Genomic DNA, 70108 nt, shown 5'->3' with positions numbered 1-70108 from the left:
GGTACGCCTGTTGTATGGTACCTGGGGATTGTCGGGCGTGCATCCTAGGTGGTGGCAGGTACACCTCTCCTGTGGTGCTTACAGGCTGTTGGGTGTGGATCAGGGATGGTGGAGGGGACACTGTTGTGTAGTACTTGGTGGCTGCTGTTGTAAGGAAACTCAGTCATGGAGAAACAGAGAAGCCACTACTTACAAGGTGTCTTTCTTGGAGAGCTGGAGGACTCCTGATGGACAAAGATCAGCAGCCCTGAAGGCAGCTAGCACAAAGCTTACTACATATAGGCCAAAAACACATAAGATGTGTGGAATAAACCTAAGGAAAGTGTTGAACATAAGGAAGACAAACCAGATAAGGCCACTTAACCCTAATAGGAAAGCAAACCATCTAGGAAAACAATGGGGAGATCAAGGGCCAATTATCTAGGGGAAAGCTGAGACCCAGTCGCCTTATGACATTCTCAGGTATGCCTCATGGGTGGTAGAGAATGCGTGGGTTGTTCTTCCCTAGGAAGGCTTGCAGTCTTGGAGAAAGCATACAATTTCCCGAAGCGAGCAGGAGGTTCTCAGTCTGGTGTTTAGACTGCATGGCACCTTCTGTGGTCCTTGGGAACTTAAGAGAGGTTTATAAACCAAAAGCTGTAACTAGAAATATGATGCCATCCACGAGTAATTACAGCAGTCACATCTTTAAAAAGAAGCAATCAAGTGAAATTAATTGTGAAATATTTTCTGTACATCAACACATACAAAATACCTTTCAGCCAGGTGTCAGTAGCTCATGTTTGTAATCCCAGCTGCCCAGGAGGCTGAGGTCTGAGGGTTGTGGTTAGACACTCTCCCAGGCAACAAAGTCGGTAAGACTCTTAGCTCCAGTTGAACACCCAAAACAGACAGAAGTAGACAGTGGCTCAAGTGGTAGAGTGCTAGCTTTGAGCAACAAACTCAGACAGATACAGTGCCCAGGCCCTGAGTTTAAGCCCAGAACTGACACCAACAAGAAAAAGAAAACAGTGGGCTGGGAATATGGCCTAGTGGCAAGAGAGCTTGCCTCGTATACATGAAGCCCTGGGTTCAATTCCCCAGTACCACATATATGGAAAATGGCCAGAAGTGGCGCTGTGGCTCAAGTGGCAGAGTGCTAGCCTTGAGCAAAAGGAAGCCAGGGACAGTGCTCAGGCCCTGAGTCCAAGGCCCAGGACTGGCAAAAAAAAAAAAAAAGAAAACAGAAATACCAGCATATATAAAACATGAATTAGATGTGGAGGTTTTTGATCTGTTAATGGTCTGATGTCTTTACAGTTACAACACACCTCAGTTTGGAACAGCTGTATTGAAAGAACTCTGGAGTCCCTGTAGGCCAGTGGCTCTGTAGGGACAGCACAACCCCGGCAGATGGTGTGGTCTCAGTTATGAACACTGTGAACCTGAATGCTGTGAGCCTAGGAACATACTCACTATTCATCAGTTACTCTGTTGCAAGAATTGGCTAGGAAAGAAAGAAAATGCCAAACAGTTAAGTGGGGTGTCACACAGCTACAATTCCAGCACTTGGGAGGCTCTAAAGGATGGAGAGATTGGTGTCTCCAAACAAAATAAATTAAATCTTTACAAGGCAAATGTTCAAATTTGAGTTCACCCAAATTAGAAACATTAAAAGTTAGTATCGGGGCTGGGAATATGGCCTAGTGGTAGAGTGCTTGCCTTGTATACATGAAGCCCTGGGTTCAATTCCCCAGCACCACATATACACAAAAAAGTCAGAAGTGGCGCTGTGGCTCAAGTGGCAGAGCGCTAGCCTTGAGCAAAAAGAAGCCAAGGACAGTGCTCAGGCCCTGAGTTCAAGGCCCAGGACTGGCCAAAAAAACAAAAGTATCCTAAACAACAAACAAAAGCTAAGCTCACCTCTGGCTGTTTTCCAGAGTGAATAAATAGTATGGTCAGAATAGCCAGGGAGAAGTTTCACTTTGGGGAGACAAGTTCAAGTGTGGCTCACACTCTGTTTCTGTGCAGATAGAGAGCACTGTTGCATGAAATTTGTGAAGCTGCTCACCTGTGCTGTTGAGATGAATTATCATACACTTTGTTGTGCCATAATTAGCATACCGATGAAAAAACTGAGCCTCTGTTCATTGTCAGCAGTTTGAGACTTACCATTTGTTGAAGTCTCTTCCCTAGGTGGATCTTCCAGAAGTTTCTGTTTTGCTATCTAGTTGAGAAAAATGAGCTTGTCAATTTACTTTTCTTTTGTGCTTGTACCAGGGCTTGAACTCAGCATCTCCTGCTTTCTCTTGACTCTTTCACTCAAGACTAGAGCTCTACCACTTGAGCCACATCTCCACTTCCAGCTTCTTGCTGGTTAATTGGAGAAGAGTCTCACAGATGTCCTACTGGGGCTGGTTTTGAACCGTGATCCTCAGATCTCAGCCTCCTGAGTAGCTAGGGTTACAGGTGTGAGCTGCTGGCGCCCGGCAACCAGCACATTTTTGCTTTGCTCTTCTACCCTAAGCTAATTGTTTCGTGTTTATTTCAGTCATGCTTCTTGATAGGAAACACGTGGGCAGTGTGGAGTTTACATATGTGTCTTACACAGAAATTGTCTGGAATGTTGATTATGCAGAATCCAATGGTTTCTCCTTTTACTTTCCATGCTGATCCCCTCGGCGCTCCCAGGCATTGGAATGGATACCTGCGTCATTCCTTTGAGGCACGGTGGTCTCTCCTTGGTTCAAACCACAGATTACATTTATCCAATTGTAGATGACCCTTACATGATGGTAAGTTTGACCTGCTGTGTTTTTATAACTAACGTTCACGTGGTGTGTGCTAGGGCTGGGTTTTCCTGGGGGCTTCTGGTTTCTGTTTTTGCTGTCTCCCAGACAGTACCCCAGCCCTACATCTCGGCAGGAGAGCAGAAAAGTCTCCTGCCTGATCTGATTGCTCCTCTGTGCAGAGCACTTACTGTCTCAGAAGAGTGCTGTGGACTGATGGTACTTTTGGCTTTCTTGTAACTTTCTTTTATGGGCTGTTTTTGGTTTTTAGAGACTTTGGTGGGGTGTGTGTGTGTGTGTGTGTGTGTGTCAATCCTGAGGCTTGAAATCAGGGGCTGTGTGCTAATCCCTGAACTTCTTTGCTCTAGGCTAGTACTCTTCCACTTGAGCCACAGCTCCACTTCCAGTTTACGGGCTTTCCTGCCCGGGCTGCCTTCAAACTGTGCTCCTCAGATCTCACCACCTGTGTTTTAGGCTAGAGATGTTGCTGTATTCTGTGATAGGACTAATTCTAAATGCTTCCTTTCAGAAGTAAGGGGACTTAGCATCTCCTCACAGTTTTTGCACATCTCTTCTCATAAACGTTACAATGAGTTGACTGCGACCTACCGAGCCTTCTGGGTGCCCACCCCTGCTGTGTTACCCGCCACTGTGTGTGATGGGTATCTGACCTCTGAGCTACATAAAGTTCCTAGCCATTGGCCATGTACCTTGGAGCACTATTTCCCAATTCTTCGCGTGTGCTTGCAGCCACCAAACCCCTTAATCTATTCAGCCTAAATCCATTTCTTCACCAACCAAGAGAGGCAGCAAAGAGGCAGTGCGCGTGCCCTACTTGCTGCAAAATGCCCAGTGTCCTTCCTGCCTGGCTCATGGCCTTGAGGAAGAAAGATGCAAGCTGTTCACCTCTCGGTGCCCACCAATAGTAAACATGTGACTAGGAACCAGTACTCTCTCCTCCCCCCACCTGCTCCCTCCTGCCCAGTTCTTCATAGGCGGACAGGTGAGCCACAACTCGAATGCTTTACCTGACCAGGTAGTAGTTAAAGCCAGAACTCATCCTCTCTCCAGCATGTATTACAAAAGCACTGGAGAGTGACCAGTTCATCCCTGCACCCTGGCCAGTCATCGGCATCTCATGGCTCAGGCTGCTTGCCGGACGGACGTTGATGGGGCATGGCGATGCCCAAGCTGGATCTGCAGAGGGCTGTGTGTTTGTTAGGAACCCACAGGAGCATCAGTGAGACACCCAGAGGGCCTGATAAGACTGCTTTGGAGTTTCAGTATTTATCCTGAAGTCACAAGAAAAACTTGTCATTTTCTCTGTAAAAAAATTCAGTAATTTAGACAGTTGCAACTTCCATTTTAAAAAAATAGACTACAGTAATAAAAAGTACTACCATGTTGCTATTGAATGCTATGTAAGTTTCTCATGATATAGTTTGCTGGGAAAATTTTTTTTCAGAATCTGACTTTAGGCCTGCATATTTAGTTATTCTGTTTTTTGTTTCTCAATATGATTTCCTGCTTATTTCTTATGAGCTTTAAAAATGTTATTTTTAAAAGAAGCTGTAAGAATGTCTGGGTCCAAGTACATAAAAGTCATCTCCTTTTTGTTGGTTGTGGGGCTTGAACTCAGGGCCTGGGTGCTGTCCCTGAGCTCTTTTGATCTACGCTGGTGCTCTACCACTTTGAGCCATAGCTCCACTTGCAGCTTTTGAGTGGTTAATTGGAGATAAGAGTCTCGTGGGGACTTTCCTGCCCCAGCTGGCTTTAACCACAACCCTCAGATCTCAGCCTCCTGAGTAGTTAGGATGACAGGCGTCAGCGAGTCAGCATTTTTGTAGACTCCATTTGGATAGACCATCAGTTCCAGTCCAGCTTCTCTTCTGACTTTCCCCTTCACACTCCCCGAGCTGAGTAACTAGACTTCTGCTACTCCTTGTGTGGGGAGGGGGGAAGTGGAGCACTTTCTTTGTTCTCAGGAGGGGTACCAAGTGGGAATGGTGACGGGTATGTGCTATGGGTGTGTGACCCCCCGCCGATCCCCACACCAGGAGCTGCCTTTCCTGGAAAGTACTGGTGTTTTCTGTAGCGGTTCGGTGCTTATTTCTGCAGTTGGAAAGTCCCTGCTTGTCCTTTCTCACGTCTCCCCTCTCTTCCTAGGGCAGGATAGCATGCGCCAACGTCCTCAGCGACCTCTATGCCATGGGGGTCACCGAGTGTGACAATATGCTGATGCTCCTTGGAGTCAGTAACAAAATGACGGACAGGGTGAGTAGGAGGCCCGTGCGTGCTGTCCTGGTAGTGTTGTTTGACCTGGTGAGACCTCTTTTCCTGTACTGAGCGTGAGGAGCCCCCGCCTCGCTGTGTGGCTTCCAGTATTCCTTCCGGCTGTCCACTTCGGGTATTTATCAGGGCATTAAAATGAGTGGCCACCTCAGCTTTCTATTGCTACCACTTGCGTTCCTCCTTGTCTTCTAGGTAGATCGAAAGCTAGACATTTTTGTGTGTTTGGTTTAATAAAGTTTAGGCCATGATAATTGTAACCTAGTGCCAGACGGGTCAGTCCAGGACGTGCAGGGCTGAGAGCGAGGCGCCTTCCTTGTTGATGGCTGGGAGTCACTAACGCAGCCTGCGGCCCTCCGTGCTCGCGCTCACTTCTGCCAGCATCTGCTCTGTCTGTCCTGACCAGCTCTTCTTTGAACCAGAGACGAAATCCTGTTTAGTTTTGACAGATACTTGTTTTTATCCCCTTTCTATTCTCAATAAAACCATGTGCCTTGCTTTATAATAGACCCTTTCTCTATCCGGGCAGTGCCAGCATGTGCTCTGGTCATCTGTACCCCATGGTCTCAGCAAGGGCTTTGTGGTGTGCATTATCATCATAGTAGGCCTCAGCAGACCTCAGCCCTGCTTGGTAACGCAGTACATGTACTGTACTCGGTACTCCTGCCTGGGCTTCCTTCCTTCACGAAGGTGCCCAGCACTGGAAGCCGGCTGCTCGATGATGTATTCCCTCGCTTTCGTTACACCCTGCCCTGGCTGTCAGCTTTCAGAATGTCCTTAGGAGTTTGTGATCCTTTTATAAGTATGGGACCCAGCTTCTTGGGTTTTCAACAGAATTATTTAACTTTTCATTTGTGTCCTTTTAAACCCTAGGAAAGAGATAAAGTCATACCCCTAATTATACAGGGTTTTAAAGACGCGGCAGAGGAAGCAGGAACGTCAGTAACAGGTGGCCAAACAGTGTTAAACCCCTGGATTGTTCTAGGAGGAGTGGCCACCACCGTCTGCCAGCCCAATGAATTTATCATGTAAGTTGGTTCCTCTCGTTCTTTCTGTCTTTAGAAACATGTACATACAAGTGTTACTGGCTCACACACACCCACTGAAAGTATAAAGGCAGTGTTTGATTCCTGGTACTGAGTGCAGTAGACCCCAGAGTCAGTTTTAGAACATTTTGCTTTATCTCACAAGAAACCCATTCCTCACTCCTGCCCTATGTTACTGGATTGTAGCATATGTCAGTACTTCAGCCCTGTGGATTTTAGATGTATCTTTTTGTTGTTGTTGTTGTTGTTGTTGTTGTTTTCCAGGCTGGATCTGACTGTGTAGCCCAGACTGACCCTGAAATCCTGATCCTCCTGTCTCAGCCTCCTAGGTACACGTCAACTTGCCTGTCTCAATCTTAGACATTTACACAAGATACAGTTCACCTAATGATATCTCACAGCACATACTTGAGCATTTGTCCAGTATAAGGTTGCACAGCCTTGGCCCCCCATTCAGTTCCCAGAATGTCTCCTCCTCCTCCTCCATGCTTATCCATCACTTCCAGCTCCCTTCACCCCGCAGGTCACTCGCCTGCTAATCTGTAGGCCTTTCTTTGCCTTTGGAGACATTTTACATAAGGGCGTCCTGCAACACACTTGGCATTTTGTCTCTGGCTTCTTCCTTTAACATGTTTTCATGTTGTAGCATAAATCTGAAACGCTTTCTTTTAGCAGTGATTCTGCATTGAACACTCCCTGTGTGTGTTTGTGCAGAGTCATTGTTCCAGATCCCCGCTAGAAGTGATTTTTTATTGTGGCTTCGTGTGTGCGTGCGTGCCCATGCGTGTGTACATATGCCAGTACAGGGGCACCCTCTCGTTCTGCTCGTAACTGGTGCTCTGCTACTTGAGCCATGCATGCCTCGCTTCCGGCGTTTTGTTGGTTAATTAGAGATTCGAGTCTCAGATTTGTGTGTCCAGGCTGGCTTACCATGCCTGGCTGTTGTGGTGTTTGGTTATAGCCATCCTAGTGGATGCGAGGTGGTCTGCTTTTGTGGGTTTTATTTGCATTTTCTTTTCTTTTTTTTGGCCAGTCCTGGGCCTTGGACTCAGGGCCTGAGCACTGTCCCTGGCTTCTTCCCGCTCAAGGCTAGCACTCTGCCACTTGAGCCACAGTGCCGCTGCTGGCCGTTTTCTGTATATGTGGTGCTGGGGAATCGAACCTAGGGCCTCGTGTATCCGAGGCAGGCACTCTTGCCACTAGGCTATATCCCCAGCCCCTGCATTTTCTTGATGACGATCAGTTGAACATTTTTTTTCATGTGGTTTTTGGCCATTTCTATTTCTTTAGACAACTATCTCAAGACAAGTTAGCGCTTTCTGTGTGTGATGTCTTGCTAGAAAAGCCGCACTGTCAGATTTCCTGAAGGCAGCTTAGTTTTTAAATGGACACTGTGGGTGCTGTGTTTGCTGGTCCAGAATTCCAGAGGTGTGGGAATGAATCTGTAGTTCAGAAGCGCTGGCCTGGCCCTGGGGCCCAGGGCCTGCCTCAGCGCCCTCTTTACCAGTCTTGTATTAACCAGGATGCCATCGACACTTACACCAGGCACTTTAGTGAGTGATTGCAGTAGCACAGATCATTAGGCATGGTGAATCTTAGGAAATTTCTGGATCAGGTCAGGTGATATGTCTGGATAATTCTGAGAGCTGTCATGGAAGCTCCACCACAGTGAGTGAGTGAGTTGGCTTCCCTCGCCCTCTCCAGTATCAGACAGACTTCCAGGTCTTTGCTGTTCTGCTTGGTGGTCTCCACCGTAGAGAGAGAGAGAGAGAGAGTGTGTGTGTGTGTGTACTGGTATGGAGGCTTGAGTCAGGGCCTCAGCCTCTTGCTTGACTAGCACTCTTCCACTTGAGCCACACCCCCATTCTGGCATTTTGCTGGTTAACTGGAGGTAGAGTCTCTTGGGCTTTTCTGTCTGGACTGGCTTTGAACCGTGATCGTCAGATATCAGCTTCCTGAGTAGCTTGTCTTTTAACCTTACTCTTAGGATTAAGGTTGAGAATATTTTTGCTTGTCAATTTGTTTTTTGTGCCAGTAGTAGGTATTGAACTCAGGGCCTCACATTCTTGCTCAGCTTTTTTTTTAAGTTGAACATACTTTTCAGATACTTCATACCTCTTTCCTATTTTCTAAGTGATGGAGGCTGTTTTAGGGACACTATAAGATGAACGAGCCTGAAGAAATTATTACATTTAATCAAATTGTTCATAAAAGTATGCCCGTGGTGGGTGCGCATGTCTGCACGTGTGTCCATATGCATGCAAATGTGTGTGCATATGTTCGTGTTGGCTCTGGAGCTTGGACTCGGCCTTGTGTTCTCATTCAGCTTTTTCTGCTCACAGCTCGCACTGTGCAATGTGAGCCATACCTCTCTAGTCTGGTGTTCTGCTGGTTAATTGGAGCTAGTGTGTTTTGGGCTTTTCTGTGTGGGCTGGCTTTGAACAGTGATTCTCAGGTCTCAACCTCCAGAATAGCTAGGATTGGAGACCGAGTCACCGTCATCTTATCCCCATAGTTTCATCATACTTACATTGAAATAAACTCATAAGCACATAACCAATGAAGTGGAAGAACTTGCCAGCCTTCAAATAAGGCTGAGCCTGCTATGAGGAGGTCTTGTTTTTTGTTTTTGTTTGCAAATTCTACAGTGTTGCAGAATTATATGGTGCAAAGCTGACATTGGACACACATATATTATGGGTTGGCTTAGGGGCTAGGGCTTGGTTTCTGAAGTCTGTGCCCTGTCTTGCGTTTGCACTGAGTACAAGGAGATAGGCTGAATGTGTAGATGCTCTCTTGACTTGAGGTGAGAAGGCCTGAGTGCTAGACTTGTGTCCTGGTACAGAAGATACAAGTATAGAAGCCATTCTCAGTCTGTTTCGTCACAGGGTACCTTTTATTTTTTGTCTTCTGTCATTAAGACAAGGACCACTTAGTCCTTCCCCCACCAGATAGGGAACTTTTCTTAGCCTGAAACCTGAGTGAAGAAACAAAACATGGACCAACCAAATCCTGTAACCCAAAATAATTGCTCCCGAGTCTCTACGATGTACATAGTCATAAAGCAGTAGCCTTGGAGAAGTCTTGTTGCCTTGGGTCGTTTTGAGCACTCACATGGGGCCTGCTGGAACCTCTGGGTGTTCCATGATTTGCTTCTTTGCACATTTTGGTGGTGGTGAAGGTAGAGACAGGGCCTTGCTCTGTAGCCCAGGCTAGCCTCAAACTCAGGATCCTCCCGCCTCAGCTTCCCCGGATGCTGGGATTACAAACGTGCACACCATGTCCAGCTGCATTCTTAAAGAACTCTGCAGATAATTCATTCCTACGTTGAAGCCCGTGGACACTTGCATTTTGCCAAGTAGGAGGGTACCCAGCAGCATCCGGTGTGAGCACACGGTGATCGTTGGCTTAAATTTAAGTAACGGCATTTCCTGACTCGAACATCCTCTTTTTCTTTGCTTCAGGCCAGATAACGCAGTGCCGGGGGACGTGCTGGTGCTGACCAAGCCCCTGGGGACGCAGGTCGCCGTGGCTGTGCACCAGTGGCTGGATATCGTGAGTAAAGCGCTGCTTGTGTGGACGGCTGGCGTTCAGAGTTGGGGTGGAGTGTGTGAGAGGGTTTGGAAGATGAATTTCTTTGGTTTTTGATGTACTGAGTACGTGAGGTGGGTAAGCCCCAAGCTTGACTCGAGAAATTTTCTGTAAGGAACTAGGAGACAGGGGTCTACTTATTGCATCTACTTATTGGGTGCTGACATAGCTTTGTCTTTTGCGTCTTAAACGCCTCTGAAAACCATGAGGAGGGCTGGAGGTGAGACTCGGGGGCCTGCTTAGCAAGTGCAAGGCAAAATGTGATGTTTGTCATATAAATGACATGTTTTCACTTGAGTTTGGGGTTGTTGCTTGGTTTTGCCTTCAGACTGATGAGTAACTAATATCAGGTAAGTGTGAAATCTCTCACACAATGTATCTTCATTAGGAAACTTTCACACATTTTGCCACTGCGTTTTGATCATACTTCAGACTTTTAAATTTTTCTTTTTTGGCCAGTCCTGGGGCTTGGACTCGGCCTGAGCACTGTCCCTGGCTTCTTTTTGCTCAAGGCTAGCACTCTGCCACTTGAGCCACAGCGCCACTTCTAGCCATTTTCTGTATATGTGGTGCTGGGGAATTGAACCCAGGGCCTCATGTATACAAGGCAAGCACTCTTGCCACTAGGCCATATCCCCAGCCCCCAGACTTTAAAATTTTTTAAATTTATTTTTGTGCCAGTTCTGGGCTTGAACTCGGGGCTGGGCACTGTTTCCTGAGCCATTTTTGCTCAAGGCTGGCACTCTACCACTTGAGCCACAGCTTCATTTCTGGCTTTTTTTTTTTTTTTTTTTTTGGAGTAGCTTATTGAAGATAAGAGTCTCACAAACTTCCTGCCTGGAAAATCTCAGATCTCAGCCTCCTGAGTTGCTAGGGTTACAGCTATGAGCTACTGGCACCTGGCTTCAGATTTTTTTCTTAACATAGCAACTCAAAGGTTGATTAGGTTGTGTCATGTCTTTACATGGTGTTGTTTTAGTTTCTGTAACTCTGATACTAGCAGTTAACTCTTTATTAAGAAGAATAATCCATAATTTTTTGTTACTCACCAGATGAATCTTTCCTTGATGGGACAGAGGAAGGAATTCTCTGCCACAGACATGTTATTTGCCCAGCTTGGAATCCCTTCCAGGGTGGCTCACAGACGTCTGTCCAGCATAACAACCAGGCCTGCCCAGTCTGGCAAGGGAGCTAGGAGCAGGCGAGGGGGTAGGGAGAGTTTTTCTGCTCTCTCCACCTCTGCTTAACACATCTTAACTTAAAAAAGTGTTTTCAAAATGCTCAGAACTTACAAAAGCAAGTTCCAAATGCTGTGTAACAGTACAGTCTTGGGTTTTGTGAATGGTCTGTCAGTACTGGCACTTGAACTCAGTACTATGTTCTCATTTGACTTTTTTGCTTAAGGCTAGTGCTCTATCACTTAAGCCATACCTCCGCTTCCAGCTCTTTGCTGGTTAACTAGAAATGAGAGTTTCAAGAGCTTTTCTGCCTGGGCTGGCTTTAAACCTCTCAGATCTCAGCCTCCTATGTAGATAGGATTACAGATATGAGCCACCAGTGCCCTGCCAGAGTGCTTTTTATAAAATCTAGAAATCACCAAGAATGTGTTGTTTTGAAGTCTGTATTATGAGAAAGGCAGGGAATAGTAAGTCCAGACTTGAGAATAGTTGTTTATTCTGGGAGACGGGTACCATGGTAAATAGATGGCCGATGTTCCTAATGTTGAGTTACTGCACTGGGTGCTGGATATTGAATTTTGTTACTTTTATGGTGCTGGGAATCAAACAGCCTGGCATATGGTAGGCAAGCTCTAACAGTGAGCCATGCCCCCAGTTCCTTGGATATTCCTGCTAACGGGCAGCAAGCTAAAGCCTTGGGTTCACAGTCTTTTTTTTTTTTTTTTTAACTGCCTACAAGGTGTCCCTGTGCCCTGCTAGGTTTGCATGTCCCGTGAACTACAGTGTTTGATGAGAGAACTGTGTGGTGAACAAAGAAGATAGCATGAAGTTAAGTCTGATAGACACTTAAGACACACAGACAAGCCAAGAATTAGCACTGTTCATTTTCTGTACAAATGAATAAACAACTGACACCATTAGCCCTGGAGGCAGGAGTGTAGCCAAACGGTGCAGCGCATGCTTAGCATACAGGCAGCCTCAGATTTATTCTCACCACAGAAAGAAAACAAACACAACTCTACACGAGATGGCTAGGTGACAAACTGCTCTTTTTGCCAGTGGCTAGAAGGAAAGATTAATTACATTTCTCCCTCTTTTTCACCTATGTTTCTGCTATTAGCCTGAAAAATGGAATAAAATTAAGCTGGTGGTCACCCAAGAAGATGTGGAGTTGGCATATCAGGAGGCAATGATGAACATGGCCCGGCTCAACAGGACAGGTATGGGGCGGGGGCGGGCTGGGCACAGGCATTTTAGGCTTAGGAGGCCACATAGTCTCGGCTGGATGTTACTGCTTTCTCTCTACACGTGTTTGATTGCTAGGTTTGGCTGGTGACTACAGGCCATCTTTCTCTTGGCACTGGTTTGCCTCCCATCAGTCACCCATGGGAATCTAGAGTCTTGAGGTCCTTCGTTTATGGTGACGGCCCTTCCAGTTGTCCAACTTCACGGTGTTGTGTGAGTGACACCCAACTGTAGACACTGGTCCATTTTGAATAGTGACCATTTGCCAGTGTGATCAGGGCCTGCCTGCGTCGTGCTGGGTACCTCAGGGGTGCAGTGCTCAGCCTGCTGCGGTGCCTGCACTGTGCTTGCAAGATTGTGTGTGTTCTGCACATCTTTCACCTTAAGGTAGTTTGAATTTAGCATTATCACCGCCGTATTGTGCACTGAGGAGCATTTATGCTTGCTGTGTTCACAGGAGGAAAAGTGTTGAGATTTATATGGGGGTGGGGGGAGGGTGCGCTGCCTCAACTTCAGAGCTCGGAAGGCTGAGGTAGAAGGATCGAGGCTTCAGGTCTAGTATGGGCTACATAGCAAGGCCCTACCTCAAAAGTAAATAAGTAAATAAAAACTCAAAAGCAAGTGAAGAAGTGAAGTTTTCAGACAGGAGCCTCTTGAGTTCAAGTCGGCACAACTTCGTGCTGGCTTCCGATGGCTTTGGTGACACTGTCGTTTTCGTGATTCCTGACAAATGGGGGAATTTGAAAGCCATGAGATAACGGTCATCCATCTGCCCTCTCAGCCGCAGGCCTCATGCACACGTTCAATGCCCACGCAGCCACAGACATCACAGGCTTCGGGATTTTGGGCCACGCACAGAACCTGGCGAAGCAGCAGCGGAACGAGGTGTCCTTTGTGATCCACAACCTTCCTGTGCTGGCCAAGATGGCCGCCGTGAGCAAGGCCTGTGGGAACATGTTTGGCCTCATGCACGGGACCTGCCCAGAGACATCAGGTAGGAGGCCCCCAGGTGCGCGGGGCTGTGTCCATGAGTGTGCTCCACTTTCTGGGAGGGCCGTCCATGAGTGTGACCCGTAGCCACCATTTTGAGTTAAACGCGCGCATGTTCTCCATGTGGCCATATGGTAGTGCTGTGGGTTACACAAATCATTACCCAGCTTTCACTGGGAACATAAAAGTGTCTAAAACCCTTTTAAGACTAAAATGGTATCTTGGGCTTTAAAATGCTGTTTCTCTTTACCACAACTCCTTTCATTCACCTTTTATTTGTTTGGTTTTGATTTTGTTGTCAGTCCTGGGTCTTAGACTCAGGTCCTGAGCACTGTCCCTGGCTTCTCTTTGCTCAAGGCTAGCACTCTGCCACTTGAGCCACAGAGCCACTTCTGGCTTTTTCTATATATGTGGTGCCGAGGAATGGAACCCAGGGCTTCATGTATAGGAGACGAGCACTTTACCACTAGGCCATATTCCCAGCCCTTTCATTCACCTTTTAGCTCTCCCTATTTATATAATTTTAACTATTTTAGTTTCTCTCATTTCTATTTCCTTTCCTTTATAACTGCTTTTGTACCCTGGTGATTTAGAAGCTATACATGCCTAGAGACCTGACTCCCAGGAAACCTACCATCTGGTCTGGAGTGGGTCTGGCTTCCTGCAAGGTTGTGGTACCAGACTGAAGGTGGGGACCACAAAGCCCTTCCCAGCCTTAGCTGCCAAAACCAAAAGCTCCTAGGAAACAATTTTTTTTCCTGTTGACTGGCTGTGTCTGCCACCTAGTGGGCACCAACTGAATTTTTATGTCCTTTTTTCAGAAGTGAGAAGTTTTTGGTGGGCATGGTAGTACCAGCCCATAACTTCAGCACCTGCAAGCCAGAGAAGGGAGGATTTTGAGTTTGAGGCCAGTCTGAGCTATCTACGTAGGGAGACTGTCTCGAAATAAACACAAATTTTTAGCTTTTTACACAAAGTAGAAAATACTGTATGAGTCTTGGTTTTGGTTTTTTCTCCCTGAGTGTTTTTTTTTTTTTCCTCTTTCCCAGGTCTTAAATTTAAAAACAAATAACAGTATGCTTGTTGAGATGAGGAACCCCCAAGGGGAGTCAGATTGAAAGGAATATTTCTCTTCTACTCATAAGTATTTCTCTTAGTTTAGCACAGAACAGTAGCTACCATGTATGTTACTAAGGCTCACACACCTGACTCATGCAGTATTAAATGGTTCAGATAGGTTATTTCCAGATGTTTTGTGATAGTAAGATTTGCCAAGCCAACCACTGGTGACTTACGCCTGTAATCCTCACTGTTCAGGAAGCTGAGATCTGAGGATCATGATTCAAAGCTAGCTAGAGCAGGAAAATCCCTGAGATTCTCTCCAATTAACCAGAAGTAAAGCTATGGTTCAAATAGGAGAGCTTGAGCACAAAAACCCAGGGGCATTGTCCAGTCCCTGAGTTCAAGCTTCAGGACCAGCACACACACACACAAGAAGACTTTGCCAAGAAATTACTTGGTCTAGAGAACTTGAGTTCATGGGAGAGGGATCCTTTTTTTCTGCCAAGGGCTGTTTGGATATCAGTAGTTTGGATATCAATATCATTGGTAGACCATGCATAATTGTCACCTCTAGAATTAGCCAGCTATCTTGGTCAGATATGCATTAACTCACCCCTAATGTGATAGCTGGAACTGCTCTGGACTGAGGCGTGTGGTGTTAGGTGGGGGTGGATGATGTTGCTCCTCACACCTGCTTTTCCAGGTTTGGGCTGGAGGGGGGTTTGGAATTTCAAGTCCTGCCTGCACTGGTCCAGGCAGAAGCAGACCCATCAATTTCCAGGGCCTTTTCAGTCCCTCTCTTGCCTTAGTTGAATGGAAAGAGCAACTTGAACGAGGCCTGGTTGACCTTCCTCTGTTGGGAAGCAGTTTGGGAGAAGCCCGGGGCTGTTCTCTGCATGTGGCCGCTCATGCTGAGTCTTTTCCTTTGTCAGGAGGCCTTCTGATCTGCTTACCACGTGAGCAAGCAGCTCGGTTCTGTGCGGAGATAAATCCCCCAAATACGGCGAAGGCCACCAAGCATGGATTATTGGGATTGTAGAGAAGGGTAACCGCACGGCCAGAATCATAGACAAGCCCCGGATCATCGAAGTCGCAGTGGCCACTCAGAACGTGAACCCCACGCCTGGTGCCACCTCCTAATCTAGACAGTAAGAGCTACTTGGTTGTGTTTTTTAATAGATCTATTTCCTTTATCATCACTTCAATTAAAGACTTACGAACAGCAAAAATGTCATTGTGTCTACACATCTGGTGACCTTAGATGGGTTTGTGAGTGGATGCAATTAATAAGATGAAATCCATGGCCTTCTCTCCTGTTACATTAACTGCAGACGCACCCAATCTTGAGGCAGCTTCTGAGTTGAGAATTATATTGTTATCCAATACTGTTGATTCATTTTGAATCTTTAGACACGTATCTCTGCCGCATAGGCTCTTTCTCAAGGTGCTTCCCCACAGCACAGACACTACGAGAGTAGTGCCACATAGCAGTCTGTGTCTCTTCCCTTCATGTGTATTTATCATATCAGTCTGTTTTTCAGTGTCTCGGATGGTATTCTGGAAGGAACTGGGAAGCTCCATGGTGGCCTCCTGTAGTCCGAGGTTGCATGGTTCCTTTGATCTTTGATTCTGACCTAGGACATTCTCCAACAGTGCATTCATTCAGTTCACCAAGCCGGGTGCTTCGCTCTGCATGGAAAGCACTTTGAAGACAAAGAAGAAATCTGGCTTTTCTTAGCCTTCCTGATATTTACAGTAATAACATTGTTTTCTTTACTGATGGCAGAAAAGGATACTTTTGCAGTGTAATTAGATGTTGTACAGTGCAACAAGGAATTGCCTTCTGCTGGGGGTTCATGTACAGTTCTCAGTGACAACTCAGTATATAATTAACTACGCAAATCATTTTTAAATGTAATCAGTAATAAAGACTGTTCTGTGGATGGTAGTGTTGCACACATTTTATATTTTGTATAGTGATCCCGGGCCTTTCTGTCCTACGGTCAGCAGCGCCGTAGCCCATTCTTAGCATTATTTGCCCTTCGCGCCAGTACTTTTTTTTGTGCACGCTTGTAATCTGTGTTAAGTCTGCATTGCCAGCCTTGCAGCTTGAACTTAAACTTGTTATTCAAATAAATATTTAATTTTTTTAATTGCTCTTGTATAATCAGATGCCCCTTTTAGTATTATTTTAGAAGCATTGGGAGGGTTTTGCCTAAAGTACAATTTATCGGGGAAAACTAGATTTTAGTTTTATAAAACTTTTAAGTCTTTCATGGGACCTATATTTTCTTGAATTAAATTTTGTAGTTCTAGAACAAATAGGCAATCTAAAAGGGTGATATCTGTGTTGCTTAAAGCAGAGGCTTCCTTCTTGTTACCTACTGAGCAGTTCAGAGGGGTTCCCGCCGCTAAGCGCACCGGGGCACGCGTCTGTCTGTCTGGGTGAGAGAAAGCCCTGGCTGCACCGGTTGCGGAACACTCCTTTCCTCAGGCACCAGAGCTGCTTGAGATCCACCCAGCCCCGGCCCAGGAAGCCGCCGCCGCCCAGCGCGGGAAGCTCTGGACCACGGAGAGGCTGCAGCGCCCCCTGGGGGCCGCGGACACCGGAGCAGGAGCCGCACTCTGACGGGACATTTTATAGGGATGTATACAGATGTTGGTCCTTAAGCTGCCCACCAGTGTGGTCTGCAAAATAAAATTTGTTAGAAACCTCTGAGTGCACAAAATGACCTGTTGAGCTTTTTTTTTCTTTGCTGTAACAACTGAATCTGAACTAAGTCTGTATCGTCGCCCCAACTGCTGGGGTTCATTCTCCTTAGGGGCATCCCGAAAGCAGTAAGGTTTGAGGTCATAGAGGAAAGGGTCTGCACACTCCAGCTCCATGGGGTTTATGGCCAATCCCAGGGGAAAGGACTCGACTGTAAAGTGGTAATTTTTTAAAAGTGATTTAGGTCCTGCATTGCCATCTTCTATCTGACAGTGTTTGTCCCAAGAGGCCTCCCTGCTCTTTTTCCCAGACTCAGAGAATCAGAATGGAACTATGCTGACAAAGATTGAAAGCCTTTGCTCATTGCCGAAAGCATGTTGTAGAGATGAGGAAGGAAAAGAAAGTGGACTGAGTTTTGCAGTGTGCTTTTTTTGGAGTGTTTTCCACGTCTGAGCTATGGTTCTCGACAAGAGAGGAATGAGGGCGGGGGAGCGCGCCTTCAATCAGATGACTGTCATTATTTGGGTTCTTAGCCCAAGTCTTAAATAGAACATTTTTAAAAATTAGCAAACAGTAGTTATTTTGACTTTGAACTGTGTTGCTCTTGGTATACTGGTTTATGTTTTACAAATCCTGTGGTACAGTTATGACCTTTTAAAATGCACAGGATTGGTGGATACTGCCCGGAGAATGGCACCCTGCTGGGCCACTTCCTCAACATCCAGTTGTTTGCAAAACATGATTAGAACTAGTCAGTTGTTTACAGACTGTTGAAATATCTAAATTGTGTTTGAGCATAAGCACTGTGTAAGCAATAATGTACTTTTTCACTCAGCCTATTATAGTCTCCCAAGTCCTTCATGCCTTAAAATGAATAAACTAGTTTATTTTCTAAATTGTTCTGATTATAGATATATGAGTTGGTCACAGTCTGAATGTTTAACTTGTGTTGTTGTTGGGCCTGGGGCTTGAACTCGGCCTGGGGGCTATCCCTGAACTTTTGCACTCTACCTCTTGGAACTATAGCTCCACTCCCGGCCTTTTGTGGTTAATTGGAAATAAGAGTCTCACAGACTTTTCTGCCTAGGCTGGCTCTGAACTGCCATACTCAGATCTCAGCCTCCCCAGTAGCTAGGATTCAGGGTGTGAGCCACCTTGTGAACCCTGGTCATTCTTCAAGGTCATCCTTGACACTTCCCTACTGGAAGCCTTCCATGACCATCCTATAAATAGATTACACACCACCAGACCTGTAGTAGTCCAGTTATCTGTAGGACACCAATTTGGATGGTCGGCTAGGATTGGGAACAGCCAATAAAACATTTAGGGGCCCAACTTTTTTTTTTTTTTTTTGGCCAGTCCTGGGGCTTGAACTCAGGGCCTGGACACTGCCCCTGAGCTTTCTGCTCAAGGCTAGCACTGCCACTTGAGCAACAGTGCCACTTCCAGCTTTTTCTGTGTATGTGGTACTGAGGAGTCCCAACCCAGGGCTTCATGCATGCTAGGCAAGAACTCTACCACTAAGCCACATTCCCAGCCTGCCACAGGTTTGAAGGCAGCTTCTCGGGCAGTGGCTGCAACTACATGATTTCCTTTTACTACAGAATTGCCTTTTTGATGCCCTGGACAACATACCAGAGTGGCAACTTTTGGAAAAAGGGTTTCCTCCAGTGAGGCTAGGATTTCCTGGGCAGACAGGCTTAGGTTTGCAACTATCTTTCATAAATGAGTTCTCCACAATCAAGGGGGTCTATTCGGTCCTTCAGTCTTAAGGGAAATTAGTGGACAAAGATCCATCTTCTGTAACTTTACCCTCTTTCCTTGACCAGATGAATTCATGTGGCTGGTGCCAGACCAAATATTTTCTGCCAGTTAGGGCCACGAGCAGATACTGGGGGATTTTTGTTAATTTTGAACTATCCTCCAGTTGATAAACCCTAGCATTTTACCACCCCCTGTAACAAATGATTGATAGGCAAGGGTATAAGTTCCTGCCCAGTTACAAGTAGACAGGTATGGGCATGCCTATCTCGTTGCTGGGACTGTGTCCCAGCTGGCTGAATCCCACATTGGAGGGGTATGACTGACAGGTCAAATGAGAATCTGCCACTAGCTCCTTTTATTTCCAGTTGGAGAAACAGAGTTTTAAGGATATAGTTTTAAGCAGAGCTTATTTAGAGCTTATTATCAAAGTTAAATCTGTAAGTCATCTGTCCCTCTGTAAGCCTGACTGTAATTGCTACAGAAGACCAAATCTGGGAAAGTAAAACTCAACAGGAGTCACTATGAGAGTTTTGAAATAGCAACTGATTAAATAATCGAGTTAACTTTTGACTGAATATAGCACATTAGGATACTAATTAAGATTGACACCATTATCAGCTGCTACTTAGTTGAGCCTTATTAGAGACTAAGTCAGGAGACTTATTGTATTGTGCTAAGATTTGGTTAAATTCAACAAGATGGGGTCTGGATGTGGCTTTAGATTAACAAGATACCACTAAGCATGTGTCTGTGTACACACATGTGCCAGTTCCTTGTCTTGAACTCAGGGTCTGAGCGCTGTCCCTTAGTTCTTTTACTCAAAGCTGGCAGTCCACTTCTGGCTTTGGGGTGATTAATTGGAAATAAGAGCCTTATAGACTTTTCTGCTTGGGCTGGCTTCAAACCAGGAGCCTCTGATCGCAGTCTCCAAGTATCTAGGATTCAGGCATGAGCCTCTGATGCCTGGTTCCCTTTCTGTACTTTCGAAAACTAGAACTACAACAGGGCCTGGAGGTATATCTCAATGGTGGAAAGATCCCCGTCACTAATACATAAATAACAAGACAATCAAATACCTTGCTAGAACGACACTATTTCGCCATCGTCCTGCACCTGCTTCCCTGCCCAGAGATCCCTCTGGCAACTGGTTTGTAACTATGTTGCTGACATGGAAAACTAACAGGATCATCAACCACATTGTCACTGGATACAGGTGAATGTTAGTGACGTTTCCCTTTAAAAGTAGGGACTCTTCACTTAGGGTCCTTGACTTGGATCATAGAATAAGAATTTCTGGACAAGTCATAATGGTAAGAAAATGTGGTGGAGCTTTATGGAGTACACAAGCAGGTGGGCAGACAAAACAAACAGGGAAGTAGAAAGTGTGGGCTCTCTAAAGGAGAGAAAGACACACAGCTCTTTGGCTGTCAGGGGTATTTATCTGCTTGTTCTAATCACTCCTGGTGTTACACTTTCTGAGTTTCTGGATGTTTGGGGCATTTCTTCCAGGTAAAAATTCCATAAAACAGAAGCTTATTCTTGAGATATAGAATATAACCTGTTGTCTCTCTTAGAAGCAAAGACAATGCTTCTGTTTTTAACTACATTGTTTCTGAGTTGCTTTCACCAGTTACCTTCATTTTCCTCTATATTCTGCCTCATTTTCCCCTAAAACAACTTTGGTCCCTTAGTCTTAAGGGAAGTAGAGAAACGTATTTGTTGTAAGCTTACCATGCTTTATTTTCCCTAGTCTAACCTGCCTCTACTTAATCCCTTTTTATTTTCTCCTTTACTTTGAAGACAGCTCTGCAGAATCAGGCACTCAATAATTGTCTAGGTCCTTGCTGGTTGATTTAGCCTCATTTCATTCCTGATGATTTACCCTAGTGGTCTTGGTATTTCTCAATACAAATAATTCCGTAAGTGATAATTTTATTCTTTCATCTTCTCCCACATTTATACATACATATTTTTAGTCTCTACTTTAGGTTGGAAGATTAAAAACTTCTCTGGACTGCAAAATTGTCTCATTCTTCAGTCTTGTTTTCATTAGGACTGACATCAGGAACAGGCTTAGAGGGGATTTAAAAAAAAAAAAAAAAACCTATCTCTTCCTCCTGAAATTATTTATAAGAAGTTTGTCTCCTAGCCACAATATACAACTTAATTATGTTTGTGCCCTTAGAAATATTGTTTATCTTGTTTTTTCTTAAATTATTACTATTACAGAAGCCCATGATTTTGTTATATGGGAATTCAATCAACGAGATACAGTGAAGCTACACTTTAAGAGGTAGAATGGGGAGTCTGTGTTAGAAACTCAGCGACTGCAAGCAGACTCATGTCCCAAAGAACCTGCAGCTCCGAATGCAGCTAGCACAAAGCTTATAAAGGCAAACACTACATAGCTGGGTGGGGAATGGCTAGTCTAATAGACTCCTTTCCCTTAGTTTAGCCTGCTTAGCCCGCCATGATGAGGTCCTTGGCCTACACATCCATACCAAGGTCCCGCCTCCTAGCCCGTGCTGCTTCTCCCTGTGAGAATTGGCTTTGTCAGTTACTTTGCTGGCATTAAACCTTTTCTTTCTTTGTTCTATGTGACTGTGTGGGTTGTTGTTATTTGGGGGGGGGGGGGGCGGGGCTGGTGCTTACCAGGAACTAAACCTAAAAAAAATGTTATGCAGAAGCAAAGCAAACTAGGGGAGCAATCAGGGACCAGTTATCTAGGGGGAATCAAGGGAACCAATCTACAGGCAACCAAGGGAAAGTATTATCTGGAGCAAACCTTCCCCAGGGCAAAACACCATGACAGATCTGCAGTTCCAACAATGTCCTATTTCACCTCTAGAGTTTTCAGAACTGGGTGAAAAGTCCCCATCCTCTACTAAGATGCCAGGATGGTGGTGAGGACAAAATGACATTACCCAATATCCATAGTTCATTCCCCAACTGGTTTTGTGTACATAGAATCAAATAATTGGTTCTTCAGTGAGAGGGTCATAGTGGGACTTTAGGACTGTGAGCTTGACTCGGTTACCCCAACAAAGTTTACAAACAAAGTTTACAAAACAATTGAGAAGACATAGACCTTTGGTTACACCTAAGAGAAGTAGAATTAACGGTCCCATGATGGTAGATATTGGAGTTGCTAGCCATGGGGACCAATTAAAGAATTTTTGGAAGCATTTCTGAGAATTTGCAAACATTTGCCTTTTCTTTCCCCTATGTTTTGTCTCACCAGAGAATCTCCTGTATTAGACCTGTTTCATTAGCACCAGAACATGTTTCTCTTAAGGCTGTGCAGAGTCCTCCTTCAGTTTTTGCCTGGACGGACCCCACTTGCATCCCAGAGCGTCTCCAGCAGTCATTTGGCTCAGTATGACCAATACCCATATGGTCAAGAGGCTTTCGACTTAAACATAAACCAGCAATCCTTTCCCAGGTCAGGCTGGGGGAGGCTTACAAAGCTATGTAACACAGAAAGAGTGTCCCACAACGGAGGCTCGGGGAGGAGTTGACAGAAAGGGTTGAAGGGTCAGTGTGACACAAAAGGGGATTAAAGTGATGTGCGTCTTCCATCCTGAGTTGGCAGGTTTTCACCATGTGTGGCAGAGCCAGGCAGAGATCCCATCTACCGTCACCATGGTGGGAATGGTCAGGATGAGGATGTAGAGTCCCTTCCCAGTGGGAAGGAGGTCATGCTTAACAAGCTTTTTTTTTTTTTTTTTTTTTTGGCCAGTCCTGGGCCTTGGACTCAGGGCCTGAGCACTGTCCCTGGCTTCTTCCCGCTCAAGGCTAGCACTCTGCCACTTGAGCCACAGCGCCGCTTCTGGCCGTTTTCTGTATATGTGGTGCTGGGGAATCGAACCTAGGGCCTCGTGTATCCGAGGCAGGCACGCTTGCCACTAGGCTATATCCCCAGCCCCTTAACAAGCTTCTTAACCCAACAGAATCTCCAGGTTGGAAGGCATGGACTGGATTGGGCTGGGCTGTGGCAGTGTCTCCCCTACGGGTTTATGTACCTCCCACTGAGTTGCCTGTAAACTCTACAGAAACTTAAGTAAGGAAGCATTAATAACTTAACCTAAGGTGGGGGCTGCCTTCAGGGAAACCTGTCTCCCAGTGTTCATCTGGAGAGCTTCCTTTGGCCCTTACATCCAGCAGTGGCTTTTTACCCTGTTTTGTGGTGAACTGAGCAAAGGTTGTTTGGTACACCTACCTGGTCACTCAAGATTCTGCCCAGAGCTTTGAGTAAGAATATCCGACTGTCTGGCCAGATCCACCACCCTTCAGAGTTTTGTTCTCCACTCAGTGACTTGGTTAGCTGTTGCTTTTCCCCTGAGTACTCTGGCTTGGATGGCAGGCTGGGATTGGGGACAACCAATAAAATATTTAGGGGCCCTGCATGGGGCTAGCAGAGCACTTAATGGACGCTGTAGCTTCCAGCTACTTGGAAGGTGAGGCAGGAGAATCGCTGGCGTGCAACAGAGCAAGATCTCCACCCAAACAGTAAAGGATCAACAGTACCTTGGCTCTGGGCTAGCCCCAGGAGACAAATCAACAAGCAGGCTACGTGTGGTGGCACACATCCGTTAGCCCAGCTACGTAAGAAGCCTAAGTAGGAGGATGGAGGTCCAGGAAAGACCAGCAAATCCATGACACCCTATCTCAAAAGTAACCAAAGCAAAAAGGACTGGGGGGTGTAACTGAAGTGGTCAAGCACCTACCTAGAAAATGAAAGGCACTGAATTCAAACCCTGGCATAACTAGATAATTAAAAAAAATGAGAATTGATGGATATCGGGAACTTTATCTCCCTGCTCCCATCCTCCAAAGTCCTCATGTTTGGAAACCTTGCTCCCTACCACTGGGCTAAATCCACATTTAATTTACTTTTCTTCTCCTTCCTATAGTCCCCACTTGTTACTGGGCTAGGGCCACTAAGGAGATGTCTGATCTCAATATGTTGGATGCAACTTTTAGAGCCACCAGAGACCAAACAATGCAGTTCAAAGCCCACTAAAGTTTGAGAAGCTACAGCACATTTGGTCAGGCCATGTTACAGCAGGATGGGCAGTGAGCAGATTGGGCAAGTGAGGTTCAGAGCCAGAAGAAATCAGCAAATCTTGGGTGCTTCTGCTCACAGGTCTCTGGACGCCAAGCTGTGGAGCACCACAGGACAAAGTTCTTCCAAAGCGAAAGCCCGCAGACCAGCCTCAGATCCAGTGGCTGAATTCCCTCTGCCTAGGGGAGGGAGTAGTGGCTACCAGTCTGTCTGCCCTGGACATTGTCACCAAATTCTAGAGAGATGTCACTTGAGAAATGATAACCTGTTTAGGAGGAATCCCATTTGTAAAGTGTGTCTTGCTAAAGAATCAGTGAGAAAGAAGAGCAAGAAAGCAATGTAATTCACGTTAATTACCTGTGGTTATAGATGGTGACAGCACAGAAACTTTATTGCCGTAATAAATTTTAAATTATTCTAAACTAGAACAGACTGTTCTAGGAATCACTTACTTATTTACTTTTTAAAACACGACTAGCCTAGCGGGGCGCTAGTAGCTCACACCTATAATCCTAGCTACTCAGGAGGCTGAGATCTGAGGATTATAGTTCAAAACCAGCCCAGGCACTTAAATCCTTGAGATTGTTATCTCCAACTAACCACAGAACCCGGAAATGGAGCTGAGGCTCAAGTAAGTGGTAGAGCACCTGGCACCAGGCCGGGAGTTCCAACCGGACGGTTCCAACTGCCCCAGGACCGGCACTGGAAGTGGGGTCGGAGCCCCTGGGGGAGGCCCTGGGCCACTTTAAAACCAAAGCAGCCACTGTGGTCCTTGGGTCGGACCAGTCTGTCCAGGGCCAGGCGCATTCAGCTTGGGAACCACTGGGCAGTTCTAATTAGGACTGGAATCCATGTTTCCTGGTGCAGTTTCTCACTGCTCGTTGTTGTTGTTCAGGCAATTTCCCTGAGCTGCTTTTGTTCAAGGTTGGCACTCTACCACTAGAACCACAGTGCCACTTCCGACTTTTTTTTTGGAGATAAAGAGTCTCACAGACTTTCCTACCCAGGCTGGCTTTGAACCGTGATGCTCAGATCTCAGCTTCCCGAGTAGCTATGATTATAGACTTGTCACCAGTGCCTGGCTCTCACTACTCTTTCGGTCCACATTTTGGTTGGTTTTGGTGGTCCTGGAGATTGAGCTCAGGATTACAGGTGTGAGTCACTAATACCTGGCATAACAGTGTTTTTGAAATATAAAATAGGTTTTTAAAATGCACTTTAGTAAACCAGAAACAAATAAATAAACATAGCCCCAAAATCATAATTTAGCCAGGCAGTGGCTATAATCCTAGCAACTCACGAGCTAACTCTGATAGGAGTGAGGATTGAGATTGGAAGACAGTCTGTTCAGACAAATTGGAGACACTCTTATCTCCAGTTAACCAGCAAAAAGCTAGAAGTGGAGGTGTGTTTCAAGGGGTAGAGCGCCAGTCATGAGCAAAAGAGCCAACAGCAGAAGGCCCTGAGGCCCTGAGTTCAACTCTGTCGTCTTCTTCCTCCCCCCCCCCTCCCCCTCCCCCTCCCTCCTCCTCCTCCTCCTCCTCCTCCTCCTCCTCCTCCTCCTCCTCCTCCTCCTCCTTCTTCCTCTCTCTCTCTCTCTCTCATCATTTGTAAACTTTCTGGTATAGTTCTTTCCTGTGTATATCTATTGTATAATTACAACTATATACATGTTGTTTTCATCCATTTTTCAACTTGTTTTGTATAATAAATATTTTCACACCATTAGCAACTTCTCTAAGAACAACAATCATGCTGCAGGAATAGTGGAGAGGAGACAAGAACATGGCTTCCCAAAGGCATTAGTCTGGATGTGAGGGCGATCTGGCTGCGACATGTCATCCCAGTGATCGCCAGGGTTGATTCGGCTGATCGGGCTGGCTAGGCCAGTGTCTCCTTCCTCCCTCATGGCTCCTTGTGCGTCCCACCCACAGCTGCATGCTCGCTCGGTGGAAGATGATGACCATCCCCGATAGAGGAGGACCGAGCTTTGGTCAAGGGTAAACAAGTAGCTGTGCTCCCGTGCTAGAACCTCCAAACAAGCCCCCAAAGACTTTAGTCTGCTTGTCCTTGAGCTGACATTACTGAGAGCAATGGAGCACAGGCCTTCACCAGCCTACCTCTGAGAAGACAGTGATTCTATTCTGACTTTTCACTGGCCTTCTTGATGGTCTACAGTACTGCTACCCAACTCTAGGAAGGCTTCATTTAAGAATAATAATCAGCAAGGAGCCCATAATAACCCTAATTATTTAGAGAGCTGAGAATGGAAGGATTGTAGTTCAAGACCAATCTGGACAGAAAAGACTCCATCTTCAAAATAACTGGCAGAAAGCTGGGCTGGAGGTGTAGTTCAAGTAACAGAACTCCAGCTAAGCCAGCAAGAGTCCCTAAATTCAAGCCCTAGTACCATCAAACAAACAAATGACATCTAGTTGTTGATAAGTAACATGTAAAAGTAACCCTTTAAAGTAGAAAAGGTTGGCTCCTTCTTAACCATCCTAGATAGGACATCCCACTTCAGAGACTATTTCTCCCACCAATGCCCATCCTCAACAATTCCAGTAAGTAGATCTCACCTTCATTTGTGGCCACATTGTGGGTGTACAGGTTCCCAGGGGAGACCAGCCTGTCAGACTCAATAGAACATGTCATTCGTCATTCAAATCCTCTGTCCTGGGTATTTCCCTAATTAGGCGAGTCTTGTAAAGTTTGGAAAGCCTTGATTTTAATTTTCTATATATATTCTAAAATTCAGAAACAGGCAAAAAATACATAATCTCACCTTTAAAAATTCACACATGATATACCATATATATATTATATTATATTACCTGTGTCCCACCTGACATTTTCAATGCCTGAGTGGTATATATATTCTGTGTAGTGGATATAATATAATTAATTAAAATTTCTTCCATTACTGCACATTTCTTGGTGATCATAGTGAACTTTTTGAGCTTAAAACTTTATAAACTATTCCAGATTATATTCTCTTTTTCTTTCCTTTCTTTCTTTTTTTTTTTTTTGCCAGTCCTGGGCCTGAACTTAGGGCCTAAGCACTGTCCCTGGCTTCTCTTTGCTCAAGGCTAGCACTCTGCCAGTTGAGCCACAGCACCACTTCTGGCCGTTTTCTATATGTGTGGTGCTGGGGAATCGAACCAAGGGCTTCATGTATACGAGTCAAGCACTCTACCACTAGGCCATATTCCCAGCCCCCGGATTATTTTCTTAAAGCCACAGAAATAGAAATGTTTGATTAAAAAGCAAACATGGGCTGGGTGCTAGTGACTCACACCTCCAATCCTAGTTACTCAGGAGGCTGAAATCTGAGGATGGAGGTTCAAAGCCAGCCAGAGCAGGAAAGTCTATGAGAATATTATCTCCAACTAATGCCCTCCCTTACTCCCCCCAAAGCCAGGAGTGGACCTGTGACAAAAGTAGTAGAGTACTGGCCTTGAGCAAAGCTCAAAGACAGCACCCAAGCCCTGAGTTCAAGCCTTATGACCACAACCCCCCCCCCAAAAAAAAACCTGAACCTGTGTCATGTGTGTGGTACATCTTGTTAACTTGTAATCTGAAATTTAAGCTTACTTGGTGCTGTTTTTTCCCCCTTAGGTTTACGTTGGATAACACCATCCTAAGCCTGGAGCAGAGACAATTTTATGAAGAAAATGGTTTTCTTGTCATTAAAAATCTGGTATCTGATGAGGATATTCAGCGCTTCCGGTATAGTAGCACTAATTGTTCTTTGACAGCAATGCAGATTGCAGTTGTGTATGGAATGCAAATTAGATTAGCCTCTGCAGGTGCACATTTGCTTATTGTGTTTGTTTTTTTCTTAGGGCTTGAACTCAAGGCCTGGGTGCTGTCCATGAGCTTTAAAATTTTTTTTCCCCCACCCAGTCCTGGGGCTTGAACTCAGGGCCTGAGCACGGTCCCTCGGCTTCTTTTTGCTCAAGGCTTGCGCTCTACCACTTGAGCCACAGCGCCACTTCCAGCTTTTGGGGGAGTTGATTGGAGATAAGGGTCTCATAGACCTTTTTTGCCTGGGCTGGCTTTGAACTGCAGTCCTCAGATCTCAGCCTCCTGAGTAGCTAGGATGACAGGTGTGAGCCACCAGTTCCAGGCTCCCAGCTAGGCTTTTGGAGGCTCCATTTTCTCCTCCCTCCGGGAGAATTCCATGTAGGGCTTCAGGACAGAGCAGCCACCCCGACCCCACACAGCTTCCACAGGGGGGGCCGAGGGCAGAGCTCGCCACCCTCACTCATGAGCTCTTTGGTGAATTCCCTTTTCTAGGGATGAGTTTGAGAAAATCTGTAGGAAGGAGGTGAAGCCGGATGGATTGGTGGTGATGAAGGATGTGTCCATTTCCAAGCTGCAACTTGCTCCAAGTGAGAAGGTGGTCTCGAAGATTCAGGACTTCCAGGAAGACCAGGAACTGTTCCGATACTGCGAGCTTCCCCAGGTGAGAGCGGCCTGCTGCTCCTTCCCCTCAGCCCCCTCTAGGTGGGCTGGGGCTCTGTCTCCCAAGATGCTCCTGGGCTCATCCCACCCCTCCCTGCCCAGGTTATTAGAGTGAGGCTCTTCCTGGAGATCATTTTTTCTCAGTACGGTGGCGGCAATGTCTGGCGCCATCACGGAGGGAGATGGGGAGATGTGGTTCTGTCCTGTAATGGATATCTGGGAACAGCGATGCTGCCCATTGGTCACAGTGATTCTAGAATATACAGAGGAGCCCTTGGCCCAAAGAGTTACCCCACCCCAAATGCCAATAGCAACAAGACTAGGAACTCCCGTTGTGAAGTGACTAGTATGTCTGGCTGAGGAAAGACAGACATTCTGCTTTAAAGAGAGAAACTTCTAAGACTCAACTCTCCAGTATCTACAGAGGTGAAATGGTCAGGCTCTTTTTTGTAAATATATTCATTTCCCCCTTTTTGTTTTATGAATATGGTCAGTGGATATAGGAAGGGGTGTGTGTGTGTGTGTGCGTGCGTGCATGCACACGTGTGTGTTTGTTTGCTTTTGTGGTTTGAAAACAGAACCTCACACATGCTAGGCAAGTGCTCTACCACTTAAGCCATGTCCCCAGGCCCCTCTTTTTTTTTGTGATGGGATCTTACTACTTTTTTCCCAGCTGGCCCGTCTCATGATCTGCCTGCCTCTGCCTTCTGACTAGCTGGAATTACAGGCATGTACCATCATGTCCAATGTAAATGTGTTTTTAAATTTAGTTTGTTACAAAATTATTCTTTGGTTTGAACTGCGATTCCGTTGATAGAGGGCTAGGCCAATGAGCAAAAGCATCAGGTACCCTGTTAGAGTCCCAGTCTCATACTAAAAATTAAAAAAGGAAAAGAAATTCTAAAAAATATTATTTTACTTTTTCATATTGGGAGTTGAGCACAGGCATTGTACATGCTAGGCAAGCATTCTACGGATGATTTTTTTTTTTCCCTAGTCAAAATTATTTGTGTGTGTGTACTAGTTCTGGGACTTGAAATCAGGTTTGTTCCTGAGCTTTTTGTCCACGGCCAACACTCTACCACTTTAACCACAGCTCCACTGATGGCTTTTTGGTCACTAGTTGGAGATTAATAGTCTCATGGACATTCCTGCTTGGGCTGGCTTGGAACTGCAGGCCTCAGATCTCAGCCTCCTGAGAGAATCTATAATTTTTCACTGGCATCATCATCATCATCATCATCACCATAAAGCATCATCATCATAAAAATGGTTTTCCTCCTCCTTCTCTTTCTCCTCCTCCTCCTCTTTCTTCTACTGAGGCAGAACATGGTGGCTCACATCCATAATCCCAGCTACTCATGAAGAAGGAGGATCCAGGTACAAGGTCAGTAAGACAAAAAAATTATCTAGATCCTATCTCAATAATTGGGTTGTGGTGTGGTTCACCAATGTTTTTCAGCTAACCTGGAGGCATAGGTAGGAAAATTCATGGTCCAGGACCAAAACGTGAAATCCTATTCCAATAATAACAAAAGCAGCCAGGTGTCAATAGTTCACACTTGTAATCCTAGCTACTTCTTTTTTTTTTTTTAATCAGTTGTGGGGCTTGAACTCAGGGCCTGGGCGCTATCCCTGAGCGCTATCCCTTTTTATGTTTAAGGTTAGTGCTCTACCAGTTGAGGCACAGTTCCACTTCCAGTTTTTTAAGTGGTTAATTGGAGATAAGAGTCTCAAGGGAACTTTTCTGCCTGGGCTGGCTTCAAATTGTGATCCTCAGATCTCAGCCTCCTAAGTAGCTACCATTCCAGGCATGAACCTGGCCACTTTACCGCTTTGAACTAGAGCAAGACTTCCAGTTTTCTGAGTGTTAATTGGAGACAAGAGGCTCACAGACTTGCCTGCCCAGGGTGGCTTTGAACCATGATCCTCAGATCTCAGCCTCCTGAGTAGCTAGGATTATAGGCACAAGCCACTGACATCCAGCACACCCAGCTTTTCATTGGTAGAAATCAGGTCTCCCTACCATTTTGTCCAGGCTGGCCTTGAATTAGGATCCTGTTGATCTCACTCTCTTGAGTAACCAGGACACTAGGCTTGAGACACAGAGCCTGGCCTCCTTGTGACCCCATTGCCCGTCACTCTGTCTGGTTCATTGACCTCATTTAAGGTCTTGCCACACTTATTTTGAGGGGTTCGCTGATTTTGAGGCATTCGCTGAGTCGCTGTTGTTTTCTGTAGGGGTCCTCATGTTGGGCCTTTTTAGAGGCCTAAGGAGGACGCTGGCCTTTCTCCCTGGCCGAGCTCTGTGGCTTTGTTTAGCAGAAGCTCTGTTCTTGTCCTTCCTGGTTGCATCTTATTGGTCTTGTAGGAAAAGGGGGAAAAAAAACTGGCTACATTTCCAGTTGGTATAAAAGACCCATTTAAATCAGTGTTACAGATTAAACGTGATTTTTCAATTGCTGAGCTTTTCACACTGTGTTGGCAGTGTTGGAAAATGGCAGTTGATTATTAGAGAACTGCCATCTTGGTTCTTATATGATCATTGTGCTGTCTGCCACTGCTTTAACCTTCTGGTTTCCCATGAAATTGTTCTTTCTTTTTTCTTAGATCCTGAAATACGTGGAGTGTTTCGCTGGACCCAATATTATGGCTATGCACTCAATGCTAATAAACAAACCTCCTGATTATCGTAGAGTTGTATGTGTGTGTATATGTGTGTTTGCCAGTCCTGAGGCTTGAACTCAGGCCTAGGCACTGTCTCCAAGCTCCTTTTTGCTCAAGGCTAACATTCTACCATTTGAGCCACAGCACCATTTTTCAGCTTTTTCTTCTACATGGTACTGAGGAATCAAACCCAGGGTTTCATGTATGGTAGGCAAGCACTCTACCACTAAGCCACATTCCCAACCCAGGAGTTTTCCTTTGCTAGGGAGAGGCAAGAGAAAAAACATTATGAACGAAAGTATTCAAAGCTGAGGTTCTAACTTTGGATATGTGAATGTATGCAATTTTTATTTAAGTCTTGGTATTGCTTACATTATAACCACATTGAAGTCTAATGGTAGTTTTATGATTTGATTTTATTTTTTAAAAAATTTCTGTGCTTGTACTGGGATTTGAACTCTGGGCCTCACACTTTTTTTTTTTCCAGTCCTGGGGCTTGGACTCAGGGCCTGAGCACTGTCCCTGGCTTCTTTTTTTTCCTCAAGGCTAGCACTCTGCCATTTGAGCCACAGCACCACTTCTGGCCATTTTCTATATATGTGGTGCTGAGGAATCGAACCCAGGGCTTCATGTATGCGAGGCAAGTACTCTACTGCTAGGCCACATTCCCAGCCCTGGACCTCACACTTTTATCTCTTTTTTTTTTTTTTTTTTTTTTTTTTTTTGCTAAAGGCTGGCACTTTACCACTTGAGCTACAGCTCTACTTCTGGCTTTTGGGTAGTTATTTGGAGATAAGAGTCTCACAAACTTGCCTGCCTGGCCCAACTTTGAACCACAATCTTAGGTCTCAGCCTTCTGAGTAGCTAGGATTACAGGTGTGAGCCACCAGCACCTGGATAATAATGATTTAAATGTTGACTAGAGAATTATTGTTACATTTTCAGATGACTGGGTCTTCCAAATGCAGTTTCACAATTATAGCTCTTTCACGTATTTTAAACTATTTAATATACATAGGCTTCATCAGCCAATCTGAGCCATGAGAGTACAGATTCAGCCTTCCTGATTTCAATACTGTATTTATTACATCTAATAATTAAAGCTCCAATTATAAGTCACACACAGTCATTCTTAAGATGTCTTGTTGCTTGCCAGAATTCTGCATCCTGATTTCCAGAGAGATGGATTAAGAAATATAGCACAGCTTTCTCCATTTTTAAAAGTTATATTTTGTGCCAGTCCTTGGGCTTGAACTCAGGGCCTGAGGTGCCATCCCAAAGCTTTTTGCTCAAGGCTTGCAGTCTACAATTTGAATCACAGCTCCACTTCTGGCTTTTTGTTGGTTAATTAGAGATATGAGTCTTATGGACTTTCCTGCCCAGGCTGGCTTTGAACTGAGATCATCAGATCTCAGCCTCCTGAGTAGCCTTGGATTACCGGTGTGAGCCACTGGTGCCCAGCTGTTTCTCAATTTTAATCACTTCTCAGAGATTGTCCAGCAGGTGGCTCTGGATTGCACTGAGAAATCCTTGTATACCAACAGACACCAGCCCCAGTGGGTTTCTCCTTTGCTTCCTTCTGACAGAAGGAGAGGTTTATGTGATTGGCCTGGTGCTTTGTGTCCAAGTCTCTCTATGGTGTCTTGTCTGGAGAGAAGGAACAGAGCTGGGAGGAATGGGCATGTGGATGGGGACTCTACCTGGCACACAATATGCTAATACTCTGGGAGCAATACCACCTGAAAGCCTGTTTTGGACATCAGCTACTTAGAAAGGGATCTCCTCCTTGTCCCTGTGCCACTGTCTACAATTGAATGTATCTAAATGTGTTTTGAATAATACTTGCTGCATGCTACCTCTATGCCAAACCCAGAGTGATAAAAAGAAATAAAGTAGATAGGCTATGGGCCCACATCTATATTCCTAGCTCTTCAGGAAGATGAGATCTGAGGAGCACAGTTCCAAGTCAGCCTAGGCAGGAAAATCTGAGACACTTATCTCTAGTTAACCACCCAACAAAGCCAGGAGTAGAGCTCTGGTTATAGTAGTAGAGGGTTAGCCATAAGCCAAAACAGCTCAGGGACAACACCTAGGTATAGAGTTCTAATCCAGTACTGCCAGAAGTGAATCACTTTCTTTTCCCCCCTCTAGATATTTATTAGATACTTAATTTCACATGATAGTACCTAGTACCTGAGTGTAAGGTTCCTTGTAGATGCATTGCTGACAATAACCAACGGAAACTCAGTTTGGACTTGCTTCCTTAGGGGAGGCCTTGAAGCGGCTTCTCCAGTCCCTGGTTGTCCTCCCACCAATGGGCAATCTTGTCCCACAAGGGACAGGCAAGGAAAGGTAGCCAACAGTTAGAGGAGAGGAAATGAAGGACACGGGGCTTTCTCAAGGCACAGGAGCCGTGTTAAGGTTTGGAATCATTCTCCTCTTTTCCATGCAGAATGCAGTATTTAGATTGTGGGTGATCTAACCAGCGTCTTAGGGTAGTCTATCTTTTACTTTTTTTTCAGCACTGGCATTTGAACTCAGGGCCTTGTGCTTGCCAGGCAGGTGCTTTACCACTTGAGTCAGATCCCCCAGCCCCCCAGGTAGCAATTTCTGAACAAAATTTCTTAATTGCCAAATTTGTAACTAGAGTTTTATGGGAGACATAATTTGCACAGGCAGAGAATAAAGATCATTCAACTGTCTAGTGAGGTCTATGAGACTGTATTTCCCACACTTTCCTAATTAATATGCATCATTTCACAATTGTGAGTTTTTATAGAGTGGATATTCAGGGCAGGGGAGGTAGCTCACTGGTAGAGTACTTGCCTAGCCTGTGTGAGGTCCTGGGTCCAATCATTATCACTATCTATCAAAAAAATTACTAGCCATGGCTGTTGGGGTTCAGCTTTGGCCTTGAGGGGGAAGGGCAATGGAGAGCGCTCCTGAGAAGCCGCCCTCCCCCCAGCCCTGGGGGAATGCGGAGGCAGGCCACAATTCTCTGGGTCCGGAACCAGAAGAACTGGCTTTGCAAACAGCCCCCCAACTTTCTCGCCAGCCCATGTACCCCCCATTCTCGTGGGCTTTCCCCCTGGGGTGGTGCTAAGCAAGTGAGGGGGTCCTATGACAAGCTCGCCAGCCTATCGCCAGCTCTCTGGTCGATCACCCCTTTTCTCGTCACCGCTACTATATCAACTGCTAGCCACTCCCTTATCAAATCAGATGGGTAAGGAGGGGGGTAAAGCGATCTCCTACTGCCGCGTGCACCTGAGGTCTTTCCTAAGCCCCCCACTCCACTCTGGCCTTCCCTGCGGGTCGGGTGACCAGGGGAGAGGGTGAGAAAGGGAGCGATTAGAGTAGAGTAGAGCTTGACCCTCCGTGCCAGGGGAGGCGACCGGAGCCCGGCACATGGCCACTGATAATCAATGGAAAAGCTACCAGTCAAGGGCTGTGTGGGGTGGCTCAAGCCTGTAATCCTCGCTACTGGGAGGTAGAAATCAGAGGGTCAAGGTTCGAGGCTGGCTGGAGCATAACGAGTTGGTGGAATTTCATCTCAGCCAGTAGCTGGGTACAGTGGTGTGGGTGTGTATTTTCCCTATGAGGGAAACACGAAGTCTTGTGCAGGGAACACATCCTTGTCATTGCACACAAAAAAGGATTAAATAGTCTGGACTGGTGCAAGAATAATGTAAGATCCTGTCTCAAAAATGACCAACACCACCAGGTGCCAGTGGCTTACAGCTGTAATCAAGGCTACTCAGGGAGCTGAGATCTGAGGATTGCAGATCAAATCCAGCCTTGAAAGAAAATCTGTGAGACTCATTCCCAATTAACCACATAAAACTGGAGGTAGAGCTGTGGCTCAAGTGGTAGAGCACTAGCCTGGAGCAAAAAAGCTCAGGGACAGTGCCCAAGCCCTGAGTTCAAGCCCTAGCACCCACACCAAGACCAAACAACAACAAAACCCCAAAGAGGTTAGAGGTGTGACTCAAGTAGCAAGCGTGAGGCACTGAATTCAAAACCCCAGAAATAAATTAACACAATCACTTTGCTTTACGTGCCAGAACTGGGGCTGGAACTCAGGGCCTCAACAAGCTCTCCTTTGTGGTTTTACACAGTTAGTGCTCTACCTCTTGAGCCACCTCTCCAATTCTAACACAGTCATTTTTGTAGGATACCCACAATTTAATGTCTGAACTGAGAGGCAGCTCCTCTATTATTTGCATTGGATGGTTACAGATGCAGGCATGTCCCCCGCCAAGTCTGAGTGTGATGCTAGCTCAGGGCTGTCTGTCTGGGCACCGTGGGTCACTGTACACTGACAGATGCTGTCGTGCTATCCGATGTCCTGACCCCCCTTCCCGGCCTTTCCCCATGTAGGAACCACCAAACATTGGAACCATCAAACGTAGGGACCATCAAATGTAGCACCCATCAAACACAGGAAGCATCTGAAGATGCTTATTTCCCATTTTCAGAACAATGTGCAGTTCCCATCTTTTTTCTCTCCTTATTCAGTATGGAAATGCCTTACCAGGCTCATATTTTGCAATCTGGGACTTTGATTGAACAAGTCTACAGTCTGTTTTCCTTATGTGACGTCCCACATTTGTAGAATAAGGCAACTAAAATATTGAAAAAATTGCGAAATATTTGAAAAAAATCACATGTTGTCTGGAACATGAATATACTTTAAAAAACTATGTTGCTTTTGTTGTTGTTGTTCTGGTACTAAAGCTTGAACTCAGAGACTGGGTGCTTAAGGTTAGCACTCTACCACTTGAGCCATACCACCACTTCTGATTCTAGGCCTCAGCCACTAGCACCAGCTCTAAAAATTATCTTTAAGTAGCTGTACAAATGGGCATCAACTCAACATATCAGTCTATGAGTACAAGGCATCTTAATCAATGCCATTCCTTTCTTTGACCCAACCCTACACAGCCCCTCAAGTTAGCTCTTTTTTTCTTTCTTTGTGCCAGTCTGGGGTTTAAACTCAGAACCTGGGTGCTATCCCTAAGCTGCTGTTACTCAGGGCTTGTAATCTACCACTTGAGCTACAATGTCACTATTGGCTTTTTCCTGAGTAGTTTATTGAGATAAGAGTCTCACAGACTTTTCTGCCTGTTCTGGCATCGAACCGCAATCTTCAGAGCTCATCTTTCCAAGTAGCTAGGAACATAGACATTAGGCATTATAGTGGGAATAAACAGGCCAGAAGAAGTGTCCCATGAACACTTTCTGTTTGCTGTTCTTTCTAGGATATTTGGACATTTCGAGCCAGGCTTGTGAAAGGAGAAAGAATCAACCTTTGAAACAGGCCTTCCATGTCGCTCTGTCAGAGGAAATCCAAGCAGGCCGAGGGAAATGTTTTCTCATTTGGATGGATGTCATCTTTTCTCTCACTTGATAAAGAAATCAGGAGCCCTGTGTTGGGGATGGAATTGTAGGGAGTTAAGTTTTGCCTTGCAGCACTGTGGAATGGTGTGGGTAAATATTACTGGAAGGAAAATAAATTGGGGTACAACTAATAAAAGTGATGGGTGTATCCTTCAAGGGACTCAGTTTCTTCTATTCAGTTAGCTCTACTCAAGCAGGAATGAAGTCTTGCAAACTCAGCATGCATTGAGTTGTGCATTCTCCTCTGATAAGCCACCCTTACCAACGTCCCATGACAGAGTTCTTTAGCATTCTAGAAAAATGCCAAGTACAGTCAAGAAAGCCCTAAGAAGGTTGTGATGGAGCCCACATGCATTCTTCTTGTTTGTCTTCCCCATCCCCCACCCTTTTTGAAGATCTTGCTATGTAGCCTGGCCTTGAACTCACAATTATCCTTTTCCAGTCTTCCACGTGCTGGGATTCCAGGCCTCTAGCACCATATCCACCGTTGATATTGTCTTCATGCTTAAGCCTGGGCAGCAGCCTGTGGGAGGGAACCGGGTCACCATGTATTGGGAGTGCACGCTCTCATCGTGACTTGTTGCTAATGGTTTTGGCCTTGACTGTGACTCAGGCTGCCCATCTCCTGCTCATACTGGAGCCCTTGGAGGGAATGCTCATAGATATGGATTTCTTTTCCCCCTCCTACAGGGCAGGGTACCTGCGTGAAACTTCTGGAATCCTTGGAGAAAGGTTTGACCTATTTTACTAATTCCTTTAATTTCTCCTTCAGATTATGAGTAAGAGACAGGCGCTGGTGGTATCGCACACACCCGCTGGCACACCGCGCCCGCCCGGGCCGCCCCTCCCGCCTGCGGGGCGGGGCCCTGGCCGGGTTAAGAGGGGCGGAGGCGGGGCGGGCGCTCCAGAGTCGTCGCCACGGCCATGGAGGCGCCGCGCGCCGCCGCCCGCCTGCGCAGGGTCCTGGGCCACCTCGGCCGCGCCTCGGCCGGGGACGCCGTATCCTTCACGGTGCGGGGGGGATCGGGGTCCGGCTGCCTCTCCCCACCCTCCCCGGTGCTGCGCGTCCGCGTCCCGGCGATCCGCCCCCCCGCGTCCCGGCCGGCGGGCGCGGGGCTGTCGTGGCCTGGGGAGGGGACTTCAGTGAGTTGGGGGGCTGCAGCGGGGAGCCCCAGGACGCGGTTCCACGTTTGCCCCGGGTCTGGCGCTGGAAGTGGGGCCAGCATCCCGGGGGGGGGGGAGTGAGGGGGCCCGGAGGCGTCGCCGGTCCCGCAGGGGCGCAGCGGAGCCCCTGCGCCGCCTGGGCCGCCCTCTCCAGTGGGGGGACCCCCTGCGCCCCTCCGCCTCCCACTCCCGGGGAGGACCCCAGCGCTCACCCTCAGCCTGGATTCTGGCGGCTCCGTAGGAAATTGCCCCGGCCTGGGCCGTTGGCAACCTGAGGAGCCTCGCTGTCACCTTCCCCAGGACCCTGAGCTCCAAGGTCAACGTGACAGCCACAAGGTCACCGACTGTCACTCCTGCGCTGCCCTGGGCCACAGCTCCCAGGCCCGCTGCCAGTGTAGACCGATAGACAGGAGATGTGGTAGGTAACCTCAGTGTACAGAGGAGACTACCGAGGGAGCCGCCTGCAGATGGCGCCAGGGGCCTTAAACCACAGCCACAGCCATGGAAATGTGGCCCTTGGACCCGCCCCACCCGTGTCACCTGGCATTGCCAGAAACTTCGGCGCTAGGCGCATGCAGCTTGGGAACCACTGGGCAGTTCTAATTAGGACTAGACTCCATGTTTCCTGGTGCAGTCTCTCGCTACTTTTGGTGGTTGTTGTTCCCGGGGCTTCAACTCTGGCCTGGGCAAGTTCCCTGAGCCTCTTTTGTTCAAGGTGAGCGCTCCACCACTTGAACCACAGTGCCACTTCCGGCTTTTTTGGAGATAAGAGTCTCCTGGACTTTCCTACCCAGGCTGGCTTCGAACTGTGATCCTCAGATCTCAGCCTCCTTGAGTAGCTAGAATTATAGACTTGAGTCAGCAGTGCCTGGTTCTCACTACTCTTTTGGTGTACATTTTGGGGTTTTTTTTTTTGGTGGTCCTGGAGTTTGAGCTCAGGTTACAAGTGTGAATCACTGACACCTGGCATAACAATGCTTTTGAAGTATAAAATATGTTTTTAAAATGCAGATAAGTAAATCAGGAACAAATAAATAAATAGAACCCCAAATCATCATTGGGCCAGGCACTGGTAGCTCATGCCTGGAATTCTAGCAACTCATGAGCTAGCTCTGAGGATAGGGGTGAAGATTGAGATTGGAAGACAGTCTGTTCAGACAAATTGGAGACACTCTTATCTCCAGTTAACCAGCAAAAAGCTAGAAGTGGAGGTGTGTTTCAAGGGGTAGAGCGCCAGTCATGAGCAAAAGAACCAACAGCAGAAGGCCCTAAGGCCCTGAGTTCAACTCCTACTCTACTCTCTCTCTATTTCTCTCTCTCTCTCTCATTATTTGTAAACTTTCTGGTATAGTTCTTTCCTGTGTGTATCAATTGCATAATTACAACTATATTCTTTATACATGTTGTTTTCATCCATTTTTCAGTTCATTTTATATAATAAATATTTCCACATCATTAGCAACTTCTCTAAGAACATCAATCATGCTGCAGGAATAGTGGAGAGGAGACAAGAACATGGCTTCCCAAAGGCTTTAGTCTGCCTGTCCTTGAGCTGACATTGCTGAGAACAATTCAGCACGGGCCTTCACCAGCCTACCTCTGAGAAGACAGTGATTCTATTCTGACTTTTCACTGGCCTTCTTGATGGTCTACAGTATCGCTATCCAATTCTAGTAAGACTTCATTTAAGAATAATAACCAGCAAGGAGCCCATGGCTCACCTATAACCCTAAATACTTAGGGAGCTGAGAATGGAAGGATTGTAGTTCAAGACCAATCTGGACAGTAAAGTCCTTAAGGCGGTGTAGTTCAAGTGACAGAGCTCCAGCGAAGCCAGCAAGAGTCCCTAAATTCAAGCCCTAGTGCCTTCAACCCAACAAATGACAACATGTGAATATGTGACATGTAAAAGTGACTCTTAAGCAAATAAAAATGAAGAAAAACAGCAATTTGTTATGTCAGCAATTTGTAGTTCCTGTGCAAAAAGTGTTTCTAGCCTTCTCAGGACTTAGGGGAAAAAAAAAAGACAGTGCCCTGTGTGGCTTCGATGTACTGTTCCTGTAGTCATGGTGGCTTCGGAAGGCTGAGATGGATCTAGACAAGCCCTCCTCCCAGAAGCACACTGAGCAGTCCATCATCTTCCCCCTGCTTGTGGAGATGAGCCTTGGAGTATTGTGTCCAGCCAGCATCCTAGTGGAGGGAAGCGATGATCAGACCGGTTTGTTACCCAGTGGTCAGAGCCCCGGTTTCCAGCTCTGTGCCTCCACAGAAGATACCTAGGTTCTTCACGCTGTCGGTCATGAACTGCAGGGGCAGAAGCAACAGAGCTTGAGGCGTACCTGGAAGGCCTGGTGGGTCTCACTGTCTGTTTCTGAAAAGCAAGCATCCAGTGGTTTCTAGAAAAGGTTGGCTCTCCCATTTCCGTTGTTTGCCTTAACCCCCATCCTAGATAGCGCACCCCACTTCAGAGACTGTTTCTCCCACCAGTTTCTGTCCTCAGCAATTCCAGTAAGTAGATCTCACCTTTATTTGTGGCCACATTGTGGGTGTATAGGTTTCCAGGGGAGACCAGCCTGTCCAACTCAATAGAAGGTGTCATTCGTCATTGCAATCCTCTGTCCTGAGTCTTACACTAATTAGGGAGTCTTCTAAAATTTGGAAGGCCCTGACTTTAATTGTCTAAGATTCAGAAACAGGCAAAAATACATCCTCTCACCTTTAAAAATTCACCTGTGATATATTACATTTTTAAAGCTTCTATTTATATACTATATATACCAGTACCCCACCTGACATTTTCAATGCCCAAGTCATATTCATGGAGTGCATATGTCATCAATTAAATTTTCTTCCATTATTGCACATTTCTTGGTGATCATAGTTATTTTTGAAGTTAAAACTTTATAAACTTGTCCATATTCTTTTCTTAAAGCTATAGAAATGGAAATGTTTGATTAAAAAACAAACATGGATTGGGTGCTAGTGGTTCACATCTGCAATCCTAGCTACTCAGGAAGCTGAAATCTGAGGATGGAGGTTCAAAGCCAACCAGGGCAGGAAAATATATGAGAGTATTATCTCCAATTATCTATCCCACCAAAAGCCAGAGGTGGACCTGTGGCTCAAGTGGTAGAGTACTAGCCTTGAGCAGAAAAGCTCAAGGACAGCACCCAAGCCCTGAGTTCAAGCCCTACGAATGTTCTCCTAACCCCAACAAACCCGAACCTGTGTCACGTGTGTGGTACATCTTGTTAACTTATAATTTGAAATTTGAGCTTACTCGGTGGTGTTTTTTCCCCCTTAGGTTTACGTTGGATAACACCGTCCTAAGCCTGGAGCAGAGACAATTTTATGAAGAAAATGGTTTTCTTGTCATTAAAAATCTGGTATCTGATGAGGATATTCAGCGCTTCCGGTATAGTAGCACTAATTGTTCTTTGACAGCAATGCAGATTGCAGTTGTGTATGGAATGCAAATTAGATTAGCCTCTGCAGGTGCACATTTGCTTATTGTGTTTGTTTTTTTCTTAGGGCTTGAACTCAAGGCCTGGGTGCTGCCCATGAGCTTTGAAATTTTCCCCCCCACCCAGTCCTGGGGCTTGAACTCAGGGCCTGAGCACGGTCCCTCGGCTTCTTTTTGCTCAAGGCTAGCGCTCTACCACTTGAGCCACAGCGCCACTTCCAGCTTTTGGGGGAGTTGATTGGAGATAAGGGTCTCATAGACCTTTTCTGCCTGGGCTGGCTTTGAACTGCAGTCCTCAGATCTCAGCCTCCTGAGTAGCTAGGATGACAGGTGTGAGCCACCAGTTCCAGGCTCCCAGCTAGGCTTTTGGAGGCTCCATTTTCTCCCCGCTCCGGGAGAATTCCATGTAGGGCTTCAGGACAGAGCAGCCACCCCGACCCCACACAGCTTCCACAGGTGGGGCCGAGGGCAGAGCTCGCCACCCTCACTCATGAGCTCTTTGGTGAATTCCCTTTTCTAGGGATGAGTTTGAGAAAATCTGTAGGAAGGAGGTGAAGCCGGATGGATTGGTGGTGATGAAGGATGTGTCCATTTCCAAGCTGCAACTTGCTCCAAGTGAGAAGGTGGTCTCGAAGATTCAGGATTTCCAGGAAGACCAGGAACTGTTCCGATACTGCGAGCTTCCCCAGGTGAGAGCGGCCTGCTGCTCCTTCCCCTCAGCCCCCTCTAGGTGGGCTGGGGTTCTGTCTCCCAAGATGCTCCTGGGCTCTATCCGTGCGTGTGCGCGCGCATGCGTGCTGGTTCTGGGACTTGAACTAAGAGCCTTTCCTGAGGTTTTTTGCTCAGGGACAACACTACTACTTTAGCCACAGTTCTACTTTTGACTTTTTGGTGGCTAGTTGGAGATTAAGAGTTTCATGGACATTCCTGCTTGGCCCGGCTTGGAACTTCCATCTTCACATCTCAGCCTCCTGAGAATAGCTAGGATTATAGGTTTGAACCACTGGCACCTAGCTCAATAATAACAATAACAACAATAATAATAATGCCTCCTCCTCTACCTGTAATTAAAGCAGAACATGGTGACTCACATCTATAATCACACCTAGCTACTCATGAGGCAGAGATTGGGAGGATCTAGGTACAAGGCCAGTAAGATAAAAAGTTATCAGGACCCAATTTCAACCAATTTGGGTGTGGTGGTATTTACCAGTGTTTTCAGCTAACCTGGAGGCGTAGTTAGAAAGATCATGGTCCATCACACAAACACGAAACCCTATTCCAATAATAACTAAAGCAGCCAGGGACCAATGGCTCACATTTGTCATCCTAGCTATGCAAGAGGCTGAAGTCCAAGAGGATCATGGTTCCCACATAGAAGTGGAAGAAAATGTCTGAGAGACTACATCTCAAAAATAACCAGCAGGGGCTGGGAATATGGCCTAGTGGCAAGAGTGCTTGTCTCTTAGACATGAAGCCCTGGGTTCAATTCCCCAGCACCACATATACAGAAAACAGCCAGGAGTGGTGCTGTGGCTCAAGTGGCAGAGTGCTAGCCTTGAGCAAAAAGAAGCCAGGGACAGTGCTCAGGCTTTTGAGTCCAAGCCCCTGGACTGGCAAAAAATAAAAATAAAAATAAATAACCAGCAAAATGCTGAGCTGCAGGAATGGCTCAAGTCTACCACTGTGAGCTGGAGGTGTGGATCAAGTCTCATCAGCTGGGAGCAAAAAAGCTGAGTACAAACAAGGCCCTGAGTTCAAACCCTAGTAGTGACAAATAAAATTTAAAAATTAAAATAAGTTGGGCCAAAAGGGCTGGGACATAGCTCAAGTGGTAGTGCCTAAGGGTGAGGCCCTGAGTTCAAACCTCAGTACCACTGTTAAAACATACTCATATTTATAACAGCATCTATGCAGTATAGAAAGACATAAAGTAAGGCCTTTCTCTACCCCCCAACCCTACTTACTATTAAGCCATTCGTGTCTTCATGAGGAATGAGTCCTTGGACAGGCAGGCCTGTTGGCCTGTGCCCTCTTTTGGGGATATTTGAACTTGTTGCTCATCAGGTTTTTGTTTTTGTTTTCACATAAAGTGGATTCCAGACATCTTTCTCTGATGGTTTCCTTGTATGTTTTCAACCATTGTGAAACATCCTGTTGTACAAATGTGTCATGGTCTCTTTTCTTTAAGGCAAAATTGTGCTCCATCCCTGAGACCAGATCCATGGTTTCTTGATCATTTGTTCAGAAAGGTTTCACAGGAGACTTTGCATTCAGCACTTATAGAACATTACCACCAGAGGCTGGTAGACAAGTTGGCCCACACAGAAAGACTGTGCAGGTTAGATACCTGTGATGTCATGTCAGGCCCTAGAAGACAAGGCTACAGGGGAAGTACTCTCCTGAATAACTGGGACACTAGGGTTGAGACACAGAGCCCAGCCTCCTTGTTCTCCCTTGTGACCCCATTTCCCGTCCCTCTGTCTGGTTCATAGACCTTATTTAAGGTCTTGCCACACTGATTTTGAGGCGTTTGCTGAGCCGCTGTTCTGTTTTCTGGAGGGGTCCTCATGTTGGGCCCATTTAGAGGCGTAAGTAGGACCCTGCCTTCTCCCCGGCCGAGCTCTGTGGCTTTGTTTAGCATAATCCCTGTTCTTGTCCTTCCTGATTGCATCTTTTTGTTCTTGTAGGGCAAAAAAAAAAAAAAATGGCTACCATCTAAGTTGGCTTCAAAAATCGATTTTATTCATAGTATTGTAGGTTTAGCATGATTTTCAATTGCTGAGTTTTGCATGCTTTGTTGGCAGTTTTGGAAAATGCCAGTTGCGCTTTCTACCACTGGTCTAACCTGATTTCCCATGAAATTGTTCTTTCTTTTCTCTTAGATCCTGAAATACGTGGAGTGTTTCACTGGACCCAATATTATGGCCATGCACACAATGCTGATAAACAAACCGCCTGATTCTGGTAAAGAGTTTTTCTTTGTTAGGGAGAGGCAAGAGAAGAAAAGTTCTTGAGTTAAAATTTCAAAGCTGTGGTCTAACCCTGGTCATGTGAATGTATGCACATTCATTTCAGTCTTAAAATTGCTTAAATCATTACCATAAAGTCTAATAATAATTTTATTTTCTGTGCTGGTACTTGGGTTTGAAATCGAAGCTATAAACTCTGGTCTCCTTTTTCTGCTTAAGGCTCACACTTTACTACTTGAGCCACAGCTCTATTTCTGCCTTTTTGGTAGTTAGCTGGAGACAAGAGTCTCATAAACTTGCTTGCCTGGCCCAGCTTTGAAGCTCAATTTTCAGGTCTCAGCTTTCTGAGTAGTTAGGATTACAGGTGAGATCCACCAGCACCTGGCTAGTAATGATTTAGATGTTGACTAAGTATTTCAGATGATAAGCCAAGATATTTAACAGTGATATCTATTTTATGTATCTTAAATTTACACACACACACACACACACACACACACACACACACACACACACACACGCTTTAGCAGCCATTCTGAGCCACGAGCATACAGATTCACCATTCCTGATCTCAAAACGGTCTTTATTATATCTGACAATGAAAGCTCCCATTATAAGTGACACATGGTTATTCTTACAATGTCTGTGGCTTGCCAAAATGTAGATTCTGAGGCCTGATTCCCAGAAAGACTGGTTAAGAAGTGCAGCCCAAGTTTTTCAATTTTTTAATTTTTTTTTTTTTTTGGCCAGTCCTGGGCTTTTGGACTCAGGGCCTGAGTACTGTCCCTGGCTTCTTCCCGCTCAAGGCTAGCACTCTGCCACTTGAGCCACAGCGCTGCTTCTGGCTGTTTTCTGTATATGTGGTGCTGGGGAATCGAACCTAGGGCCTCGTGTATCCGAGGCAGGCACTCTTGCCACTAGGCTATATCCCCAGCCCCTCAATTTTTAAATTTTTATTTATTTATCTATCTATCTATTTATTGCCAGTCCTGGGGCCTGAGCACTGTCCCTGGCTTTTTTTTTTTTCAAATTTTTATTATCAAACTGATGTACAGAGAGGTTACAGTTTCATACATTAGGCATTGGATACATTTCTTGTACTGTTTGTTACCTTGTCCCTCATACCCCCCTCCCCCCTCCCCCCTGGCTTCTTTTTGCTCAAGGCTAGCACTCTGCCACATGAGCCACAGCGCCACTTCTGTTTTTTTCTATATATGTGCTGCTGAGGAATCGAACCCAGGGCTTCATGTATAAGAGTCAAGCACTCTTGCCCTTAGGCCACATTCCCAGCCCATCAATTTTTTATTTTATTTCTGCTGGTCCTAGGGCTTGAACTCAGGGCCTGGGTGCTGTTCCTAAGCTTTTTTGCTCAAGGCTTGCACTCTACAATTTGAAGCACACAGCTTTACTTCTGGCTTTTTTGCTGGTGAATTATGGACTTCCTAGCCTGGGCTGGCTTTGAACTGTGATCATCAGATCTCAGCCTCCTGAGTAGCTTGGATTACGAGAGTGAGCCAAGGTGCCCAGCTGTTTCTCAATTTTAATAATTTCTCAAAGATTGTCCAGCAGGTGGCTCTGGATTGCACTGAGAAATCCTTGTATACGAGCAGACACCAGCCCCAGTGGGTTTCTCCTTTTCTCCTTTGCTTTCTTCTGACAGCAGGAGAGGTTTATGTGCTTGGCCTAGTGCTTTGTGTCCAAGTCTCTTTCTCCGTGGTGTTGTGTCTGGAGAGATGGAATAGAGCTGGGAGGAATGGTCATGTGGATAGCCACTCTGCCTGACACACCACCAGATGGCCTCCTCACTCAGGGAAACCACTCGGAAGCCTGTTTGGGACATTAGTGCCTTAGGAGGGGACTTCCGCCTTGACCTGCCCCATTGTCTTCAGTTTAATTCCTCCAAAAAAATTGTTTTGAATACTCGCTGCATGCTACCTCTGTGCCAAATCCAGAGTGACAAAAAGAAATAAAGTAGGTAGGCTGTGCTGGCTACATCTATATTCCTAGCTACTCAGTTCAAGCCGGCCAAGGCAGGGAAATCTGAGAGGCTCTTATCAACAATTAACCACTCAAAAAAATCAGAAGTGGAGCTCTGGTTCTAGTAGTAGAGGGTTAGCCATAAGCAAACACAGCTCAGGGACCAGGCCTAGGCACAGAGTTCAAGCCCCAGGACCAGCCTAAATAAGTAAATAAATAAAATAATAAGAAAGCACATTAGAGCTTTCTAGAGCGAAAGTCACTAGTGACTTTCTAGAGTGAAGTGCTTGGCTACCAGGACCTCAAAAGCAAGCAGTTGAATTGGGAGCCCTTGTGTTGATTTGCTGTTTCAATCGGTGCTTCTCTGCTAGGAGTGGGTTTCCACAGTGTAGTTTCCTCTGCTTGCTTTGTGCAGGAATAGGTCCACGCAGTGGTTTTCCAGACCTAGGGTAAGAACCCTGACACTTGAGCATCTTTTGAGAGCACAATCTTTTCCAGGCAAGAAGACATCCCGGCATCCCTTGCACCAGGATCTGCACTACTTCCCCTTCCGGCCCAGCAATCGCATTGTTTGTGCGTGGACGGCCATGGAGCATATTGACCGGAACAACGGTTGTCTGGTTGTGCTCCCAGGCACCCACAAAGGCTCCATGAAACCCCATGATTACCCCCAGTGGGAGGTAGGTCTGCCCAGGCATGGTTGGTTGGAATCCCTTTCTGTGTTTGTATTTCCTATCAGTGCACATGAAGAGCTGAGTTGTGAGACTGCATTTCCTTTCTTAGAAAGGCCTTCTTCTGGGCTGGGGATATGGCCTAGTGGCAAGAGAGCTTGCCTTGTATACCTGAGGCCCTGGGTTCGATTCCCCAGCACCACATATACAGAAAACGGCCAGAAGTGGCGCTGTGGCTCAAGTGGCAGAGTGCTAGCCTTGAGCAAAAGGAAGCCAGGGACAGTATTCAGGCCCTGAGTCCAAGGCCCAGGACTGGCCAAAAAAAAAAAAAAAAAAAAAAAAAAAAAAGAAAGGCCTTCTTCTGGGATTTGCGATTCGGATCAGGGCGAGTTTGAGAACAGATGATTGCCCCTTGCCCCTTCTAAGAGAGGCTCTGGGGATGGCTGATGTTTGGGCCAAGCTTTCAGGAGTATGGAATCATTCTCTGTAGCAAGGAGGGTCGTTGGTGGCTTGAGGGTCAAGGGTGGGCACCAGCCTCGTGGAGGAGCAGGAAGGAGCTCAGGAGCTCAGGGTCCAGAGGCACATTTGGAAATCTAGCAGAGGAAAGCCTGAAAAGACACACCGGGACAGGATTAGGAAGGACCTTATCACTGACTTTTCCAGTCTGTGGGGGAAACGGAGGCAGTGCTGTTGTTGAATGCAGCACTGGTATTTGAACTCAGGGTCTGGTGCTGGCGAGGCAGTAGTCCAGTTCTTCAGCGATCACCCCAGCCCTGTTGCTTTCAGCTTATTTTCCTGATAGGATCCGCATGTTGGCTCTGGCTAGCCTTGGATCTCCATCCTCCCGTGCCTGCCTCCCAAGTACTATTGCCGTCTTGTAAACCATGCCTGCCCCAGGACCTTGGTGGGGTTTTTTTTTTGGTTTTTGTTTTTGAAGAAGCTGAGAGGGCTTTTATTTTTAAGTATCATTGCCATGGAATACCTGTAGCTATCTTAAATGTATAATTGATTATTTTTCACACACATTACCACAAGGAAGAAAATCTCTTCCATCCCCTGCCCCAGGCAACTGTGGTTCCCATAGATTAGTGTTCATTTCCTACATATTATGTAAATGAAATCATACCGCATCCATGTTCCCCTGGTGTGGCTTCTTTTGCTTGGGATGGTTATTCTGCCCCTCACTAACCCTGGTGGGTGTCCAGCTCCTCTCCAGGGCTGGGTAGTACTCTGTCACAGCCTATACTGTGATTTGTTTACCAATTTAGCTCTCGATGCTAAGGAACCAATAAGTGCTTTTGTGTCCACGAATGATAAGACCCAGTGAGTTCTTGGAGAACAGTCACTTCTCAGTCCAATCTAGCATGCATTAGAGGTCTAGGAGACCACAGAACTAGAGAGAAGATTCCTAGGATTATAGCTCTAAAGCCAGAGGTTCCTGACATCTCTGATACTGGTCAGAAGGGAATCAACACTTGTGGCTAAAGGAGAGTGACTAAGTTGCAGATCTGTAGGGAATAGAAAGAATAGGGCTCCTGTCTTAGTAAGTTGGAGTTCTTGTAGCAATGACTGGAATTCCGTGACCGTATTTGTGGAGATCTGTTTTACTATGTTAGAGTTCTTACGTTAATGACTGGAGTTATGGGAAAATAATTGGATCATGCATCCTGCTATACAACCTGGTGTGAAATTCATCAGCCAAGGGTTAGGGGAGGGTGGATGTAAGCAACAGCAGCACGTCCTGGCTCCCTTGAGTCAAAGGACAAGTTAGAGGACTCAAGGGGCAGCAGGGCCTGTGACCGATGCTGTTCAACAGTCACAGGTCAGCTCCACTGAGGCAGAGCACATCCACCCTGGACGGGAGAGAAGGGCACAGGGGCAAAGTCACTGCGCTCTCCTGTAGGTAAATGGCCATTTCTTCAAAGAAATGCAGGATTACCTCGGCAAACCCTATCTGATCATATGGTTTAGAACGTAATGACAAGTTTCAATTTCCTTAATAAACCTATAACCTAACGGACTTAAGGAGTAGTTAAGAACAAGTATAATGGCATTGTCCAATAAGAAACGTACTCTTAACCTGACTCATGTAACTGTAAGCCCTTTGTACAAACCTTTATAATAGCATTAAAAATATAAATGAAAACAAGTATAATGTTTATATTTACTATGACTATTCCTATTGACTCTGGATATGCCATCACTGCTCATAAAATCTGAGCGTTTTTCTCCCCTCTGTTTTGGAAGAAAATAATAGGATCATAGAAGAAGAATGGTATGTACAAAGTTGTGGGAAAGAAAAATGTCACAGGAGGAAAGAAAGTTCCAGAACCAGGCTAGAAAGGCCTCAAAGATGTTCACCTGTATTAACCATCAGAGAGGCAACGTGGTCTGGATTAGGTAATAGTTCTGTCTTTAAGGATAGATAGAAATTCAGAATTTTTCATTGAGTCCAAAAATGAAATCAATTATTTCAATATAAGCATTTGATTTTCAAAAATCAACCATTTGAGATTGGTTTTTGTTTGTTTTTTGGTGACAGTCCTGGAGGTTGAATTCACAGCCTGATGGTGCCTCTCTTAGCTTTTTTACTCAGGGCTAAGACTCTACCACTTGAGCCACACTTCTGGCTTTTTGGTGATTCATTGGAGATAAGAGTCTCATGGGCTTTCCTGCTTGGGCTGGCTTTGAACTGCCATCCTTAGATCTCAACCTCCTATTGAGTAGCTGGGATTACAGGTGTGAGCCACCAGAGAAGGGCTAAAGAGTTTCAACAGGTTAGAGAAATTTTTATTTATTTATTTATTTTTGCCAGTCCTGGGCTTTGAACTCAGGGCCAGAGCACTGTCCCTGGCTTCTTTTTGCTCAAGACTAGCACTCTGCCACTTGAGCCACAGTGCCACTTCTGGTCTTTTCTATATATGTGGTGCTGAGGAATCGAACCCAGGGCTTCATGTATACGAGGCAAGTACTCTTGCCACTAGGTCATATTCCCAGCCCCTAGGTTAGAGAAATTTAGACTCTTCTTGGGATCAAATTTAAATTAGAATCTACATTAAAGTCTGGTTTAGACATGTCTTTCTCTTGGTTATTTTGTTTTTTTGTTTTTTTTTTTTGCCAATCCTGGGGCTTGAACTCAGGACCTGAGCACTGTTCCTGGCATCTCTTTTTGCTCAAGGCTAGCAATCTACCTTTTAAGTCACAGAGCCACTTCTGGCTTTTTCTACATAGGTGGTGCTGAGGAATCAAACTGAGGACTTCATGTATATGAGGCGAGCACTTTACCACTAGGCCGTATTCCCAGCCCATGTCTTTCTCTTGGAAGAACTCATAGCTCCTTGCTTTCTCTGAGTCTGTGACTAAGTGTTCATCATGGAGGCTTCTCACATACAGCCATGTCACCTGTTCTGCTTTCTAGGGGGGAGTTAACAAAATGTACCATGGGATCCAGGACTACGATGAGAACAGTGCCCGTGTGCACCTCGTGATGGAGAAGGGAGACACTGTTTTCTTTCATCCGTTGCTCATCCACGGATCTGGACGGAACAAAACTCAAGGGTTCCGGAAAGTAGGCATTCCCTGTGCTGCGAATGTTTTCAAAGATGAATGTGTTGGAACAAAACTCAAGTCCCATCTGGGTGCTGGGTGCTTACCTGTAATCCTAGCTACTCCTTGGGCAAAAGAGCTCAGGGACAGTTCCCAGGGTCTGCGTTGAAACCCCATCACTGGGCTGGGGCAGCGGGGGGGGGGGGGGGGTGGAGGTGGGGGGGGAGGAGCCAGATGCTGGTGGCTCACACCTGTAATCCTAGCTACTCAGAAGGCTGAGATCTGAGGATTGAAGTTTGAAATCAGCCCAGGAAGAAAAGTGTTCATGAGGCTCTTCTCTCCAATTAACCACTCAAAATCCACTAGAGGAGTTGTGGCCGAAAACTGTAGCATGTTAGCAAAAAGTGCTCAGTGACAGGGTCCAAGCCCTGAGTTCAAACCACATGACTAAGGTTAAAAAAATTCAAGATATATTATAGTATTCATTAAAGTGGTGTTTGGTCCAGTTTATTCAGGAGGAAATATATTTGCCTTCCTTGTCTTCCCTCCCTCCCTCCCTCCCTCCCTCCCTCCCTCCCTCCCTCCCTCCCTCCCTCCCTCCCTCTCTCCCTCTCTCCCTCCCTCCTTCTCTCCCTCCCTCCCTCCCTCCCTCCCTCTCTCCCTCCCTCCCTCCCTCCCTCCTTCCCTCCCTTCTTCCCTTCCTCCCTCCCTCCCTCCCTCCCTCCCTCCCTCCTTCCCTCCCTCCCTCCCTCCTTCCCTTCCTCCCTCCCCCCCTCCACCAACCGGTAGGAAACCATATAACCTCAGGACTTTCCTCTTATAATTAAGAGGCAACATGGTGTTAGGAGCCTCATGCAGTCAGTCCTCAATCTGGTTCTTTCTGGGGTTGCTTAAGAACCGTGGTGTACTTTATGGCATACCAGCTCCACTTTCTGGGGTAAAAGCAATGACTGAGATACTGAAGTCACACAGTGTGGGTAGAAATTGGCTATTTATTTATTTATGCTGGCCCTGGGCCCTGTCCTTGAGCTTTCGTGCTTAAGTCTAGCACTCTACCACTTGAGCTACACTTCTGGGTTTTTTTAGTGGTTACTATGAGATAAGAATCTCAAGAACTTTCCTGCCCAGGCTGGCTTCAAACTGTGATCATCAGATCTCAGCCTTCTGAGTAGCTAGGATTACAGATGTGAGCCCCTAGCACCCAGTCAAGTGTTATATTATTTTTTTAGTGCACGAGAGTATCTGGATGGAGGGGTTTGAGCTGTGGCTCAAGTGGTAGAGCATTAACTTTGAGGAAAAAAAACCTCAGGGACAATGAGCAGGCCCTGTGTTCAAGCCCCAGGACTAGCGCGCGCACACACACACACACACACACACACACATACACACACACACACACACACACATCCCAAACCAAAAAACAAGCATCAGGAGACTGTTTTGGAGACAATCAAGTCCTGAAGCTAGTTCACCCTCTAGGAAGAGGCTTCCTGGGCTTCGGGGCATGCCTTTCCTCACTATCACTTTGCTCCTGCAGGCAATTTCCTGCCACTTTGCCAGTGCCAACTGCCACTACATTGACGTGAAGGGCACCACTCAAGAAAACATCGAGAAAGAAGTTGTGGAGATTGCAGTTAAGATGTATGGAATTGAACCTAACATCAACCTTAAGGTACTCTCTTGGGAGATAACAAAGGAAAGATGTCAGCATTTGAAAGGAGTGGAGGTGTGGCTCAAGTGGTAGAGCACCTACCTGGCAAGAGAGAGGCCCTGAGTTCTAATCCAGTACTGCCAGAAGTGAATCACTTTCTTTTTCCCCCTCTAGATATTTATTAGATACCTAATTTCACGTGATAGTACCTAGTACCTGAGTGTAAGGCTCCTTGTAGATGCATTGCTGACAATAACAACGGAAACTCAGTTTGGACTTGCTTCCTTAGGGGAGACCTTGAAGCAGCTTCTCCAGTCCCTGGTTGTCCTCCCACCAATGGGCAATCTTGCCCCACAAGGGACCGGCAAGGAAAGGTAGCCAACAGTTAGAGGAGAGGAAATGAAGGACACGGGGCTTTCTCAAGGCACAGGAGCCGTGTTAAGGTTTGGAATCATTCTCCTCTTTTCCATGCAGAATGCAGTATTTAGATTGTGGGTGATCTAACCAGCGTCTTAGGGTAGTCTATCTTTTACTTTTTTTTCAGCACTGGCATTTGAACTCAGGGCCTTGTGCTTGCCAGGCAGGTGCTTTACCACTTGAGTCAGATCCCCCAGCCCCCCAGGTAGCAATTTCTGAACAAAATTTCTTAATTGCCAAGTTTGTAACTAGAGTTTTATGGGAGACATAATTTGCACAGGCAGAGAATAAAGATCATTCAACTGTCTAGTGAGGTCTATGAGACTGTATTTCCCACGCTTTCCCAATTAATATGCATCACTTCACAATCGTGAGTTTTTATAGAGTGGATATTCAGGGCTCACTGGTAGAGTACTTGCCTAGCCTGTGCGAGGTCCTGGGTCCAATCATTATCACTATCTATCAAAAAAATTACTAGCCATGGCCACTGATAATCAATTGAAAAGCTACCAGTCAAGGGCTGTGTGCGGTGGCTCAAGCCTGTAATCCTCACTACTGGGAGGTAGAAATCAGAGGGTCAAGGTTTGAGGCTGGCTGGAGCATAACGAGTTGGTGGAATTTCATCTCAGCCAGTAGCTGGGCACAGTGGTGCGGGTGTGTATTTTCCCTATGAGGGAAACATGAAGTCTTGTGCAGGCTGCTGGGCTTCGCTCTACCACCCCCCCATCTGCATGGGGGAGGGGTCCTGGGCTTGTCTGCTTCTTCCATGTGGGATCCATACTCGCTCTCTCACATCCCCTGGCCATCGGGATTAATCGCAGAAGCAGGGTCCCAATGCAGCCTCGGTTCACGTGTGGTTGCAAGACCCCATGCCCGCCAGCCCAAGGAAAGACAGGGGCACATGGTGGTCTCGGAGAAAGCCTCTGGGGCTTTCTGATTTATTCAAATGAGGAGCCAACAGATATACCCCCAAAGGCGGGCACAGGAGAGGGACTACAGATTGGCCACAAGGGCTGTCCATCAAGTGATGTCAGAGGACTTCCTTTGTGGGTGGAGACCCAGCCCCCCAAGGACTGGGTTCTGGGTTCCCCAGCTATCAGACACATGCTTGACCCCAGGGGCGGGGGCTTCTCTTCCTGTTAAAGGCAGAAGAAGAGGGGATGGGCTAAAGCCAGCTGTGGCCTCTTAAAGGCACAGCTGTCCCCAACACAGGGAACACATCCTTGTCATTGCCCTGACAAAAAAGGATTAAATAGTCTGGGCTGGCGCAAGAATAATGTAAGATCCTGTCTAAAAAATGGCCAACACTACCAGGTGCCAGTGGCTTACAGCTGTAATCAAGGCTACTCAGGGAGCTGAGATCTGAGGATTGCAGATCAAATCCAGCCTTGATGGAAAAATCTGTAAGACTCATCCCCAATTAGCCACATAAAACTGGAGGTAGAGCTTTGGCTCAATTGAGAGAATACTAGCCGTGAGCAAAAACACTGGGACAGTGGCCATGCTCTGAGTTCAAGGCCAGTACTTGCACCCAAAAAAAATAAATAACTGAACAAACAAATAATAAATAAAAAGACAAGACCAAAAGAGGTTAGAGGTGTGACTCAAGTAGTAGAATGTATACCTAGCAAGCATGAGGTACTGAGTTGAAAACCCCAGAAATAAATTAACACAATCACTTTGCTTTACGTGCCAGAACTGGGGCTGGAACTCAGGGCCTCAACAAGCTCTCCTTTGTGGTTTTACACAGTTAGTGCTCTACCTCTTGAGCCACCTCTCCAATTCTAACAGTCATTTTTGTAGAATACCCACAATTTAATGTCTGAACTGAGAGGCAGCTCCTCTATTATTTGCATTGGATGGTTACAAATGCAGGCATGTCCCCCGCCAAGTCTGAGTGTGATGCTAGCTCAGGGCTGTCTGTCTGGGCACCGTGGGTCACTGTACACTGACAGATGCTGCCGTGCTATCCGATGTCCTGACCCCCCTTCCCGGCCTTTCCCCATGTAGGAACCACCAAACATTGGAACCATCAAACATAGGCACTATCAAATGTAGCACTCATCAAACACAGGAAGCATCTGAAGATGCTTATTTCCCATTTTCAGAACAACGTGAAGTTCCCATCTTTCTTCTCTCCTTATCCAGTATGGAAATGCCTTACCAGGCTTATATTTTGCAATCTGGGACTTTGATTGAACAAGTCTACAGTCAGTTTTCCTTATGTGACGTCCTACATTTGTAGACTAAGGCAACTAAAATACTGAAAAATATTCAGAATATTTGAAAAATTGCTTGTTATATGGAACGTGCACATATTTTCTATCGTTTAAAAAAATACCTTTCTGGCTGGGAATGTGGCTTAGTGGTAGAGTGCTTGCGTAGCATGCATGAAGCCCTGGGTTCAATTCCTCAGTATCACATATACAGAAAAGGCCAGAAGTGGCGCTGTGGCTCAAGTGGTAGAGTGGTAGAGCCTTGAACAAAAGAAGCCAGGGACAGTGCTCAGGCCCTAAGTTCAAGCCCCAAGACTAGCAAAAAAGAAATTGCTTTTTTTGTATTTGCCAGTCCTGGGGCTTGAACTCAGGTCCAGGGTGTTGTCCCTTAGTTTGTTTGTTCAAGGCTAGTGCTATACTACTTGAGCCATAGCTCTACTTGCACCATTTTTGTGGGTAGTTGGAGACAAAAGCCTCCTACACTTTGCTGCTCGTGCTGATTTTGACCTGGATGAGTCTCTTAAATAGCTAGGGTCTCAGACATGATGAGTCACCTGTGCCTGGCCGTAAGGTCCCTTTTATGTCCCCTTGTATGTGTCACCAAGCCTTTGGATGGGAGAGTGCCATGCTTTGAGGAGAAAATGAAAATTCCAGAAGTTGGCCTGAGGGATACAACTAGATTCCAGTCCTATTCTTTCCACTGAAATCATTCCTTCAGCAACAGAATCCCATGTTTGCTCAAAAACAAACAAGGAATAAGAACAAAGTGAATTGTTTAACAGAAAAAGAAAGGAGGGCTGGGGATATAGCCTAGTGGCAAGAGTGCCTGCCTCGGATACACGAGGCCCTAGGTTCGATTCCCCAGCACCACATATACAGAAAACGGCCAGAAGCGGCGCTGTGGCTCAAGTGGCAGAGTGCTAGCCTTGAGCAAAAAGAAGCCAGGGACAGTGCTCAGGCCCGGAGTCCAAGGCCCAGGACTGGCCAAAAAAAAAAAAAAAAAAGAAAAAGAAAGGAACGCCCACAGGAACCAGAAACCTGTGTACCGTTTTAACTATTTCATTCTAATCAGAAGCAGACCCCTCAAAGTCGTTCAGGCAGATAACACAAAGACAAGCAGCAGGATGGCCAGTAAGGGTTTGTCCTGAGACCCAGTTAGGACCTACTCACGTAGGGAAGTAGCACTAGTCTAGCTATTGGTTAGTATTTAATTGGAGTCTTGGGACATGGTGTCTAACTATAATAATGGGAATGAACAGGCCACATGAAGTGTCCCATAAACACTTTCTGTTTTGTTTTTTTTTCTTTCCAGGATATTTGGACATTTCGAGCCAGGCTTGTGAAAGGAGAAAGAATCAACCTTTGAACCAGGCCTTCCATGTCACTCTGTCAGAGGAAATCCAAGCAGGCCGAGGGAAATGTTTTCTCATTTGGATGGATGTCATCTTTTCTCTCACTTGATAAAGAAATCAGGAGCCCTATGTTGGGGATGGAATTGTGGGGAGTTAAGTTTTGCCTTGCAGCACCGTGGAATGGTGTGGGTAAATATTACTGGGAGGAAAAGTAACTTGGGGTACAACTAATAAAAATGATGGGTGTATCCTTCAAGGGACTCAGTTTCTTCTATTCAGTTAGCTCTACTCAAGCAGGAATGAAGTCTTGCAAACTAAGCATGCATTAAGTTGTGCATTCTCCTCTGATAAGCCACCCTTACCAACGTCCCATGACAGAGTTCTTTAGCATTCTAGAAAAATGCCAAGTACAGTCAAGAAAGCCCTAAGAAGGTTGTGATGGAGCCCACATGCATTCTTCTTGTTTGTCTTCCCCCTTCTCCCTTTTTTGAAGATCTTGCTATGTAGCCTGGTCTGGCCTTGGACTCACAATTATCCTTTTCCAGTCTTCCACGTGCTGGGATTCCAGGCCTCTAGCACCATATCCACCGTTGATATTGTCTTCATGCTTAAGCCTGGGCAGCAGCCTGTGGGAGGGAACCGTGTCACCATGTATTGGAGTGCACGCTTTCATCGTGACTTGTTGCTAATGGTTTTGGCCTTGACTGTGACTCAGGCTGCCCATCTCCCCCGCTGCCTGTACTGGAGCCCTTGGAGGGAATTCTCATAGATATGGATTTCTTTTCCCCCTCCTACAGGAAAGGGTACCTACGTGAAACATCTGGAATTCTTGGGCAAAGATTTGACCAATTTTGTGTACTCATTTAATCTCTCATTAACATTATGAATAAGAGCCATTCCCTAGGGGTATTGGAGTGAGCCACTGTTCTTCAGGAGGCTGAGATCTGAAGATCTCTGTTCAAAGGAAAGTCGATAGTTGGGCACTGGTGGCTCACACCTATAATCCTAGCCACTCAGTAAGCTGAGATCTGAGGTTTGAGGTTCAAAGCCAGCCCAGGCTGAAAAGTCCCCATGAGTCTGTTATCTCCAATTAACCATCAGAAAATTGGAAGTGATGGGGGTGGCTCAAAATGGTAGAGGTAGCAGTAGCCTTGAGCTGAAGAGCTCAGGGACAGCACCCCAGGCCCTGAGTTCAAGCTCAATGATTGACCAAAAAAAAAAAAAGTCAATGAGACTAGCATAAAGCTGGACGTGGAGCTGTGGCTCAAGTGATAAGCACTTGCCTTAAGTAAAAAAGCTCAGGGACAGCGCCCAAGCCCCAGCACCAGTACCAGTGCCTCTGTGCGCATGTGCACACATGCACATGGAAGCATTTGCACACATATACACGTGCATATATGCACACACACAAATCAGTAAGGATTACTGTATTTAGTTTAGGACTTTATATCACACCGTGACTTTATATAGTCTGTTCAAATTGCCTCTGCTTTAGCTACTGGAAACTTTGTCCTGCTTCCAGAGTTCCCTTTGGCATACAAATCTTTATCACCATAGGCGTTTGTTCTTGTTAAGATTTCCTTACTTCTGGTACCGTGAGGTGCCCCGGGGCTCTCCCTGTATCTTTCCTGGGCTGAGTTGCCTTGTCTCAGGTTTATATCTGTTCTTGGAGCTCCAGTATTCTTTCTTTAGGCCTCTCAGATTTTTTTTATTCATTCTGGAGAATTGCCATTTCCTGGAACACAGTGTTGATTGTTTGGGGGTGGGGGGATGGTAGAAGGAAGAACAGGACTTTATTTGATTCTGATTTGAACCATGAACATGTATCACCTGTTGAGAAACCTGAATGAAAATTTAAAGCCAAAGCTCAGTAGGCACTATGTGGAAAATGAACTGTGCAGCTTGCAGGCAAGGACAGGGGAGGGAAACTGGGGAAAAGTGAAGGAGGGAAGAAATGTACTCACTACCTGATTTATGAAATGCTAACCCTTCCATACAGCACCTTAATAATAGCAATAAATTAGTTTTCTAAAAGCGATGAACAAGAAGAAACAGTGAGTGTCTTGGAGAGTAAGTTCTTAGAAATACAAGCAAAACTTTCAGCCTTTCTGCAACCTTCTGCCTTCTCCTGCCATGAACCAAATAGTCCATATTGTCCGGTGTGGTGTGCAGCCCTGAGTCTATCTGTTGCAGCAGCTCAGCTCTACCGTTAGAGCTGGCAGGCGGCCAGAGACAACATAACTGTACGAGCATCGCTCTTCTTCCCACGTCAGGCAGACAGCCATGTTGGACATGAAGCTTAGTTTACTTACCTGGCTCTAAATAAATGTACCAATTGAATAAGGGAACATGTCTTGGGCTTTGGGAAGTAGTACTGCCAGCATTGGGGATGCTTTGGAGACTCAGCTGTGCTGCTTCTCCAGGAAGCACAGAAGGTAACCCACAGCATACCCTCCCAGCCAAGTGTGGCCGGCTCACCTGCTCATGTGCTATGGCTTGTCCCCCCCCCCCCACCCCGTTCCCGTTATTATGAAGGTGATGTGCAGAGGGGGGTTAGTTACACAAGTCAGGTAATATATATGGGAGCAGTGTCACCCCTTCCCTCACTCTCTCCTTGTTTTTCCCTCCCACCCCCTCACAAGTTGTATAGTTCATTTGCAACATAGTGTCCAGTGGTTATCACTGCTACATTTGTCTGTAGTATTGTCTCCATTTATGTGCCTCTCCTTATACTCTCAAAGACATATAAATGAACAAACAGAACAAAAAGGAAAGAAAACAAAAGCAGCAAAAAAGAAAAACAAACCTGTGTTTTCATTTCGGCAAAATTTTTTTTGGGGGGTGATCAGATACACATAGGTACTGTCCATTCTCCTCCTCCTCCTCCTCCTCCTCCTCCTCCTCCTCCTCCTCCTCCGCCTCCTCCTCCTCCTCCTCCTCCTTCTCCTCCTCCTCCCCCTCCTCCTCCCCCCTCCTCCTCCTCCGACTTGGGCCTGGACACTGTCTCTGAGCTCTCGTGCTCAAGGCTAGCGCTCTACCACTTTGAGCCACAGCGCCACTTCTAGTTTTTTGGTGATTAATTGGAGATAAGAGCCTCACAAACTTTCCTACCCTGGCTGGCTTTGAACTGCGATCCTCAGATCTCAGCCTCCTAAATAGCTAGGGTTACAGGAGTGAGCCACAAGCTCCCGGCTGTTCTGTTTTCTTAATGTGGCCAATCTTTACTCTAGATGAAGTTTAGTATATCATGATAAGCCTCAGCCCCCTGAAGTCTTTGAAGTGTTCCAGCCAGGAAAGGAACCGCTTGGTGGTGTGTTGGGAGATGACGATATATTCATGAACTGTCTGTCACTCAGGGTGCTCAGCAGCAGCGGTCAGGAATGCTGATTGTAAACCACAAAGCCTGGCCTTGACCTTGAGGAACAGGAAACAGACTCTGTGGACTGGCAGGGTGGAGCTGACTACATGAATGGTTTCATCCACGGATGGATTCAAAATTGAAGACCATATGGAGATACAGTGGGACTGTGGAAGGTGGTACCTGGCTCCCCCTCTTCCTGTGACTGCTCCTCTCTGCTTTCTGTCTGCCATGACGTGAGCTGACACCCTCCCGCTTTGATGGTCTGAAACCTCAGAACCCAAAAGCTAGGTAAACCTTCCCTTGTTTTCTTTTCTTTCTTTCTTTCTTTCTTTCTTTCTTTCTTTCTTTCTTTCTTTCTTTCTTTCTTTCTTTCTTTCTTTCCTTTTTTTTGTGTATGTGCAAGTACTGGCTTGAACTCAAGGCTTAGGCACTGTCCTTTAGCTTTTTTCCCTCTGTCCCTTGCACTTTTTTCAAGTGACAGGTTGGTGCTTTATCACTTGAGCCACATGTACTTCCAGCTTTTTGCTGCTAAATTGGAGATAAGAATCTCTTGGACTTTTCTGTCTGGGCTGATTTGGACTCATGATCCTGAGATCCCAGCCTCCTGAATAGCTAGGACTTACAGGTGTGAGCCACCAGTGTCTGGAGCCTGTTTTCTTTTATGTCAGGCATTCCGTCACAGCAACAAGCAAGCTGACCAACACAGTTTCCCAAAGGAAGGAAACAGTGACACACGCGCCCGTGTACCTGAATGCTTTGTCCTTCTTGCTCACAGCTCAGCATCCACCTCATGGCTATTGTTTATTTATTTACTTTTTGCCAGTCCTTGGGCTTGAACTCAAGGCCTGAGCACTGACCCTGGCTTCCTTTTTGCTCAAGGCTAGCACTCTGCCACTTGAGCCACAGCGCCACTTCTGGCCTTTTCTGTATTTGTGGTATTGAGGAATCGAACCCAGGGCTTCGTGCATGCTAGGCAAGCACTCTACTGCTAAGCCACATTACCAGCGGCCCGCCCCCCCCCCCCCCCCCCATGGCTATTGTTGACCTCTGAGGAAGCCGCTTTCTCTCACCAGGAGCATGGAGTTTCCCTCTTGATCTGAAACCTGCATGGCTTGGTCTGTAGTCATTTCCTACAGCCATTACAAAGCCCCTAAAAGAAGTTCCACCTCCCTCCCCTCCAATTAGGGATCCCCTTTGTATATTTACCCCAGTTTTATTGCTTCTTCCTTTTGCAAGTCACTGAATAGCTCTACCCTAGTCTCTTTATCTAGAAAATGGGACTTCATCATGTGGCACTTTTTATTTGGAAGTACTTGAGCTTGAACTCAGGGCTGTGACCTAGCTGGGTAGGTGTTCTACCACTTGAACCATGCCTCCAGCCTTCATAGGATGTGTTTTTGAAATGTTGAGGTATTGAGTATTTTTCCTCTCTCTCTCTCTCTCTCTCTCTCTCTCTCTCTCTCTCTCTCTCTCTCTCTCTCTCTCTCTCTCTCTCTCTCTCTCTCTGTGCTGCTTTAAGTGTGTGTGTGCTGATACTAGGGCTTGAACTCAGGGTCTACATGCTATTCTTTAGCTTTTTCGCTCAAGGCTGATGCTCTACTTCTGGTGTTTGGGTGGTTCATTAGAGATAAGAGTCTCATAGACTATTTTTTTCCCATCCAGACTGGCATTGAACTGCATTCCTTAGATCTCAGCCTCCCAAGTAGCTGGCATTACAGCAGTGAACCACTGGTGCCCCACTTTCTTTCTCATTCTTACTATTAGTCAAGCAGATGTCCTGTGCTAAAGATCTTAAAAATGGCATTTATACTACCCACAAAAGCGAAGAAAACCACTGCCAAATCAGCAAGGACTGGATAGGGCGTTGCTAGAACTGGCATTGCTGGGGTAAAATTGGACATCCCCCTCCAACACAGCAAACCCCCAAACACCCAGAGATCTTCCAGCCCAACTCACTCCATGACCCCATGGAAAAAATTAAATCAGCACCCAGGTTATAGTCATAGTCCATGATGATCTGCTTCTAATGAGACGACTCACCTCAGGAAATACAGGTGGGTTCCTGGAAAGGGATGCAGGAAACTGGGTCAGGAGTGTGGAATGAAGCTCATGAACGCGCTGAATGCTGGGACTTCATAAAGACCAAAGACGACTTGGGGAAGTGATCAGAGACTAACCAAAATGGTGAGTGACCACAGTCATCTCCATGCAAGTCCCCATGCCTCAGGAGCTCACTGCCAACTGTCTTAGACACCCCCAAGCCCCTCAAACAAGCTTCCTTCCAACATCCGCTCACCAGCACTACCCTCCTTGACCTACTGGAAACGTGTGTTCACACAGCCACCCTTTTAAGAGTCCTCACCGTGTGTGTGTTGGGGGGGGGGGGGGTGTTGGCCCCAGAGGTGGAAGACAAGACCAGGAAATGTGAGAGGAAATGGGAAGGAGAGAAAGCTTCCACCTCAGGAGGGGAGGAAAGCCGGATACAGAACACAAGACTGGACTTCAGAATAATCCTGGGAAAGGAGCATGATTTTGCTGGCGAGGCAGTGGACGAGGACTCTGTTGGTCAGAGACAGGCTGTGGAGAGGGAGAGTCTGTACCGTGCCTAGCGCATCCTCGAGTGCCGAGGAAAGCCAGTGACCCAGCTGGAGACACAGAAACAGAAACGTCCCAGGCCAACCAAATACCTTGGGAACAAAAAGTCAATTCTGAAAGCTTAACTAATCAAGAAAAATGTCTTCTCTTTAGCTGGAAGCTCAGAGATGCTCAGTGGTCACAGAAGATCCAGGCTATTTATTCTACATTTGCTTGTTCCCGATTCCATCTTTATTATAGTGATCATTCTTTTTGTGAGCACAAAATGACTTCAGTATCTCCAGACATTGTATCTTCAACCAACATCCTCCAGAGACAGAAAGAAGTACATCTCTTCTTTGTGTTGCCTTTGCAGGACTAAGAATTCTTTCTTTAAAAATTAAAGAATTATTTCCCAGAATCTCCTCCACACAAGTATTCTTCCTCCCCTCTCCTTATTAGGTCACTGATTAGAAAAGGGTTTGATTTCGCTGGCTTACCTAATTAAGACCCATTCCAGAGACTGGAGATGGGCCCAGAAGCAGGTGGCTGACAGAACTAGACAAGAATCTCGGTTCTATTGGCAATGATGGGACTGGAAGCACCCTCAGCACGTTGAGAAAGCTGGTGGGTTTGACGTGGTCTTGGGATATGGTCAAAACTTACTGTCAGAAGATCAATCTGACAGTGGTTCATAGGATGATAAGAGAGAAGAGGGCTGGGGATATAGCCTAGTGGCAAGAGTGCCTGCCTCGGATACACGAGAACCTAGGTTCGATTCCCCAGCACCACATATACAGAAAACGGCCAGAAGCGGCGCTGTGGCTTAAGTGGCAGAGTGCTAGCCTTGAGCGGGAAGAAGCCAGGGACAGTGCTCAGGCCCTGAGTCCAAGGCCCACGACTGGCCAAAAAAAAAAAAAAAGAGAGAAGAAAGGCCAGGCATCATCGCTGATGCCTATAATCCCAGCTAGTTGTGAAATGGTGATTGGCAGGATTGTGATTTGAGGCCCTGTCAGAACAAAAGTTGACAAGACTCTGTATTAATAGATAAGCCAGCCAAATCCTAGCTACTCAGGAGGCTGAGATTTTGAGGACTGTGGTTCAAAGTCAGATTAGGCAGGAATGTTCATGAAACTCTGATCTCAAAAAAAACAACAACCCAAAACAAACATACCCCAAACAGCCAGAAATGGCTAGGTGCAGGTTGCTCATGCCTGTAATCCTAACTACTCAGGAAGCTGAGATCTGAAGATCAGGGTTCAAAGGCAGCCTTGTAAGGAAAGTTTGTGGGACTCTTATGTCCAATAAACTTCCAAAAAGAAGTGGAGTTGTGACGCAAGTGGTAGAGCACTAACTTTGAGCAAAAGAAGCTCAGGGACAGCAACCAGGTCCTGTGAGTTCAAACCCTATGGCCAGTACACACACACACACACACACACACACACACACACACACACACACACACACCATATGTGATGATCCATCACTATCCTGGCTACATGGGAAGCTTAATACAAGAAAAATCTTGGTGGCTCTGGGAAAAAACAGAAGACCCTACCTCAAAAATAGCCAAAGCAGAGCTGGCAGAGTGGCTTACGTGGCAGGATTTCAGGGCTGATATTGTTGCTAAAGTGGTAAAAACATTTGCCTCATATGCATGAAGCCCAGGGTTCAGTCTTCAATAGTGAAAAATAAAGTCTCTAAAGTATTCAGTAAAACAGGCAAGCTGTGTGGATCCATGGCAGAGTGCCTTCCTGGCATAAATAAATAGTTCCGGGTCACTGAACTATGAATGCCTGATTTTTGTTTGTTTGTTTGTTTGGCCAGTCCTGGGCCTTGGACTCAGGGCCTGAGCACTGTCCCTGGCTTCTTCCCGCTCAAGGCTAGCACTCTGCCACCTGAGCTGCAGCGCCCCTTCTGGTCGTTTTCCATATATGTGGTGCTGGGGAATCGAACCGAGAGCTTCATGTGTAGGAGGCAAGCACTCTTGCCACTAGGCCATATTCCCAGCCCTGAATGCCTGATTTTTAAGGGTTGTTTTTTGTTGTTGTTTTTTCCAGTCCTGGGGCTTGAACTCAAGGTTTGGGAGCTGTCCCTGAGCTTTTTTGCTCAAGGCTACTGCTCTACCACTTGAGTCACAGTGTCACTTTCAGCTTTTTTCTGAGTAGTTTCTTGGAGATAAGAGTCTCAGTGACCCTTGGATCTCAGCCTCCTGAGTAGCTGGGATTATAGACATCGGCTGCTGGTGCCTGGTTTTCTGGGGTGGAGAAAGTGAGAAGCTTGCAAAAGAGGAAACAGCTGTGCTCTTTTAACTTGGTTAGCCATTAATTCAATGTTTAGTTCTTTTATTTTTTTGGCTGAGACTCGGTTTTTAACTCAGGGCCTTGAGTTTCTGCTTGGCTTTTTTGCCTATGTTTGACACACCAACTTTTTGCTGTTTATTTGGAGATAAGAGTCTTCTCAAATTCGTCTACCTGTGCTGTCTTTGAGGCATGATTCTTAGATCTCAGATTCCTGGGTAGCTAGGATTACAGGCATGAGCCACTGGTTACCTGGCTAACAATATTTGTTTTTGAAATGTCTGGTTTCTGCACTTCATATCCCTAGTCTACCTGACTCAAAATGGAATCGAACAATTGGATTTCAGCTGCAACTTCTACTTCATCCTGCACGGAGAAATCAATTTCCCAACTCTTTTGCTTCTCCAGGCTCAACATTTAGGACTTGGCCTAGCCAAGCCCTCACACAAAGAATGACAGCACTGAGCCCAGAGTGCCTGCTTTCTTTGGGCAGCCCAGTAGTGACTCAGTTTCCTCCTCCCTGGGCCTGCCTCAAGGAATGCCCAGACCCAGCCTCGGGCCAGTGGTGCACCCAGAACAAAAACCCCACACTCACAGGATTCCTGGAAGGCCCAGGAGCCTGGCCAGTTTGGCTGACAGTTTTTCCTCCCGTCATAGATCTCTTTTATATATGTTCCAGTGTGGGCCTTCCCAATGAATCCTCTCCTTTACTCGCCCCCAAATCCATCATGAGACCAGAAAGAAGCTCTGTGTGTCAGAGCGAGGCACAGACAGACGACAGACAGCCTTTGCTCTCTACCAGCCCCGGCCAGGCTATTAAAAATCCATCTGCCCTGAAGCCCCGCTCCCTGAAAGGTGGGCCAGCCCTTGTCTTCCTGGCACTGTCCAGCTCAGGAGAAGCGCGATGCCAACATGGAACAAAGAGCATCTGTTGCTTGGCGAGTCACTACCGGACAGACCCGGGCAGGTGGGCGCTCGGAGGGCAGGGCTAGCCGGGCCTTGGCCTGGTGGAATCGCTGCTCCTGGACCCAGAGCTGAGCTGAAGCAGAAGCGCTGGCACAATTTTACTTACTTAATGTTTTATTTTTAAATATATTTTTATGTTTAATTGACATTATCATTCTGTTTCTTTTTTGCTAGGCAAGTGCTTTGCCACTTTGCTACATCCCAGCTTCTCTTTTTCCTAGTAGCATGACTTTGGCACGTCTTCAAGACAGGATCTTTCTAGTAGCCCAGGATAGCATCAAAGTCAAGATCCTCTTGTCTTGGGCTCTCAAGTGCTGAGATTACAGACATGCATCCTCACACCCATCATTTTCACCCCCCCCCTTTTTTTTTCAAGGCTATCACTCTATGGCTATACTTCTGGATTTTTGGTGCTTACTTAGAGATAAGAGTCTCACAAACTTTCCTGCCCAGGCTGGCTTTTGAACCAAGATCCTCAGCTCTAAACCTCCTGAGTCATTAGGATTACAGGTATGAGCCACTAGCACCCAGATAATTTTTAAATAAAACATCAGATGAGCTCGTGGAAAATGTGTGTACATACACACAACATTGGGTGTCACCATCACCTGTTTATTACAATCATCTCAGATGTTCATAACAAATATTGATGCCTAGATGCAAACAAACTGAATAGAACACCTTTGAAGCTGGGTTTCAGGCACTGACATTTCAAAGCACCAGGGAGATTTGAATATAACCCCATCCTTGAACCATCTAGAAAATGTTCCAGCCCTAGATAGGTTGGTAGCTCATGCCTGTAACCCTGGCTACTCAGAGAGGCTGAGATTTGAGAATTGTGTTTCAAAGCCAGCTCAGGAAGGAAAGTCCATGAGACTTTTATCTATAACTAACCAGCAAAAATCCAGAAGTAGTGGAGCGCTAGCCTTGAGTGGAAAAGCTAAGGAATAGCACCCTGGCTCTGAGTTCAAGTCATAGTACCCACACACAAAGGAAGAAAGAAAAAGAGAAGAAAGGAAGGAAGGAGAAGGAAGGAAGGAACGAAGGAAGGAAGGAAGGAAGGAAGGAAGGAAAAGGAAGGAAGGAAGGAAGGAAGGAAGGAAGGAAGGAAGGAAGGAAGGAAGGGAAAGGAAGAAAGGAAGGAAGGAAGGAAGGAAGGAAGGAAGGAAGGAAGGAAGGAAGGAAGGAAGGAAGGAAGGAAAAGCAGAGGAAAGAAAACATTCTCGCCCCATCTGATGGCCACCTCCAGGTCAGCGCGCTGATCGGCTGGGGGCTGGAGAGAAGTACACTGCACCTTGCTTGCACATCGCCAGGTTACTGGGACCTGGGGTGTGATCAGAATGGTGTTTGGCTTAGAACCGGGCCTTATGCATTGTGTCCTGAGTCCGTGAGCTGGACCAGTTCTTAATGTAGTTTCATCTCTAGCAGTGGATTTGGGGCCTGGCTGGCTTGTTCACTGCCAAGTGGCTCTGGGCACAATTCATGTGACGATCTTGATCATCATCTTCCCTGGAATGAGAGCCATCTAGACTAGGAAAGTATTAGCATCTGTGATTAGTATCTGTGACAGCGTTTCCCAAGAGCTCTGATCATCAGTGGTTCATGTTCTTGAGTCAAAAGACAAGCAGTTTCTGAGGGACATGGGAGCAAATGGGTCATGGTTTGAATGCTCGGATTAAAATGGGCACAGGTGGCCATGCTGGCAAAGCCGACTTCAGAGGCTTCGGTTGGGTGAAGAACTTCCATTTCTGTGTCTTTGGAAGAATGGTAGGACTGGAATGACTCATGTTCTTGAGTCCGTGGTCTAAGGACTCTTAGTGTTCTAGATGACCATCGCTTTCTAGTTCCGTGGACAAGAAGCCCAAGGAATTCTGGTCCAGCCCTGCCCAGCTCTCCCCCGACTCCCCCCAGATGTCTTCCTCTTCCTCTTCCTCCTTCACCTCCTCTCTCATAAAAGGTGAGGAATGGTTTGGAAAGAACCAAATATATTTTTCCACCTTTCCCCCCAAGATCTATCATCACGATACTTTTGAACACAACTATCCACAAATATAACCATATCGGGTGACTTCCCTCCCCCCCCCCCCCCCGCCCCAGTAAAATGAGGTCAACTGATACTTCCCTTACATATCTAACTCACTCTACCCTGTGCTCGGGAGACTTCAGCAAATCAGTCTATGCATGTCAACAGCTGTCGTTCTGGTTTTGAAAACAGTTCCTGCAGACATACACTCTCCTCTTATCACATGGGTATACAAAAACACTCATCCATACATCCTGCTTTTATTTTGTTACATCTTTCCCATGTTGTAAAGAAAGATGTTTTAAACAGCCTTGCACAGGAATCTTGGTGATTTGGATGGGGCTGGGTGTAGACTTTTAGTACAGGGAAAACAAAGAAGTAAAGAGAAGAACTGGGAAAAACATAAGGCCAGGTTGAAGGACCAATGAATAATAAGTAGACCTTGAAATCAGAGATTTAAAATACTTCAAAGGCCTGAAGTCTGGTGTTTTGTCCCCAGGTAGAGCTGCACAGGGTGTTGCCATCATCTTTTTGGTATGGACCGCGGGGCATGGGGATCTGGGAAGGGCTCGGGCAGCAGAGAACACTGGGAAAGGACTCGGCAAGTGGCTGTTTATCCAGCGATCGTGCCCACCTTCTGTGACGGAATGTGCCACTCAGATGTGCCGTGACTCTCTGGTTCAGCACTTAAAAAAACCAGATGGCTTCCCCAGGAAAGGAAGAAACCAGAAGGAATTTAGAAGTTGCTGTCCTGACTCACAAAGCTCTCATTTTCCACACCCACCTGTGTCAACAAAGTCACACCCGAGGGACTTCAAGTGGGATGATGAGCTTAAAATGCAAACCATCGCGTTCCTGCCCAACAAACGAGCTCTCAGATTCACATGGAAAACATGTCCTTCTTGTTGCCTCTGAGATCTGAGGAGGGTGCTCATCATGTTCCCCAACGAGGCTCAATTCCGGGTATCTCCGGGTTCTGTCATGAGTTTCTCCTGTGGTATAACACCTACTTCACCACGTCCCAACAGGGGACATAATTAGTTCATTGAGGGCAAGGCGGAATGGAAGAACACAACATGTCCTTCTATAAAATGAATCCTGAAGTAGCTGTACAAAGGGGTTTCAATGCAACCTGACGGTTTGTGAGGACAAGGCACCTTGGTCAAAGTCACCCCTTCCATTGACTTTCCCCACATCTGTCTCCACTCCACCCCTCCCGTCCCCAGTATAGACTTAATCTGAGGCACAGACCATGGCTTTCATATGTATATATTGGGTAACATTTGTAGGTGAACAGGGTTTGAGGTGCCTCATTGGCAAAGATACATTCTCCCTTAGGGCCATTTCCAGGTGATAGGAATTATTTGTACGTCCCTGAAGGATAGGTGGTGTATTAAGTCAATGTCATTGTCAAGGCTAAATGACACCCAACCAAATTAAACAGACAAGGAAGACTTTACTCAAGATGATTGCAATACAGGGCTGAGCTAAGGGGCTAAGCAGGCTGAAAGATCTGGAGTGAAATGTGAGGTGTGGTAGTGTTTTTCTCTAATCCCAGCACTCAGGAGACTGAGGCAGGAGAATTGAAAGGTTCTTTGTTTTGTTTTGCCAGTCCTGGGGCTTGAACTCAAGGCCTGACCACTGTCCCTGGCTTTTTTGTTTGTTTGTTTGTTTTTGTTTGTTTTGCTCAAGGCTAGCACTCTACCACTTGAGCCACAGTGCCACTTCTGGTCATTTTCTATATATGTGGTGCTGAGGAATCGAACCCAGGACTTCATGTATATGAGGCAAGCACTCTTGTCACTAGGCCATATTCCCAGAGCCAGGATTGAAAGTTTGGGGCCAGACTGGACTGCAGAATGAGACCCTGTATCAAAACAAAAATTACTGCTGGTCTGAAGGAGTAACAGAATCTCACAGGCCATCTGTCTTTGCAAATTGGCCAGCATATCTCTAAAGTTAAATATGGACCCATTCACAGAGACCAGCCGGTAGCGTATAAGTACTTTCTATAGCCACATTTCAGAAAGATGGTTCTCAGCTCCTTTAGAAAGCTACTCCGTGAGTCATGGCGCTAAGAGAGGTTGTACATGCAACCTCCTCTATACACAGGTTGTGTGTCCACAAGATTTAACCAACAAAATAGTTTAATAAATATTTTTCAATTGTAGCCAGGCACCAGTGATTCATGTCTATAATCCTGACTATTCAGGAGGCTCACATCTGAGGATTATGGTTCAAACCCCACCCAGGCAGGAAAGTCTGTGAGACTCTTATCTCCAATTAATCATCCCCTTCCCTCAAAGAAAGCTGGAAGTAGAGCTGTGGCTCAAGTGGTACAGTGTTCCCCTTGAGCTAAAAAGCTCAGAGATAGTGCCCAGGCCCCAGTTCAAGCCAACAGGACCAGCATATAGACGAATTTTTTTTTTTTATCTGTACTGAACACATAGTTTTTTTTTTCTTGCAATTGTTCCTTATTATATATAGTACAGCAATCATTTATAAACTATTTGTACTCCATTACAGATTATAAATAATCTAGAGATAATTTAAAACTGTTTTGGGGCTGGGAATATGGCCAAGTGGCCAAAGTGCTTGCCTCGTGTACATGAAACCCTGGGTTCAATTCCTCAGCACCATGTATACAGAAAATGGCCAGAAGTGGTGCTGTGGCTCAAGTGGCAGAGTGCTAGCCTTGAGCAAAAAGGAAGCCAGGGACAGTGCTCAGGCCCTGAGTCCAAGCCCCAGGACTGGCAAAACAAAACAAAACACAAAAAAACTGTTTTGTTTTTTGCCAATCCTGGGGCTTGAACTCAGGGCTTGAGCACTGTCCCTGGTGTCTTTTTTGCTCAAGGCAAGCACTCCACCACTTGAGCCACAGCACCACTTCTGGCTTTTTCTGTTCATGTGGTGCTGAGGCATCAAACCCAGGGCTTCATGCATGCTAGGTGAGCACTCTACCACCAAGCCATGTTCCCAGCCCCTAGAGATCATTTAAAGTAGGTGGAAACTAGGTATGATGGTGCTTGCCTCTAATTCTAGTCATAAGAAGGCTGAGACAGGAATCACATGATGAGGCTCGCTTAAGCTAGACAGCAAGGCCTCATCTCAGCCCTCCCTCGCCCCCAAATAACAACAACAAAAACAACAGCATATGGGCAAATGCACATAGGCTATTTGCCAATATTATGGCATTTTGTCTATAGTTGTGGTACC

The 70108-nt window shown here is 46.2% G+C and overlaps 3 protein-coding genes and 1 long non-coding RNA gene across 4 annotated transcripts in view; 3 read left to right on the top strand and 1 right to left on the bottom strand.

Annotated features, from left to right (window-relative positions):
- Sephs1 (selenophosphate synthetase 1) overlaps positions 1-15343 on the top strand; it is a 19390-nt gene extending 4047 nt beyond the window's left edge. The window contains 8 exon segments of the mRNA XM_048367578.1: positions 2671-2774; positions 4935-5042; positions 5931-6085; positions 9568-9658; positions 11993-12092; positions 12899-13111; positions 15102-15152; positions 15155-15343. Coding sequence (XP_048223535.1) covers positions 2671-2774; positions 4935-5042; positions 5931-6085; positions 9568-9658; positions 11993-12092; positions 12899-13111; positions 15102-15152; positions 15155-15309 — 977 coding nt within the window. The 3' untranslated portion in view covers positions 15310-15343.
- Positions 15344-23712: 8369 nt separating this feature from the next.
- On the top strand, positions 23713-32033 carry LOC125366870 (phytanoyl-CoA dioxygenase, peroxisomal-like). The gene is made up of 6 exons (XM_048367593.1): positions 23713-23736; positions 26214-26272; positions 27327-27437; positions 28008-28176; positions 30786-30867; positions 31999-32033. The coding sequence occupies exons 1-6, from the start codon at positions 23713-23715 to the stop codon at positions 32031-32033; spliced, it is 480 nt and encodes a 159-aa protein (XP_048223550.1).
- A 383-nt stretch (positions 32034-32416) lies between these two features.
- Positions 32417-45847, bottom strand: LOC125367114. The gene is made up of 2 exons (XR_007213993.1): positions 45612-45847; positions 32417-32536 (listed from the first exon to the last, which is right to left on the bottom strand). It is a non-coding gene; the product is annotated as an uncharacterized LOC125367114 (long non-coding RNA).
- On the top strand, positions 37147-55924 carry LOC125367113 (phytanoyl-CoA dioxygenase, peroxisomal-like). The gene is made up of 9 exons (XM_048367727.1): positions 37147-37238; positions 39853-39911; positions 40708-40818; positions 41387-41555; positions 43752-43833; positions 46314-46495; positions 49905-50054; positions 51570-51704; positions 55629-55924. The coding sequence occupies exons 1-9, from the start codon at positions 37164-37166 to the stop codon at positions 55680-55682; spliced, it is 1017 nt and encodes a 338-aa protein (XP_048223684.1). The 5' UTR covers positions 37147-37163; the 3' UTR covers positions 55683-55924.
- The last annotated feature ends 14184 nt before the right edge of the window (positions 55925-70108 follow it).

Source organism: Perognathus longimembris, chromosome 18 (genome assembly GCF_023159225.1).
Source record: "Perognathus longimembris pacificus isolate PPM17 chromosome 18, ASM2315922v1, whole genome shotgun sequence".
Classification (NCBI taxonomy): domain Eukaryota; kingdom Metazoa; phylum Chordata; class Mammalia; order Rodentia; family Heteromyidae; genus Perognathus; species Perognathus longimembris.
This window is presented reverse-complemented; position numbering and strand designations above follow the sequence as displayed.

Excerpts from the sequence above, each read along its gene's own strand:
- LOC125366870 (XM_048367593.1), top strand. The coding sequence starts at position 23,713 with ATGGGCAGTGAGCAGATTGGGCAA. Across the intron at positions 26,273-27,326 it reads GCCCATCCTCAACAATTCCA|GTTTACGTTGGATAACACCA; the intron begins GTAAGTAGATCT and ends TTTCCCCCTTAG. Across the intron at positions 30,868-31,998 it reads AAACAAACCTCCTGATTATC|AATTCTGCATCCTGATTTCC; the intron begins GTAGAGTTGTAT and ends GTTGCTTGCCAG.
- LOC125367113 (XM_048367727.1), top strand. The coding sequence starts at position 37,164 with ATGGAGGCGCCGCGCGCCGCCGCCCGCCTGCGCAGGGTCCTGGGCCAC. Across the intron at positions 39,912-40,707 it reads TTCTGTCCTCAGCAATTCCA|GTTTACGTTGGATAACACCG; the intron begins GTAAGTAGATCT and ends TTTCCCCCTTAG. Across the intron at positions 40,819-41,386 it reads GAGGATATTCAGCGCTTCCG|GGATGAGTTTGAGAAAATCT; the intron begins GTATAGTAGCAC and ends TCCCTTTTCTAG.